Raw genomic sequence first — 72,089 nt, forward strand, 5'->3', positions numbered from 1 at the left:
GGTCTTCACTTTCCCTGCCCGCCCCAACTGCCCCCTACAATTGATAACTCACTCATACAATTGATAAAATAGATAGCTCCTTTACCATGGTATTGTGGGCACTATATAAGCCCAAAGTGTTGACCAGTTTCATTGGCAAGGCCAATTCTACCAAGCCAGTGCTCTATCTTTAAAGAAATACTGCTCGTGTTTCAGAGGCTCGTACATCTCTATTCAGTGGCTTACCCCCTTGTCTCAAATGAACCAAGGAGTGCACTGATCAAATCACTTTGAAACCGAGGACAGAGAAGGGTACGGGCAGGTGATATGACAGTCCATATGAGGAATCTCCCAGTGAAGGCAGATAAAAGGGCCTAGCAAGGCGCCGGAGGCACTTTGGGCTAATTGATTGCGACAAACAAGTCCATCCCGGTTTGGTGTGCTTCTCCTCTGAGCTTGCATGCTGTGAGGCAGAACAAAGGCAGGGATTGGGTGCAGGCAAAAACAGAGGGAATCTTTAAACCGCTCACTTGGAAAAGAGAGCATCTTTAAGGGAGAGGGAAATGGGCCCAGCTTTGATCCCTGTCGGATCTTCAGGCAACGCCCCTCTGAGGAGGCTGGAGGGGATTCAATAATTGAGGAACTGGGCGGGGTAGAGTCACGGCAGTCACAATCGGTAATGTCTGTAATGCCTGCTAGACACATTATATTGTTGTCCTTAGTAATGTAAACTGTCATGTCTTACAGCCCTTGTCAGTGTTCTGCATTAATTATCTACTCATTAAGATGCAGCGGAAACAAACAGTTTCCTGTGTCACAGGGAACACATTAATAAAACATATTAAGAGAATGTGCATGGTGCTAAGATGTGAACTTGAGTCATATCTTTAAACAGCTTTGTATGCCTTTATGTAAAACACTTTGAATTGCCTTTGTGCATAAATGTGCTTTACAAATAAATGTGCCTTATCTACTCTATGGTAGGAAGAATGGTAATGACACCCATACTGGTTGAAATCCCTTAATATGCTAACATACAGTACCCTATAAGATGCTCCTATATGCATAAGTATACTAAAGTAGGAAAACATTAAGTACAATTCACAAATTAAATAAACTACAGTTTGGATACAGCTCGGTGGCATTGTGATCAGAGTAGCATAGCAGCATAGCAGTGGTGGCCATTTTGTGGTGTCACAGATCGAAAGCCCATTCATTCGTTTCCCATATTGATTTCCGAAAATACCTATATTCATAATTTTAAGCCTGGAACCAAGCCATCCAGGCTCCTGGTGAGGCATTACCATAAACAATTGATTCTGACCCCAAAAATATTTGAATGTTTAATTATATTATATACTATATTTGATAAATACCCTTTTTTTGCGGTTTTCAAATATTTTTTGACACAGAATCAAATGATCATGATTCATAATGACTTGCTTCCAGGCTTAAAATAATTAATTTTATATATTTTTGATATTCTCGGAAATCTCTATGGGAAAAAGTATTGGGATATCGATCTGTGGCACAGCAAAATGGCCGCCCCTGGCCACATATGTCTCGGCAAGGCCTACAGTTTTGAGAAACAACTTCACGTGACACACAAACTTAGCACTTGGAAGTTGCTGACAGTGGCATGGCCCAATTAATTCTTCAAGTAAGTGAGTAGGACAGAGGGTCGAGGCGCATAGATTTTTCAGGGGCCATTCACACTTGAGATATGCCGACTAACGACTCTTAATTGAATATAATTTCTATAACTGCATTTTCATGACACGCCAGGCATATATTTCATATGCCCACTTAAATATTCACATGCCACATTGGTAATGGCTTATATGTTCCAACCCAGGCACTTTCAACAGCTACGCCTATTAAGGACTAGCTTGGTTCAAGGAGAGAGAGAGAGAGAGAGAGAGAGAGAGAGAGAGAGAGAGAGAGAGAGAGAGAGAGAGAGAGAGAGAGAGAGAGAGAGAGAGAGAGAGAGAGAGAGAGAGAGAGAGAGAGAGAGAGAGAGAGAGAGAGAGAGAGAGAGAGAGAGAGAGAGAGTATTACAGCATGAGGGTGGGATAGAATTAAAAGGGGAAAATGGTGAGAGAGAGGAACAGATGATTAATTTAATGTTCTCTTGCACGCTTGTGCCTTAAATCAATACAAAACTTTTAATGGCTCTGTGGGAAATAGGGGGTATGGCTGGTAAAAGCCTGTCTTTGCTGGTGGACTGTTGCCATTTGCCTTTACCATTGTATCACCTTTATCTGTGTAACATTTTATTGCACATGTGGATCTGTCTGCATTACAATGACATTGGCACCCACGCCTGGACAGCTGGACACTGCCATTACCCAGAAATCCCACTAGTCCCTGTTTGGGAGCAATGATGCTTCCAGTTTGCAGAGAATTATTTTCAGAAGAAATTAGTCAAACTCCCTCAAGCTAGACAGACGTGCCAGAGCAGACAGTAAATGAAACTGTATGAGGCCCCGTTCCTCATGGAGCCTGCCTGGGGACATAATATGAATGCCTAATGCTGTTGTTTTTACCAGTGCAATTGGAATCTGCATGACGCCTAATTGCTCAGTGAGTGAGTCAGTCAGTCAGTCAGTCATGTTCGGCTACTCAATTTCTTTATTATATCTGCGCGTTCAGGCACAAACCTTGTAAACCAGCAGTTTTCATCCATTTTGTTTATCTTTTTCATAAATTTGTTATTTTAAAATATATTTATATTTCGTTGTATTTTTTACTTTGTTGCACGACTGGTAGTCTCCAGTTTTGTGTATGGATGTGAGAGTTAATCACACCAGTGTCCCTATTTTGGAGTGAACGTCCAGTGAAAATAGCAGATCTGCAAGCTGGGACAGTAGATCGGCTACAAGAGATTTGGTGTAGAGGGACAAAAGGAGGGGGCCTACTATAGGCCTGCGGAACTCCGGTCAACAAAATATAGCCAGGGTGTCAGGGGTTAAGACACTCACAGCTGAAACCAAACGCAGGATACAGTCATTTGAAAACAAGTGGAGGATACTGCACACATATAGAGAACATCAGACAACAGTACCGGTATTCGTAAGGCAGCTACAGTAGTTACCACCCATGCTGGAGAACAAGAACCTCTACTCACAACAGTCAAATGCCGCAAACTTACCTGGTTATGGTCACACAACCTACTGTACTACTGTGCCCTGTCAAAGACCATACAGGGTACAGTTTAGAGGGCAAGTGAAGAAGAGGCATACAGAGACCTGTTCTGACTGGACAGAGGGCAACATCAAGGAATGGACTGGCTGCAGCTTCCCAACCCATGCTTTGCACAGCGGAAGATTCATTAAGAGCTGCGGAGATCCCTGACTTGAGGGAAAGCAAGCTGTTTTGGTCATGCAAGCTTTCGGCCCAACAGCGACGATATGAATGGCTAATGTTGCTGTTTGTTTTTACAGAGCGATTGTAATCTGCATGAGGCCTAATTGCTCAGTCAGTTATCTATTCATCCACTCTGTCAGATGTGTTGATATTCTTTTTCCTACTACTATACAGTAACTGAAATAATTTGCTTCCTCCTCACTCACTTCCTTGCTCACACACCCATTCGCTTGCTTGCTTGCCTGCTCGTTCGCTCACTCACTCACTCACTCCCTCCCCACCTTCCTCCCTCAGTCAGCAGGACAACATACCCTCACATGGCTCATGTGAAAATTACTTCATATTATCTCTCAGCGAGATCAAATTATAGTTAAATTGATCGTGCAGAAACTATTTCCTCTGAATGCGTAATGGATTGGTCATGTCAGAAATATCATGCTGCGGAATGGCTCCCTTTGCGGCGAATTTCCCCATTCCTCTCAAAAGCTGTCACACGGGTACATCAATACACTCATAGGGAGATGACAACCTATCAGGCCCTTTCTGTCTGTCAGCGCGCGCGTGTGCGCGTGCGTGCGTGTGTGTGTGTGTGCGTGTGAGTGCACGTGTGTGTGCGTGCATGCGTGCATGCGTATATGCGTGAAAGTGTGCGTGTATCGTAGATGGTCGCTATTATATCTGTCAACTTTGGTGTGTGCCTAGCCACACGCGCACTGAATGTGTGTGTGTGGCTGAGTGTGACACATTCAGGGCGGACAGGCGTGCATGTGAGTGTGTGTGTGTGTGTGTGTGTGTGTGTGTGTGTATAGTACTGTAGTATGTTGTATAAATGGAAACACAAGATGTTGGCAGATCTCTCCTCACAGCGTGGGGCACACAGCGGGATAGCAGGTCTGACATGGGGGTTGATTCAAAGGCTGTCATCCAGATCATGCCCCTTCTGCGAAGCTGTCGCCTCTGTTGTGAATTCCATCAAACAGGTCTTGTCTGCTTGTCTGACCGCCACTGCTGAAACTCGCACAAAGAAAAGCGTCACAGTCACGACTGATATGACCTCTTCGTTGCACCACGTCCATCGGAGGTGTCCTTTCAGAACTAAACGGCCTATTTTAAAAAAAAATCCAAATTATGCTGATCATCAGTACAAGCTCACAATGCTGTGTTGCAGTGTGATGCATTGTGAGCTTGTAAGTGGGCTATTTTTTATAAACTGTACATTTGTTTGTCTATAAATGCCTGTCACATGTTTATGCACGAGCGGCAAACTGAAATGCAAAAAAAAAAAAAAACACATTCAGTCAGAGGTGGAGATAATAATATGCATGAAATAACTGAATTTGAGGTGAACGCTAGGGGGTGGCAATTGCCATGAGCCCAAATGACGCCCCTGCATGTCATCTGTGTCCAAGACACCTCGTTAAGATGACATCCATTCAGTAGATGTCTGTAAACAGCGCTCTTGCTTTTAGTTCAGAGATGCATCTTCGCTAAATCCACTCAATGTCTCACACATCTTACCAGCAGCGCTGTTTCTATTCTAATCTCTTACTTTGATTAACACAAATGTTGATTGACTATGTGCTGAGTGATATATTGTGCAGTGGTGGTGGTAGACCTACCTAGATGTTATGTCACAAGTGTTGCACAAGTTGTATGCATGACCTCCTTTGTGGAGGGGCTGTGATCACGTCTGTCAAGGAGCTTATGTTTTCGCTGTTTGTTACCAACATATCTCGCCAAGTAATGGCCGGGAAATTTTGTTTGCCATGGAATTTACTGTGCACATTCATTGCTCCCATGAAAGTAAGACACCTTGGCTATTTACGTGTTGGTTATCCCATGACCTTCGCTCTATAACTACCTCCAGGCCAAAGTTTCAAATGAGAAAACTGGGAGATTTTTAGGCCCTTGGTTGATCGCTCTGTCCACCATTATCTAAACAATTACTGGCTGGATTGCCACGTAATTTGCTGTACACCTTCATGCTCCCTGGAGAATGACCCCTACTGATTTTGGTTGAACCCACAGCCTTTCTTCTAGCACCATCCTTATGCCAACATTTCCACTTGCACACAATATACAGTATCTCAAAATGTAATGGGCAGATTGACATTAAACTTCCTGAGAACATTCGTACTCCCCGGAGGATGACTTATTTTGGTGACCCTATAAGGCTTTCCTCTAGTGCCAGCCTTTATAGGGCAAAACTTCCCCTCACAAACAAGATAACTCAAGATCCAATTGGCAGTTCCAGGATGAACCCGATTGATTTGGGTGACTCCTCTCCTCACACACTTGGCTGTTTGTGTTCCATTCATTGAGATTACAGGGCTAAAATATTTCCGCTGGAAATTAATTTTATATCGATGAAATTACACAATCACGGCACATATCCTTCTAAGCCTTCAAGGCATGTTCTAAATTCTAGCACCGCTTAATAAGAAAAACAAATAGACTGATATTGAGTCTACAAATTTGTCAGTGGTGTAAAGTATTTCCAATTTTTTGTACTTTTACTTCGACTGCACTACAGTACATCTCAGAGGCACATTATACTTTTACTCCAATACAATTATTTTAAAACTTTAGCTACTAGTTACTTTGTGGATTTATATTATTATTACAAAACGTACATTAACCACTTCAGCCATTTGAAAATAGCCGATCTACAAGCTCTGCTATTTTCAAACAATTTGTATATGTTTGAAAACTTGTGAAATGGGACATTCTGCATAATTAATACTTTTACTTTTGTACTTTATGTATATTTTGATACCAATACTTTTGTACTTTTACTTAAGTACATTTTTAATTCCGGACTTTTACGTGTAACAGTATTTTTTACATTGCGGTATTGATACTTTTACTTAAGTGGGGAGTACTTTTTCCACCACTGGTATTTGTGATGATCTGCAGGCGTTGGCCTTTTCTAACAGGATAGACTGGAATGAAGTCCAGAGCCATCCGAGGCCTTTCCGTCAGGGACCCCTTTTGCGGCGAATCAATTGATCTCTCTAATGAGGCCAAGATTAATAAGCCCTTTGATTAGTTTCACATCCAATTATTATTTGTTTGGTCCTACTGATTGGATCAGACATCAAAAGCACAAAAACTGCTCGAGTGTGCATGCCCTCTTTTTAATGAAAGACACTTTTATAGCTTACATTTAGGAAAACATTCAGGTTGGGGTTATATTATAGGCATTTAGAGGTTAGGTTTAGGGTTTAAGTTATGCCCGATGTATACGTAGTTTTGTGCCGGTGTTGCACATCTACAACGCATCACAGCACTACACACATTGTGAGCTTGTAGATCTGCTTTTTTCGGTTTGTGTGCCACGAGCGTGCAACTATAGTACAACTTAGGCTTTAGGGTTAAAAATGCCAATTTCCAAAAAAATAAAAACAAAATAGTAAAGAATCACACCCAGTGTGAAGTGGGCGGTGTGGTCACAGTGGTCATCACAGTGATGGAAGTGATTCACTTAAAAAAAAACATAAAATTGTTTTTTTAAAGTCCATACTGCTATTCATAGGGCTGCACATGTGTCATGTGTTTCGCTAGCCAATCACAGTTCTGAATTTGCAAAGTCAGCCAATCACATTACACCTAGTGGTGATGACACTAGCTGTAATGTGATTGGCTGACTTTGCAAAAGTATAGATTTGCATTGACTGTGGAAGGGTTAGGGTTGTAGACTGCGTTGTAGACTATTGGCCAATCACGGTGCAGGATTGGTCTAGGGGGCGGTTACACCGCCCCAAAAATGGCATTTATAAAACTGCTGACCTAAATGTTTATGTCCTCACAAGTATAGTAATACAAACACGCACGTGTGTGTGTCATCAAATACTCCAGTAAAGTAAAAATACCTCAAAATTGTACTTATACTGTACAGTACTGAGTAATGAGTAAATGTCGCTGTCTCTCGTAAATGTACTTAGTTACTTTACACCACTATTATGCAGTAGATCTGCACAGTCTTCGACTCAATGCCATCCGCGAGGGGCCAAATAAAAACCCACACCATTTGCATGTGTGTGTGTAGTCCACTTGGGGGAGAGTCATTAGGCTGACAATGATCAACGCTTTCATTAGAAATGCCGAATGGCCCTCCGTATTTGAGGGATTTTCAGAGCGTACAGACTGTGAGCCCCAACCATCCGCTGAGTAATCGATTAGAGACGTCGGGCCATAAAGCAAAGTCATTCCCCCCCCCCCCCAAGTCCCCACAGACGCCCATGACACAGCCTGAATGTTTTATAAGATGCGCAGCTGCTTTGTGCCAGTGAGCAAGTGTTCCTGGTGGGACTTTCATGTAGATTTATTTCTAATCTACTTTATGTAGACTTTATAATGTTCAATACGTACACGGCGGGGGCATTTATGATGGTGTGCAGAGTTTTATTGTGCATATCAAAAGTGAAAATGTAAAAGGAAAAAAAAGGTTAATCTTTTGATTTTCTACGTCTGAGAGAGCTGATCCCACCCCCCACCCCCCTACTATGACTTTACCATTAGGATAAAATCTTTACTGTCAGTCAAAAGTGTTTCAATATATATTTAATAAGACCACATCATGCCCCCCAAAAATGCCTCCATCTCACCCTGTCCTCTGCCTCCTCTTCTTTCACACCAACTAGCTTCATGTCCTCTTTCACTGCATCCATAAATCCCCTCTCTGGGCTTCCTCTAGGCCTCCTGCCTGGCAGTTCCAACCTCAGCATCCTTCTACCGATATATACTCACTATCCCTCCTCTGTACGTGTCCAAACCATCTCAGTCTGGCCTCTCTGGCTTTATCTCCAAAGCTTCTGTCCCTCTGATGGACTGGTTCCTGATCCTATCCTATCCTATTGTCAGCCTATCCATCCGTGTTACTCCCAGAGAACCTCAACATGTTAGCGTTTTGCTGTCTCTAAACCATAAAACATTGCTGGTCAACCCACCGTCCTTTCATTCTTGCTGATACTCTCCTATCACACATCACACCTGACACTTTTCTCCACCCGTTCCAACCTGCTTGCACTCGTTTCTTCACCTCTTTTCCACACTCTCCATTGCTCTGGAGAGTTGACCCTAAGTGCTTAAAATCCTCCACCTTCTTTACCTCTACTCCCTGTAACCTCACTGTTCCACTTGGGTTCCTCTCATTCACACACACACACACACACACACACACACACACACACACACACACACACACACACACACACACACACACACACACACATGTATTCTGTCTTGCTGCGGCTAGACCTTCATTCCTCTCCTTTCCAGGGCACATCTCCACCTCTCTAGACTTTCATGTACCTTCTCACTGCTCTCACTAGATCAGATCACAATGTCATCTGCAAACATCATGGTCCATGGAGATTCCTGTCTAACCTCATCCGCCAGTCTGTCCATCAATATAGCGAACAAGAAGGGTCTCAGTGCTGATCCTTGATGCAGACCCACTCATACAATACCACAGTTCTATGCTTTCTCTAGATCTACAAAGGCACAATGCAGCTCCCTCTGACCTTTCTCTGAACTTCTCTGTCAACATCCTCAAAGCAAATATTGTGTCTGTAGTACTCTTCCTTGGCATGAAACCATACTGCTGCTCAGAAATGCTCACTTCTGCCCAACATCAGTTTGAAAATATTAATTATCACCCGGATATGGTGATGAAAATCAATGCTATTCACTTTGAGTCCTGTTTCATCGCAAGATCGCTAAGACAACAATCAATAGTTGCAGCTGTGTGCAGCAGTAGGACAGCAGAAATGAACCGAAGCAAGATGCAACTCGTTGTGAGCTTGTACTGTATATCTGCTTGGGAATCCAATCAACTGTAGGGTTTAAGTGTTAAAAGAAATGCAAAAGAATCACATTATTAAAGTAAATTTGAATACAATTAAAAGTAGTTATTAATGCGTTACGAGGATAGAAAATAAGAATAAGCTTGTAGCACCTCAATAAGAAGAAGTGGCAAACAAAACAGTTCTGATCTTTTGATTTCAAATAACTGAGAGTTGTAGAAAATCGGCAGGTTTCTGGGAGTTTGTTCCAGATAATGTGGCGCATATAAATGAATGCTGCTTCTCCACGTTTGGTTTTGAATCTGGGTAGTGGGTACGGAAAGCAGACCTGTCCCAGATGACCTGAAGAAGTCTGGATGGTTCATAATGTAGCAGAAGATCAGAAATGTGTTTTGGCCCTGAACCAGGGGGCTTCAACGTTTTCAGCCCAAGGACCCCTTGGCCGAGAGCGAGATAAAGCAGGGACCCCCATTATATATTGTATTGGATATTTATTTTTTCATATATTTCATAGGCAGCTTCATAGACTTGTTTCACAGCACTATCATGTTGGATTCATGTTAATGTGCGTTTCCAGACATGTAAACATGCACTTAAACAATACGTAGTACCTGACCTTTCACTCTGTACTCAGCCTGCTCTTTTCCCCCCTATACTAAACCACTTTGCCGAAAATAGCAGATCTACAAGCGCACAACGCTGTGTGCTTGTAGATCTGCTATTTTTGGCTAATGTTCTCCTCAGAATAGGGATGCTTGGTTGAAGTGGTTAATGTAAAAATCACACAAAGATTTGGCGGACCCCTGGTAGTAACTCTGAGGACCCCCTAGGGGTCCCGGCCCCCCTGTTGAAGACCTCTGCCCTAAACCATTCAATGTTGAATAAACCAACAGTAGTATTTTTGAAATAAATAATTTGACAGACAGGTAGCCAGTGTACAGATATGAGAACTGGAGCGATATGATCCACTTTCTTGGACTTAAGACTCGAGGAGCAGCCTTCTGAATCAACTGCTGATCATTTTTTTAGGGAGACCTGTAAAGACACTGTTACAGTAGTCAAGGCTACTGAAGATAAATGCAAAGTTTTTCAAAACCCTTGAAATATTATTAGGCTGCGTGTCCGCCAAAGCTTTTTTACCGAGCTGAAAGGCGCACACCTAACAACGTCCGAGTTGAAAATATTGAACCTCTTGGCAAGCAGATTTAAAAGGCACACATGAACTGCTTGTGTTTCCAGTATAATAAATATGTGGCACTCCCATTGAAAACAATTAAAAACATATGCTGCGCTCAGGAATAAAACGCCTTGGTGGACACATGTCCTTGAGGTGATAGTAGACAGACATGGTAATCATCTTAATGTGGCTTTGAAATTCAGGTCTGAGTCCATGACTATACACCAAGATTTCTGGCTTGAGTTGTTTTTAACATTACTGATGATTGAAGCTTAGTACTGACTCATTCTTCCTCAGCTCCAAAACCAATTACCTTGTCTTTGATTAATTGAATGAAAGGGCTTTTGAAAAATATATAAAATGTATTTATTTACTATGTTTAATACTTGTGCAATGCTACTTACTGTACTTTCACACAACAGTTTGGAGGAGAAGGAACATTTTGATTTAGTGTTTCAACTACTGTGGTTAGGAACGCTCCACACTTTTCACAGAGTGCATATCTCTGCCAGGCTGGGTTGTCTAGCCGGAGCTGTGTGAGTCATTGGTTGCAGCCGTCAGGACCCGAGGAAGCTGCAGGGGGTAGTTAAATCACTTTTGGCTCCGCATTGTTTAGAAGCCTCTCAATGTGAGGGGGCACGGTGGCGCAGTCGGTAGCGCTGTCGTCTCACAGCTAGAAGATCCTGGGCTAGATTCCCGCTGGGGTCGCTGGTGGCGTGTCCTCTCCCCCGCGTCATCAGTGCCCATATCCTAGGTGGGGTTGGCGAAAGGGCCTTTCTGTGTGGAGTTTGCATGTTCTCCCCGTGTCCCCCTAGGATAGGTACCCTCACAAAAAAACATGTAGTAATCCTGGTCTCTATACTGCCTCCCCCTGGTCAGCCGGGGCGCCTGATGGAGGGGAAAGGAACTGATTGGAATAACGTGTTCCTTCCACGCGCTACGCCCTACCGGGGAAACTCCCTCATGTCAGTTGATAAGAAGCAGCCTGCTCACTCCTCACGCATTGAAGGAAGCATGAGCTCAGTTCGGGGTGAAAAATGGGTACTGGGTGAAAAATGGGTTACAAAATCGTGGGATAAAAAATGTAGAAAGAGAAGTCTCTCAATGAGTGATTCAAATGTGGGGTTGATCGGACCATGCATTGACGTTTTCTTTGTCAAATAATTCCCTCCTGCAAACTTTGGAAGCTCCAGAGATAATGTGTATATGTAGCAATTTGTGTGAGTTGAGGCCCAAATCTGTAGGAGTAGTAGCAAAAAGTGTGGTTTGAAGAAAATGCTAAATGTCGGAAAATCATGTTTTATTGTACAACCCTACAGTACGGTTCAAGATTTACAGGCACTACCAGGAGGCCGGCAGCATGGTTGACACGGATCAGTCCAGCTGTTTCCAAAAGTAGCTGTGCTCACACAAGTATGCATGCACGCACGCGCACACGCACGCGCACACACACACACACACACACACACACACACACACACACACACACACACACACACACACACACACACACACACACACACACACACACACACGAATACATAATCTCTGCCTCCTGGTCTTCCGGCCTAGTGGAGATAATTACATGAATACGAAATGTGGCTGAAAAGGACAAAAACAGGAGGGAATATTGACTTTTTCCACAAGACCCTACTGGGATCAATATGTCGTCATAATGTCAAGAGATGCACCTGCTGATCTGACATTATAAACTGGGTACAGAAATCTCTAGACAGCCGTTACTAGACTATTTGGATTTGTAATGATATCTGTTGACAAGGCATTTCATGAACGCTGGATTTGGAATACATTATAGCCAGGAGAGTAAGGAGAGAGACTTCAACAGCAGTCTTGCTGTGTGATGATGATGAACACACCTCATTAGGTGTTAAAACTAATCAAATGTACTGTACAGACGCATCTTGAAATATTGCTTTGTTGAACTGTCACATTAAAGTAATATCATGTCTAACTATGTGACAGATGACAGCCCATGACAAATATTAGATATTTAAATAGTGAATACATATACAAACATAAATATTTAATCAAATGCAAAACAACGTTTTAGTATTCAAGTACTGGGTTAGAGATGACAGGCATAAATGAACCACTTTACGTGCAAATGTCATGCATATGCAAGGCCTTATAACCCAGAAACTGCAACCGCGACTTAGTTTTCACAAACTTATTACGAAAGTGGATCATGTCACTTTAAAAAATGACTGATGAGACCCCACAGCCAATCCGTCAAATATATTTAATCCTTTTTATTGATTCCTCTTAGCATGTCCCTCATATCCAGCCGGCGATTTAAAAATGAGACTGTTAGCGTTACTTCCCTTTGTGTTGCTAGCGTGACAAATGTGGCGACTCCACTTCTGCTTAAAGTGAAATTAGTTTTCAGACAGGCGTATGAATCAAACAGGCTTTGCCATATTGCACTGACTAATGGCACTCATCAGGTGTAGCTACTTGGTGTACTATTGTCTGTATTTCCAACGGGAAGATAAGTGCATTTGTGAGTGCTGCCAACTAAAGCGAAGAGCCTTGTGATATGAAATGGTGGAACTTGTGTCAAAAAAAGGCACAACTGACAGTTCCTGGATATCAAACTCACAACTTTCTCCCTTTCCTCCGTTGATTCGTCCTACTCTTAACCCATTAAGACCTGAAGCCGATTCTACAAATGTCTTCTTAATACCAACAGTTTTCTGAAAAATGTACGTTTCTATATCAGTGGTGCTCAAACTTTTCATGTGAAGGACCCCCAAAATTATGTGTATTTGGCCGCCGACCCACATCTCAAAATAGTTTGTTCCAGGGACCCCCAGAAGCAAAGATTTTAGTTAAAAATGTACAAGCTATGAACTTGTATATCTGCTATTTTTGAATAGCCAAAGTGTAAAATAATATTTTTTAGCTCAAATCAAAAAGTGACACAGATGCGTTCCCGGTCTTAATGGGTTAAATTCTTGCAGTCAGAGAGGAAGTGAAGGAGAGAGCATTCGGGGCAGGGATATTTCTACCGCAGATCGAGGCTTCAAGGGTAATCATATTTTCTTTAGTTTTACGGCGCCAGGGAATGTTTTATCACACCATAACTTTTTAGTAGTCTCTTAGGAGTGCCATCATATCTCACCTTCGAAAAAACTTTGTTCCGCCTCCACTGCTGGAGCCTGTGAAAGATGTACGGTATGCATTTGTATTTCTCCGACAATAAGACTGTTATTGGCTTTTCCCCTGCAGTTTGTTAAAATGACTGATCACTGAATCGAGACTCTCTGGGCTTTCGAGGGTAAAACAAAATAACAAACAAACCTGCCATTGTGCTGTCACTGTGAGTATTGTTGTGTCTTAGTGAGGTATTCACTTGCGGGGAGATGGTGGAGGGAGACTTGGCGCTCGGTGGTAACAGTTGGTATGTGTGCTGCTTCTCCTTCTGTAAGTGAAAGAGTTAGAAAGAGAAGAATGCTTTTGTTTCCACCCCATCTAACCTACAGCAATATGGCTCCATATACTGTACATCTACAGCCACCTGCTGAGTGACTGAGTTTTAATATAGAAGCAATTACAAGTAAACACAACACACATCAAGGCCCGCCTCCATGTTCAGAGATAGCTGCAGATATGGAGACAGACAGACAGACAGACAGACAGACAGACAGACAGACATCACATTAAAACCGGGAAAGCATCTGTCATTTTAGATTTTTACGTTGGCTATTCAAAAATAGCAGATATACACCAAGCCCACAGTGCGTCACTTCTGCCGCTCTGTGATCTTGGTGTATCTGCTATTTTAGATTGTTTTTAAAGTGTTTGAAAAATGTTTTAATAATAATATCATATTGTTTATGTCCCTCAAACGTTTTTCAAAAGGTTTGAGCCTAAATCAAGCCTCAGATATACTCAATCCAACTAACTTTTCACCTGCCATCGCACATTGTCCTGATTTGGCACGTGGCGCTATTGAGCCAGTTTGTATGCATGTTATCTCCTGGTTCTGTGTGGAAAACGACATTTTTTTTTCATGTTGGAACTGAAAAACGGGAAGGATTGTATCGCTTGTGACATCACATGCGTGGGAAAATCAGTTTGGCCTGTTTACAGACCAATTTACATAAAACCCAAGATATGCTGTGAAAGCCTGAGTGCTCACACTGGGGTATTTTTTTGGATAGAAGAGAGGTTGGGGAGACCAAAAGCACACAAAAAGAAGGAAAAGTTAAAATTCATGGTGTAGTCCCTTTAATCATTTTGAATTACGAAACAGTTTCAGAACTACTGAATCAGAAGGCACTTGTAAAATCGGCCTCGGGTCTCAATGGGTTAAGCAAGCAGGCAGGCAAAACACAGACAGGCAGATAGGCAGGCAGGTGGTATTATACGCGGGCAGGCTCACAGACAGACAGACAGCCAGACACAGACATCAAGCTGATCTAGACACCACAGCATGACACAGACAGACAGAAGAATTGTGGCCGCACACAGCCACCCATGCTCACACCAGCTGTCTCGCACAACGCTCTTGTCACACCCCAACAGCTCTCAGGTCGTACGAACAATGACAGTGTTTCTCTCCCTCCATCCTCCATATTGATACTGATAGGTTTCCCCCGGTGCAGAAGTTATCCCAAGTTCATCACCAACTCCACAAGGAAAAAAAGAGTGACAGGCTGTGTGCTCAGATTGAGTCATGCCGCTATGAATAAGAGATTTGTGCAGGCCGCGGAGAGCCAAAAAAATGTTCCCAGTAAGGTCATTGCTGGCCAGGTGAGCCATAACTATCGCTTGCATTATGTTTCATTTATGAGCGCCGGTAAAACGTCGGATTTGAGGGGGGGAAAGGTCACTTTATAAATAGAAATGTCAGATCATTATGACTGTTATATGTCATATTTAACACAGTACAATGTAGGTGAAAATGGGATGGATATGAATGACATTTGATGGATTTATTATATTACCATGAAATGCAAAGAAGGTACTGTTCACTTTGGTAAAGGGGATGTGATCATACTAATATATTGATACTAGGTTTTGCACACCTTTTGTGATGTGCACTTTTCCACTTGCGTGAAGGACATAATTACTCGTGGGATTTGCAACGGGATAATGAAATGGAGTGGAGGTGGAAAAGGGGGAGAATTGCATTTCGACTGTTTTTGTGCTCTCGACGGAGCACACACAGGCCGTGGCTAGAAATGGCAGGCATCAGTATACAGCGGCGGTGCTCGCTGTGGTTGCTGTTGTGGGAAGGTGGAGTGGCATAGCCCATTTACACCCGGAACGCATCTGTGTCACTTTTAGATTTGAGCTAAAAAAGCATTACTTTAAACATTGGCTATTCAAAAATAGCAGATCTACAAGCTCATAGCGCGGCACCGAGTGCCGCGCTACGAGCTTGTAGATCTGCTATTTTTGAAAGATCGTGAAAATGTCTGCAAATCTTTTAATATATATTGTCTTAAAGCAAACATTTTTAACTCAAATCCATAGGCGGCGGGTGAGCTTGACAATTGGGAAGGCTGCGGGGTCGGCCGCGCAAAGCGCGCGGGCACCGAAATCCGTAATTGCGGTTTCTGGGCGGATTGTGTTAGTTTCTTTTTGGTTTTTGGTTACTTTATTTTGGTTATAGGGTTAGAGTTAGGTTATTTAATTATTATTTTTGCCTGATTTTACTGATTTATTATCAAAAAAATAAATAAATAATGCTGCACACGTATATTATATATATTTTCCACAATTCCCAGAATTTCCCAGCATAACATTTGGGAAGGCTTAGCCCACCCTAGCCTTCATTACCCGCCGCCTATGCTCAAATCTTTGCTTCTGGGGGGTCCCTGGAACAAAACATTTTGAGATGGGGGTCGGCGGCCAAATACATATCATTTTGGGGGTCCTTGAGATGAAAGTTTGAGCACCACTGATATAGAAACATTATGTTTTTTTCAGAAAACTGTTGACATTTGTAGAATCTGCTTCAGGTCTGATACCTGGAACGCATCTGTGTCACTTTAGATGTCTTTGGCTATTCAAAAATAGCAGATATACAAGCTCATAGCGCGGCACCGAGTGCCGCGCTACGAGCTTGTAGATCTGCTATTTTTTGAAAAATCGTGAAAATTATTTTTGAATATTTTTTTCCGAAAAATTGTTAGGATTTAGATTTCTTTAGACGCGTCTTCAGGTCTCAATGGGTTAGAGAGCCAACACATACAGCTCCCCTCCTCTCTCCCATTCTCAGAGGCATGCAGCCTGAGTGACTGATAAAAGGCTTTTCTGGCTGTGAAGAGCGCGGGACGCCGCATCAAAAACCCCCAGGCTTCCCAGAGGACCCGCTGCCGTTTTGAAGTGGGGCACGAGCCCCGTCCACGTTGTCACATCGCATTTTCCCTCAGTTGCTCAACCCTGGTCATTGTTTTCAATAGTGCCATTCCGTCTCTCTCATGTGCTTCTGAGAGCCCTATACAAGTTTATGGATTTGGATTGAGGACTCCAGAAACAGATAAATGTACAAACTTTTAACTTGTTCTCCTTGCCTAATGTTCGTAGTTCAACAACGATATATACGATATTGTTCACTTTAGCACTTTAGGCTCTGCTGATTGGTCTGATAGCCATACCAGCCCAAGGGCTGATAACAGAGTCCTAGGGCTGATATGGCTTATAACCCTCTCAGGCTTTTTATTTTATTTTTAATAAACACATTTTATTGATCTTTTTTAAAGAAAGAAAATCAGTAACAAATATGTTATGAAATAATGCTCCAACAACAATAGCCCTCTTCCCTCTTCCCTCCCCGACCGCCACTCCCAGTAAACTTAATCCTTGGCGCCTACATACTGTACAAACAAACATAGATAGATACATACACAACAGTTAACAGCATTACTGAATAGTACGTTAGTGACGAAGAATGTTAGCTGAATTCTAGAATGAAAATAAAAAGGAAAGAAGAAAGTAATAATAATAACAACAGTAATAATGTATACATATACACGCACGCACGCACACACGCACGCACGCACGCACGCACGCACGCACGCACGCACGCACACACATACACTAGGGCATTAACAGAATAATCGAATATTCGAATATTCGACTATCAAACCGACTATTCGACTATCAAACCACTATTCGATTATTCGATAATTTTTTTTTTTTTTTTTTTTTTTTTTTTTTTTTTTTTTTTTTAGATTTTTTTTTTTTTAGTGGCTTTTCTGCAGCAGACACGCAGCTGTGAGCTCTGGTGTGACGTCAACTCGCATTCCTTGAGTCCAGTCATCAATGTCATTGAAAAAAAAAAAAAAAAAAAAACTTTTTTATTTTTTTATTTTTTTATTTTTTTATTATTTTATTTTTTATAATCAAATCGATTAATCGAATATTCGAATACTTATAGGTCGAATAATTCGAATACTAAAAATCACTATTCGTGAATGCCCTAACATACACACACACACACAATCTTATATTAAAGAGTAAGACAGCTAAGACATGGATAATTTAATAAGGAGTGCAAATCGACGTGCGTAAGGTGGTCCTACTACAGTAGAGTGTGTACACTCAATATATAGAGCACTGAGTTGCATAATGACATTGTGGTCTTTAAGGTTTATCAAATAAGAATAAGTCCTTTTGGATCGCCTCTATTGGGATGCTAATTCTAATGTGAACCTTGGCGAACTGCCAACAGCAGCATCTGTTTAGAGAGGATCTGACCAATACCCTTTCTGAATGTTTCAATGGCTAATGGATTGGCCTAACTAATAGATAGCATTATTGATCTCTAGCGTCCCTGTGAAAGCATGTTCAGGACCTCTCCACACCGTGAAAGAGTGAAAGCATGGAAAAGATTCTTTTTAGACTTTGTCTGTCATCAAAAGAACCACTCAGAACCAGTAAACGAGCACTTCAATAAGAAAGTAGAAATAATTGCTTTCTTATGCACTTGATTGTAGCAGCACTCTTTAAGCCATTAAGACCGGGAAATAATCGGTGTATTTTTTAGATTTCTTTGGTGCCGCGCTATGACCTTGTAGATCTGCTATTTTTGAAAAATCGTGAACATTTGTGCAATTTTTTAAATATAATATATTTTCAAAGCGAACATTTGTAACTCAAATCTTTGCTTCTGGGGGATTCTACAAATGTCTTCTAAATCCTAACAGTTTTTGGAAAAAGAATTACGTTGCTACAGTATAAACAGTGGTTCTCAAACTGTATGTATTTTGGCCGCGGACCCCCATCTCAAAATATTTTGTTCCAGGGACCCCCCCCCCCCATGAAGTTGTAACAGAGTTAAAAATGTTCGCTTTCGAAAAATAGATATTCAAAGATTTGCACACATTTTCACGATTTTTCCAAAAATAGCAGATCTACAAGTGCCGCACTATGAGCTTGTATATCCGCTATTTTTGAATAGCCAAAGAAATCTTAAAATGACACAGATGCGTTCCCGGTCTTAAATGATTAATCTAGGATCAGTCGAAGCCCATCTTCAATTGACAAGAAGCACTACTACAAGACTTTAAAGTACCCAATCTCCCCTATTAGTTTCAGTGCACTACTACCTGTAGGTTTTAGTGTTGCTCTCCAGACTCAACACTAATACTTATTGATCACTGTTCAAGCTTGGCTGCTTCTGGCTCCCAGCTCTATCACTGATCTTTTAACCCGCAACTAACTGGAACACGGGCTATAAGCTCCATGTGGGACGGCCCTTTTTTGTCATTTCATACATTATAAAAGTAACTACACTTTGGAATAACTGCCCAGGGAGATAGGCTAAACAAAATACCTATGCTTTGCACGACTTCCCTTTTAAAAGTTTGCAGAATTAGATGTTTTTTAAGCACTTAAACCCCTACTGCGATACAGCGTTAGCTTGTAGCTCTATTTCTCACCAAATGGTTGCCCCAGAATAAGGATAATATGGTTCATGTGGAGATATATATATATACAGTGGTGTAAAGTAGCAAAGTACATTTACTCAAGTACTGTACTTAAGTACAATTTCGAGGTACTTTTAACTTTACTGGAATATTTCCAATTGTCTATACTTTTACTGAACTACTCCACTACATCTAGGTAAAATATTGTACTCCACTACAATTATTTGAAAACTGCAGTTACTAGTTACTTTTCAGATATAAATTATTACATTAAAAAGCATACATTAAACACTTTAGCCCTATTTTATACCTAGGCTATTTTCAAACATTTTAGTACTTTTACTTTTGGTACTTTAAATACACTTTTACTTGTAACAGAGTACTTCTACATTGCAGTATTGATAATTTTACTTAAGTAAAACATTTGAGTACTTTTTCCATATATATATATATATATATATATATATATATATATATATACATAATCACCACCACTATCATCGTCGTCAGTATATCTATTGACTGACAATGAGATCTGAATTAGATTTGAGATGTTCACGCACTGTACCTCTGCACTAGTCTGCGTACCATGTCTGACCTCAGCTGTCACGGTCCGTCATGATGACTGAAGAAGGGGAGATTTCATAACGTGATCTAGCAGACTTCTCATCTGGCGCTCCCTTTATCGCTTAGGACACCTGTCAACAAAGCAGCCACCCCCATGCCCTCCCCTTCCCTAAACACACATGGGAAGATATAGACGTAACCCTGAACGAAGGGTTCCGGCCTGCTGTCATTCGGCGCCGCGCGTTTATCCCCAATTGTTTCAATTGTTGGCCCTGACTCCCTCAGACTTTAATCATTTATTAATTTCCCCAGTGGTCCAGGATAAGGCATCATGGACTGCATTTAACCCATTCAATCCGGGGAGCCATCTGTGTCATTTTAGATTTCTTTGGCTATTCAAAAATAGCAGATATAGATCTGCTATTTTCTTTTTTTATCGTGAAAATGTGTGCAAATCTTTAGTTTTTGAACTCAAATCTTTGCTTCTGGGGATTTTACAAATGTCTTCTAAATCCTAACAGTTTTTTTTTTGTTTTTTTTACTTATGTTGCTAAATTTTCAATGGTTTTCAAACTTTTTTCACGTCAACGACCCCCAAAATAATATGTATTTGTCCGCGGACCCCCTCCCATCTAAAAATATTTTGTTCCAGGGACCCCCAGAAGCAAAGATTTGAGTTAAAAATGGTTTGCACCTGCGTTCCCTTCCCCGGCCTTAAAGGGTTAAACTACCAAGATCAGAGAAGCCCAGTGTCACGTGATTCTCATATCATTGTTCTCAGGATGAAACCTTGTATCTCCATATTTAAACTTTTAGGGTTCGTGCAAAAGTTGCATAGGCCCGGACGGTGGCTTGGCGGTCTGGGCACCTAGGCTCTAAAAGTAGCCTGCCAGTGCATCGCACGTTCGAGTCCCGTTCCCGACGATCTTTACTGCATGTCTCACTCCATCTCTCTCTCCCTATTTCCTGTCCATCTCCACTATGCACTATAAATAATAAAAGGCAGAAAATACCAAAAAATGTATAATATAAATTATATCGATCTACAAGACCACGATGCAAACGTGTTGTGAGCTCGTAGATCTTCTATAATCACTACTTTAGAAATGTGTGAAGGTGAACGTGGTAAATCTGTCTGTGGGTTGTATTAATATTTAACCGGTGAAAAGTATTAACGACAGCTTGTGACAAGATAATAACTATTGAGATCAAAGGTTATTTTTTTTCATTTCCTGAAAAGTTAACTCTTTGCACATACAAGGTTTGCGCCTGACAGTGACGATATGAAACAGAATAAGGAATGGGCGAGCTTTCATTCCAGCAAAAAAGCCCCACATCCACTATGGCTTGGCACACTAAAATAGCAGTGTGAGTGATTTCTTGGGGGGGACCGGTTTAAAGAAGAATAAAGTATAATCATATCCTCAACTTCTTGTATTGACAAACTCACTGTGCCATCATGCTGTCTCTGTGCAGCATGGGATATATATATATATATATATATATATACTGCAGTGCTACAGCAAACAGGCCATCTAATTCCACATTGTACCACCCCACAAAGCACAATCTACTGTTAATCATGTTGCCATTGTGCAGCATAGGCTACTACTATATTGCTTCACTGCTGTGAGGTTGAATATGTTTACACAAAACACATCTATATATACAATTGGCAAACTGGATGTGTGCGTGTTTGCGTGTTTGTCTGTTAGGTTTTGTGTTTGTTTCGTGTTTGTCACTTGCATGTTAGGTTTCGCTTTTGGTTTGCGTGTTGCAGTTAGGTTTCGCTTTCGGTTTGCATGCTGCAGTTAGGTTTCGCTTTCGTTTTGCGTGTTGCCAAATCATGTGCGAGAAACAAGCACCGGTGTTGCAAGGAAAGTCTATACGCTCTTCTGTCTCTGTCTCCGATGTGCGGGCCAGGCTACTAGACGGGAGGGCCGCGTAGCGGCCCGACCCTCTAGTAAATTACATTGGCTGAAAAGGGAAGAACATTTCCTCTTAATGATTGACATTGTATTGAGCAGTCCACACATGGTGAACACTGGCTCTCTTATGACTATGCTGGTTCTCTATCCTCCTATAATTTGAGAAACCTCTGTCTGTTTGTTTGTTTGTTTGTTTGTTTGTTTGTTTGTAGTGCGTGGTGAGACCAAAACCTGTTCTGCCCGGTTCTCCTCAGTGGCTGGAGCAATTGATCTGAATTTGCACACACAGCCATTCACCATTACCATGTGCACGGAACAGCGAAGCCCGTTTTTCGATTTCACCAAATGCTCTTTATTAGCGTTTTTGTGTTCGCTGGCTCCCGGGTTGCCAGATCATGTGCGCATACATCCCCCCACCAGGAATGTACTAGTGCCTGTAGCTTTGCCAACTTTGCAGATCATAGTACTGCAATCGTCCTTATCTCTGTAAATGATAGTATGTACATAATACAGAGTGTGATATTGGAGTGGTGTGAGTGCACAACTTATGTACAATAAAAAAAGAGATTTTTTGTTCATCATACTATATTATTTATAATAAACTGAGCTCATTGAGTGATGCCTTACTTTTATACATTTAAAAAACAACTTTACATCGGAGCTACATACTGTAATACAGAATGTGATATTGGAGTGGTGTGAGTGCACAACAACTTACGTACAATAAAACAGAGATAAAGTTGTTGAAAAAGTTGGTTAAGTTGTTTTTTAAATGTATAAAAGTAAGGCATCACTCAATGAGCTCAGTTTATTATAAATAATATAGTATGAAAAAAGTATGAAAGTATTAAAAACATCTCTTTTTTATTGTACACAAGTTATTGTGAGCATTATTTGTACATCATGCCGCTTAAATGCTGTGCGCCGATCTCAACATAAATGTGCGCACATCTTAATTTATATTTAATGCAATGATCAGTAGCTGGAAAATCCTAGAATCTCTTCTAAGGAGGATCTCTTATTACAGAGGCTGAATGAGGTCAAATGAACCGAGCCAAATGTTCTTCAGGCCAATTGCATTCTCATACCTCCTCGACCCAACAAAGCAATCATGTTTTGACCCCTTATCATTATATTTCTTGATGTTTTATTCATTGTTGTCATACTCGAACATTAATAATCAGTGATATGCTGTGTGCATTTACACCTAGTGAACGAATGAATGAATGAATAGTCTATACATCCAGGCAAGACCATCTCTTGTTATAGATGGCTGTTATAGCTGAATATACACATGACCACACACATTGACTTGCTAGTACTGCCCTTCAATCAGACGTTGTGATACAGCCACGAGGTAGCGATGCAGAAAGGCTAGCTGGCCAGAAACGCAGCCACTTTTAGCAGCGAATATATAAAAGAGCACTTTGTGACACTCAGAAAGACACAATTGCTTTCAATCCCACATGTTATTCCCCCGATTCAATTTACATGGAAAAAGAAAATGTGCCATTTCGTAATGTTGGATCCAATCACAGTCGTTGAGCCATGGAGGGGTTTTATTTTCATATGCCAATGCTTTTTTGCTGACCCTGGTTACATACTCATCTTGTTAGATCTCACTGTTGCTAGGTGGTTAAGGTGCATTCCACGTAGGCTCTCTGATGCCTGAAAGCGTGTCCCAGGTTCGATTCCCGAGCCCGGCGGCGGATTCGCTGCAAGTCACTCCCGCAGACTCTGTCCCTGTTTATCTACTATCTAATAAAAGAGTATTACTGTACATTGATCTGCGACATCACAACACATCGCGCCGTGAGGTGTTGTGGGTTTGTGGAACGGCCCGGGACGTCAGAATAATGGGCCGTTGGACTAATGGACAGCCTCTGATCCCGGGCACCGCCCGACTCAGCATATGAGTAAGTAATGGTAGCTGATGATAGGTGTGGCACTCCACCTCAGCAATCCATCTTCCAGGGGGTCTAGCGCATTGTAAAGGGGATGAATGTCTGCGTTGCTTGGCTGACACCTTAGATCAAATGCAGCAGTGATAGAAATAATATACATATATCTCATGCTGCATTGGATACTGTCATAAACTCCAAATAAACCGGTTAGAATCACTAGTTGGTGTCATTGGCACCTCATTTTCTAGGTTCAAGTGCAGTACCGCATAGCTAGATTACAGTTTCTCGCCATTAGAATATTAAGGCCTCCCACATTTCTGTCTACTCTCTCAGCGTCTCATTGGTGGGCTATATGGACAGTTCAGAAACCTGCCTACCAATGACGTCGTCAATGGGGAAGATCCAAGCTAATAGAAACTACAGGCTATACTGTATTTTCCTGTAAAGTTGCATCTAGCATGCCTAAAGAGAAGCCATTGTTCTTGCATTAATAAAAACAAAAATACATTTTATTTGTATCTTACCAAACCTGCCTACCGATGATGTCACTAGTAGGCACTTGGTAAGTTTCTGAACTGTTCACAGCCCTCCTCTGAGAGTGAATGAGTAGACAGAAATGGTGCCATCTCATACTGATACATTAGTGAGGTCAGATTATATGAAGATTTAAGTGGTCATTAAGGACATTTATGTATGCTTTTTTTACCAATTTCTCTCCCCAATTTAGTCGTTATGCCAATTGATTCCTCCCCACACACAAAATATTTTGTTCCAGGGACCCCCAGAAGCAAAGATTTTAGTTACAAATATTCGCTTTAAAGAATATATATTCAAAGATTTGCACACATTTTCTCGATTTTTCAAAAATAGCAGATCTACAAGCTCATAGCGTGGCACTCGGTGCCGCGCTATGAGCTTGTATATCTGCTATTTTTGAATAGCCAAAGTGTAAAATAAAGTTTTTTAGCTCAAATCCTAAAAATGACACAGATGCGTTCCAGGTCTTAATCGATTAAGGATATTAATGCATGGTTGACCTGCAACTATACCTAAATAAAGATAATCAGAAGCTATAATCATTTCCTCCCCAGCCAAACTTTTTAGTCTCCCATCTGAATGTGTACATTCCTGTCCTTGTATTACATCCTCTGCTGCCGAGGTAAAACAATATTGCTGTAGTAGACTGCACCTCCTGTTTCGACACATCAAAAACATCACCAAAGTGGCCCTTTTCTACCTGAAAAAAACATATCCAGACTACAGCCTTCTTGTTCCCACTCTGTCAAAGAGACTCTCATTTATGCCTTATCACATCACATCTACATTACAGTAATGCCCTGCTCCTTCGTCTATCCACTCAGGGATTAAAAAGACAACTATGTCCAAAACTTGGCCGCGAGAGTTTCTCTGCCACACGCGTTCCTGGGAGCACATCACCCCTACCCTTCAGCAACTGCACCGGCTCCCAGTTAAATACGGAATCTGTTTTAAAGTACTTCTCGTAGTCTATAAATCTCTTCATGGCTTTGGCACCTCCCTACCTATCAAATCTTCTCCATCTCTAACACACACCTACTCACTCACTATGTTACCTCTGATGCCCATCTCTCCACTCCAGGCTCTGCACTCTCCTCTGGGCGACAGGGCTTTCAGGCAGAGGCCCTGACCTCTGGAATGCTCTTCCTCAGGGTCTTCTGCACCCAATACACATCAGCTGCTTCTTTGAAAAGTTGAAACTGAAAACTCAGCCTTTCACGGTGGGTGCTTCCTTATTGCGTATTTTATGATTGCGTTATTTTATCTTCAAGTACGGCCTGTGTGTGTGTGTGTGCGTGTGCGTGTGTGCGCGTGCGTGTGCGTGTGCGTGTGCGTGTGCGTGTGCGTGTGCGTGTGACTGTGACTGTGTGTGTGTGTGTGTGTGTGTGTGTGTGTGTGTGTGTGTGTGTGTGTGTGTGTGTGTGTGTTACTATACTTGCAAGGACTAAGTGTAACAGAGTTAGAAATACCTGTGTATTAATTTCTACAAAATCTAGACGCTTGCCTTTCACTGTAGTGTGTTCTAAAGCCACCTGGTGGCAGCGCAGCTACGTGCAGTCACAGTGTCCCTTTTCGCGCACCGTAGTTTGCCTCAGCAGAGGAAATGTTTCCATGCTGCAGGTAAGAGGCACGAATGCTCCGGTGCATCAATAAATATACATTTTGGGTTTTTATATTAATCATTGCAAATCTTTGTTACACAGATTTGTAGACTGTATGCTGCTGCTGCGCTGCTGACCACTGTGTCTGTGTTTATATACTACCAGGTAGGCTTTGTTAGATGTGAGATTCACACATTGTTATTTCATTGTTGTCATTATCTTCCATGGGTTATTAGTATTTTGTTCTCCATTTTATGTAGCCCCTGTGTAATTTTGCAGTGATCTGTAAGTTTGTTGTTCATTATATAAGTTCTCACTGGGTTAGGTGCTCTATAGAAAAAAGAAAGAAATTAAATAATCACTATACGATCACATGTTTGAAGTTTGCGTCAGCAGAGGAAATGTTTCCATGCTGCAGATTTGTAGACTGTATGCTGCTGCTGCGCTGCTGACCACTGTGTCTGTGTTTATATACTACCAGGAGTCCCAAGTAAAGACCTGAGTGAGAGCAAGTCCTGTGTGACCGTGTCCATTACTTCTACACTCCACCTACACCAGATACACAGACAGAAAGACACAACCCGTTACACTGATGCCGTGACCCGTGACTTCAGATCCGCTTGATGCTGATCGCCGGACGGAGGTTGCAACGTGGAAGAGGTTCATGGTGGAGGGTCTGCTCTGGATTTGTGTTGTGGTCAGGTACTAAGGACTGTGAAAGCACCACTGGCCGAGTAGGGTCCTGGTTGAACTGTTCATTTTTGCACTTTCAATTCTGGGTTTTAGTTTTATTTTCTGCCATATTTTCTGCCATTTTGTTTTATTTTCATATTTTCTCAGTTGTTGTTTTTTTGTGATAAAATGGATGACAAGTCTGGTCGAGAAGATGGGTTTGATTATCTTAACTCCTCTTTTGGAAGGGGTCGGGGTGTACTGGGAGCTCAATACTTCTCTTTTGGGAGGGGCAGAGGTGTAATGGGAGTTCAGTCTCAGCTCGAAGGGGCTGTTGGGGGGGATGTGGGTGCTTCGCCTGTGAGAGGTAGGGATTTGGGGTCAGGTCAGGATCAAGCCAGGTCGCCTATGGAGCAGACATCACAGGGAGGGCCACATCACTCAACACCCAGTGGTGGAACTGACACACTACACCAGCTCAGTGACATGATTTTCCAGTTGGGCTCACAGATAGGAGAGTCTATTGCAGCCAAACTTATGTCTAGTGGGGCAATCGGTAATGTTACCCAAAGTGGTACACCTTCACCCACACAAACCACTCGGCCTAGCAGTGATGTGGCCTCTCTCAATGACAATACACGCATTAATGTCATTGTAAAATCTGAAAGGGAACCCGTTGTTTTCAGGGGTGATAATACTGACAAATACACAGTGACTGAATGGGTTGAGTTGATGAAATCATACGTCAGGAGACAGAACTATGATGTTTCAGTGCAGGCAGAAGAGATAATGGGGAGGTTGATGGGGAAAGCCAGGGATGTGGTTAAGATAGGCTTGAGGAGCGACCCCTCGCTTGACATTACTCACACACCAGCTATCATATACGACATACTGATACAGTATTTTAGTAACACATCCTCATGCCTGCCCCTGCAAGACTTTTACTCAACTTTACCAAATCAGAGGGAGACCCCCATTGACTACTGGATCCGCCTCAACAAGGCTGCAGACATGGCTGAAGAGGGCTTGAAGCGTCAGGGCAGACACATGGAGAATATGGGAGGGGAAATTGCTAAGATGTTTGTGAAGCACTGCCCAGATCCAGAGCTGTGTTTAAATATAAGCAAATACATGAGTGGACATCGAAAGAAATACAGGCAAGGATAGATGAACATCAGAGAGAGTGGGCGTCTTCTGTAAAAGTGCACATGCCTAAGATGCATACGGCAGCACTGTATTGTAATGAAGCACATGCAGAGCCTCATAATACGTGTGACATGCAGACACCCAGTGCTAACTCACTTTCTCCCTCAGCTCTCTCTCATGCAGTTGTGCAGTCTCTCTCACCTATCTTGTCCCAGAACCAGCAGCAGTCATTCCTGCCAGTCCCTCAGGGTCAACAGCCATATCTCCCTCCCTTGCCACATGATCTGCAGCATAATGTCCCTTCTTTGTCACAGAATCAACAACGGGCTCTCGCTCCTCTGCAACAGTTCCAGAGGCCCTCGTTCTCTTCCATGCCACAGGGCCAGCTACCTCCAGGTCCACAGCAGGGCAGCGATCCTATGCTCGGTGAGATGATGTCAATGCTCAAGGAGCTTCTAACTACTGTGAGGGTCGGAGATGGAAGGCCCCAGTGGCGTGGCGGTAGACAAGTTCGAAACCAGACCCGTCCTGTCCGTGAGACAAGCTGTCAGGTCTGTGATGATGTGAACCACACAACTGAGTCCCACTGTCGCTCCTCACGTCTCTGTTTCACATGCTTCAAGCCTGGTCACACAAGGCGCTTGTGTAACAGCGGGGCATCGCCTCGTGACAATGTGCAGGGAAACTGAATGGCCTGTGCTTTGAGGGAGATCGTACAGGTCATCAAGAAAACTCCCACATATATGATGCTGCAGAATTATACAACACTATGAAGGATTTGGATAAATCTGAGACTGTTATCATTCAAAACACACAGAGAATCAGGGGCAGTGACAGTCTGTTTTACACCCCGCTGTTATTGGAAACAGAGTGACTCTTAGTGCTATGTTAGATAGCGGGTCGATGGCCTGCTCATTGAGTGAAGAAGCACAGCAGAAGCTTATTGCGGCTGGTGTTGATCTGAGCAGTCGGGTGGAGGCCAACGTCATTTTCGTCGGGTGTGGTGGAGCTCGTGTGAAGCCTAAATCAGTGGTGGATATCGAGATGGAAGTCTATGGCTGTAGAGTATCAGTCCCGGTATTCGTTGTGGAGAATCAGGAAGATGATATGATCATTGGCTCAAATGTCATCAGGCATCTGATCCGTAAGTTCAAGAAGGACTCAAGCTACTGGGAGGCCATGTCGATGTCTGCCTCAGGCTGCCAAGAAATTGAACAGTTCCTCTCTCTACTTGCTGGTCTGGAGCGTTGGTCTGATGATGAGGTCCCGGATAAAGTAGGCACTGTCAGATGCAACAGCGATGTCACCCTGCCGGCTGGCAGTGAGTATCTAGTGTGGGGGAAACTTCCCAAGGATGTGAGGATATCTCCGGGCAGTGCTGTCATGACAGAGCCAACATCCTCTCACTCTGCGCCCAGAGGTATCATGGTTGCCAGGCTGGTGACACCTCTCTGGGGCGACCGATGGGTTCCACTCAAAATCCTTAACATCTCAAGTAGCCCTGTTACCCTGCGGAGGAACTCCAAGCTCGCTGATGTCTACACCTGCCTTGCGCTGGAGGATATGGAGGTCCCGGAGCTTACGAGCTCTCGCCAGGCCTTGTCGGTTGAGCCTGATGGAGTGTCAGTACCGATTAGGGATATCCATGCTGTGCAGGAGAGGCTGGGGCGTGCCGGTCTGGGAGACCTGGACCTTCTGACTTGTGATGTATCAGCAGATTGGCAGGGGAAGTTGGCTGATCTTGTAATTGAGTATAAGGACATCTTCTCTCGTCACCACCTGGACTGTGGTGAAGCCACAGGGTTTGTGCATAGGATTCGACTCACGGACGAGAGGCCGTTCCGTTTGCCTTACCGCCGTGTGCCGCCGGCCGAGTACCACAAGCTTCGCCAAGTTCTGAGTGAAATGGAGGAGAAAGAAATAATCAGAAAGTCCACCAGCGAGTTTGCCTCGCCTCTCGTACTTGTATGGAAAAAGAATGGTGACTTGCGGGTGTGCACAGACTTTCGATGGCTCAACAGACGTACAGTACACTGAAGGATGCTCACCCCCTGCCGCACCAAGCTGACTGTTTAGCTGCCCTGGGTGGAAATGCACTATTCAGTACAATGGATCTGACATCTGGATTCTACAACATGCCGCTAAAAGCAAAGCAAAGCAAAGTTTGTTGTTTACCCAGGGTGTCGGACTAAGCACGAAGCTTGTTTCCAGCCGGACCCTGCATGGAAGCCTTGCTCAAGGGCTATTCAGCGGTGATTCATGATTGATGTGACGAATTGGGGAATCGAACTAGGGACCTTCCGGTATCAAGGCCGCCCCTCTAACCACTAGGCCACCGCTGCCACACCGCTGCCACCGCTGCATGAAGAGGACCGCAAGTATTCTGCATTCACGACACCCATGGGGTTATACGAGTACAATCGTCTCCCCCAGGGCCTGTGCAACAGTCCAGCCAGCTTTATGAGGATGATGACCAGCATATTCGGTGACCAGAACTTTCTTAGTCTGCTGTGTTACCTCGATGACTTGCTGGTTTTTGCACCTACTGAGGAGTTGGCCTTGGAACGGCTGGAACTGGTTTTCAGTCGCCTCCGCCTACACAACCTGAAATTGGCCCCAAAGAAATGTTGGCTACTCAGGAAGTCCGTGAGGTTCCTAGGGCATATCATTGATGAGTCTGGTGTGTCAACAGACCCTGATAAAGTTGAGGCTGTCAACAGAATGACAAATGCAGACCTAATGGAGCCTGATGGAGTCACCCCGTCTCAGACTCGTGTCAGGTCATTTCTGGGCGTGGTAAATTTTTACCAGCATTTTGTGCCCAATTATTCCACTATGGCAAGACCTCTCTTTGACCTCCTGGCTGGCCAGAAACAGAAACGCAAGGGGAGACCATGTGCTAAACGCGCTGCTCGGTTCCGAAGATTGACACCTGCTGATTGGACGCCTGATCACCAACAGGCATTTGAGGATCTGAAAGGAGCTTTGGTCACTTCAGTGGTATTGGCCCACCCAGACTTTACTCGTCCATTTGTGTTGTGCACTGATGCCTCCTTGGATGGGTTAGGGGCAGTTCTTTCCCAGGTTCAGGAGGGTGACCGTGTGGCCCGTCCGGTGGCTTTTGCCAGCAAGTCCCTTTCACGATCACAGAAGCTGTATCCCGCTCATCGCCTTGAATTCCTTGCATTAAAGTGGTCTCTGTGTGACAAGTTTAGTCACTGGCTTAAGGGCCATGTCTTTACTGTGTGGACAGATAATAATCCCCTCACACACATTATGACAAAACCTCGTCTAGACGCCTGCGAGCAGCGGTGGGTGGCGAAGTTGGCATCCTATGTGTTTGATATCAAGTACATCCCTGGCTCCAAAAACATTGTTGCAGATGCACTGAGCCGCCATCCGTTTGTAAAGTCACCTGTTGGGAAGAAGTTGCTTCAGTGCCCTTACAGTGAGCTTCTCGTGGAAGCAGTCCCTTTATCTTCTGACTCAGTCCAGGAAGCCTTCAGACAATCAAACACCAGTCCAGATGACTGCGGCAGTGGTCAAGTGGAAAGGCCGTATGTGTCTGAATGTGCCAGTAACCGGTCGTTTTCCGGAGAGGAGGTCTCTGCCATTCTTGAGACACACAGTCTGTGGGAAGCTGGTGCTAGGACTCGGGCTGTTGATGTTCTCCAACAGCTTCCGCAGCTGATTCCCCCTGCCGGTGGTCCCCTTCCTATGTTCTCTGAGAGGGAGTTGCGTGAAGGACAGTTGAACGATCCTATCCTGTCAAGGGTGTTGTACTTTGTCGAACGTGGCCAACGTCCGACCAGGAGAGAGAGACCCAAAGAGCCTGCTTTGGTCGCACGATACCTCAAGCACTGGGAGAAGTTGAGAACTTGCACTGGTATCCTCTACAGGGTGTCCAAAGATCAGATCTCTGGAAAGAAAAGGTACCAGTTTGTGGTCCCTGACTCCTTAAAATCTGAGGTCCTCAAAGGCATTCATGACTGTGCTGGTCACCAGGGGCAGTTTAGGAGCTTGAGTCTGGCCCGTCAGAGATTCTTCTGGCCTCACATAGACCGTGATGTTAAAGACTATGTCCGCCAATGTCCCAGGTGTGTCATCAGCAAGACCGCTGACCCGGAGGGGAGGGCACCTCTGGAGAGTATAAAGACATCTGCACCTTTGGAGATTGTGTGCATCGATTTCTGGTCGGCGGAGGATTCTAACAACAAGTCTGTTGATGTGCTTGTGGTGACAGACCATTTCACCAGGCTAGCGCAAGCCTTCCCTTGTCGGGATCAGTCCGCTAAACAAGTGGCAAAGCAGCTTTGGGACAAGTATTTCTGTATTTATGGATTTCCTGCGAGGATCCACTCTGATCAGGGTGCCTCGTTTGAGAGTCAGCTGATAAGTGAGTTGTTGAAGGTTGCTGGCGTGAAGAAGTCCCGTACGACACCGTACCATCCGATGGGCAATGGCAGTGTCGAGCGCTTCAACAGAACACTGGGTAACATGATTCGTGCCCTTTCGCCTGACGCGAAGAAGAATTGGCCCCAACACCTCCAGACCCTGACGTTCATGTATAACTGTACTGCACACGAGACAACGGGCTACGCCCCTTTTTACCTGATGTATGGTAGAGTTCCACGTCTCCCAGTCGATGTCCTTTTCAAGAACATACTGAAAGATCCTGAAGTCAGCAGTTATGACAGCTACGTGGTGTCTCTGACAAGGGACCTTCAGGAGGCCATGGCTATCGCTCAGGGACATGTCGATAAAGAGCAGAGTAGACAGGCTGAACTCTATAACCGCCGCGTAAAAGGGAAGTCCATCACTACAGGTGACCGAGTCCTGGTCTCAAACAAGCGTGAGAGAGGGAAACGAAAGACAGCGGACCGATGGGAGTCCACGATATACTCTGTCGTGAGTGTGAATGCTGCCACTCACACATATCGGATTATGAACCCTATGACTGGACAAGAGAGAGTTGTGCACCGTAACCTGCTTATGCTTGTTAACTTCTTGCCTTTGGATGTGGACAACTCCTCGGATCGCACCTTTGTGTCCTCCTATGGACATAGTTCAGATGATGTCACTGAAATGGATGGAATGCTGTCTGTGGTGGAAGAGGAGGATGCTGGGAGCAGAACCCAGGATTGGGTTGGCAGTCTGAGTGTGGATAACCCTGGAGATGTCCTGAGTGTGGATGATGAGTCTGGGCCTGCGGGCGGTTCACACCCTCAGTCACAGGCAGGCATGAGCTCTGGACATAGCTGCACACAAGCTGACACTCAGAGTACACACACTCACTCTGTGCATTCTGTCCACTCAAATGACAGTGTGGGTGCACCCTCCGTTCACTCTGATTCAAACGCTACACACAGTGTGGGTGCACCCTCCGTTCACTCTGATTCAAACGCTACACACAGAGTCAGTACACGTGTTGGTCGCACAGTGAAACCAGTTAACCGTCTACTGTATACAATGTCCCGCCGAGTCGTTGTTGGTGATGCCAATTGTTTTGTGAAATGAAATGAAGGTTTTGATTTGATTTGAATGTACCTCATTTTCTTTTAATGTCTGACATGTCATTGCATCACCAACATTTGTTTGAGTCCAGGTTTATGGGACGGTTTCTGTGTGACATGGTTTGTGTGGGGTGTAGGCTGCATCCTACTTCCGGGAGCTGGTTTAGAGTTGGATACCACTCTTTTCCACTTCACCCTTTTGGGGGTACTTTTTCAAGTTGGAATGTGTAACCATGTATTTCTTTTGAGATGTTGTAATGCGTGTGATGATTTTGGGCGAAATTCAGTGGGGGAGGGTGTAACAGAGTTAGAAATACCTGTGTATTAATTTCTACAAAATCTAGACGCTTGCCTTTCACTGTAGTGTGTTCTAAAGCCACCTGGTGGCAGCGCAGCTACGTGCAGTCACAGTGTCCCTTTTCGCGCACCGTAGTTTGCCTCAGCAGAGGAAATGTTTCCATGCTGCAGGTAAGAGGCACGAATGCTCCGGTGCATCAATAAATATACATTTTGGGTTTTTATATTAATCATTGCAAATCTTTGTTACACAGATTTGTAGACTGTATGCTGCTGCTGCGCTGCTGACCACTGTGTCTGTGTTTATATACTACCAGGTAGGCTTTGTTAGATGTGAGATTCACACATTGTTATTTCATTGTTGTCATTATCTTCCATGGGTTATTAGTATTTTGTTCTCCATTTTATGTAGCCCCTGTGTAATTTTGCAGTGATCTGTAAGTTTGTTGTTCATTATATAAGTTCTCACTGGGTTAGGTGCTCTATAGAAAAAAAGAAAGAAATTAATTAATCACTATACGATCACATGTTTGAAGTTTGCGTCAGCAGAGGAAATGTTTCCATGCTGCAGATTTGTAGACTGTATGCTGCTGCTGCGCTGCTGACCACTGTGTCTGTGTTTATATACTACCAGGAGTCCCAAGTAAAGACCTGAGTGAGAGCAAGTCCTGTGTGACCGTGTCCATTACTTCTACACTCCACCTACACCAGATACACAGACAGAAAGACACAACCCGTTACATAAGTATAGTAGAATTTCAAGAAATATACATTGTGAGGACCCTTTTCCTGGTCCTCACAAGACAAATAGTTGTTTTATAGTTAAAAAACGATTTTTAGAGATGCGTTTACAATTAGTAAAAATTCAGGTCAGGATTAGACATTTAGAGGTTTGGTTTAGGGATTGGAATTAGAGTTAAACATGATTTATATACTTAGTTGCGCGCCAGTGTCATGCACCGAAAAATAGCTGATCTATAAGCTCACAAGGCGTCGCAGCGCGACGCCTTGTGAGCTTATAGATCTGCTGTTTTTCAGCTTTAGGCTTACGGTTAAAATGGCAATTATTATTTTTAAATGGCATTCCCTCACAAGTATAGTAATACAAACGTGTGTGTGTGTGTGTGTGTGTGTGTGTGTGTGTGTGTGTGTGTGTGTGTGCGCGTGCGTCCATGCGTGCGTGCTCGCGTGCGTGTGTCTAGTGGTGCTTTTCTATTATCTGTATTTTTAAAGCTGCATTATGTAACTATTTGTAGTGAATACAAATATATTTTCCTCCGTCTGGTTTGACACGACCTTTGACCTGAAGGTTAAAAAGTTTTATCTGGATTTCTAAAGTGTCCTTGGGTGACCTGAAAGGCAATTATCAATAAAAAGTGTTCTTAAAACATACGTTTACATCATAATGATCGGTTACACTCTTTTACAGTGACCTTATTCCAGCATTTGAAACACATTTCACAGCAGAAGCCAGAGGTGGAATGTGCATGTTAACCTTACATGGTAGGTGCATGTAAGGTTGCCATTTCAAATCCTTTACGTATGACTCTCTCCTCACTCAGAAACGATTGTGAACGTGACCTTGCACACTTACCCCTCAGCTATAGCAGTGAAGTACTGTAGCTCAAAGGCCAGTATTACAATGTTACTTATACAATATACAATGTAATCAGTGGTGAGCTGTGGATTTCTGAGCTATGGGGGATCTATTTTATGACGTCACGGCACGGGCACGCGCGTGCATGTGCACATAGCCACTCAGCTCAGTGCTAGTTGAAATACTGTATTCAACATGTGATTATTAATGTAATTATATTTCTTATTATTTTGTTGCATTGTTAATTTGTTGTTTTTATTTTTGTTTCAATTAATTAATTATTTTATTTTCCTTTTAGTTTTATATGAAAGCCCTTTACATAGACTCACCCACACATAAGTAGTTAAAATAATCAGACAACTTGTCTTTGTCTTGTCTCAGAGAACTGGGTCCTCTGCTAAGCGATCCCCTTCACATTCTGCAGTGCAGAGACTGAGCACCCCCTAGAGCTCACCCCTAGTGTTGAGCCCGACCGAGATTCAGTTTGGCTCTTTTTTTAGCGGTGCCAGCCGCTCTACTCTTGACTATGTCCGTCCGTATGTCCGTTTGTCCGTTTGTCCGTTTGTCCGTTTGAGCACGGGCTTTAAACAGCTATAACTCCAGTTCGCAGCATGCCAGCAAGTCCAAATTTGGTATGTGGACTTACACCACCAATTGGGACGAGCATTGATTGCTGAAGCCCCGCCCCGCCCTATTATAGCGCCACCAGGAGGCCACTGGCTTTAAACAGCGCTTTACACAGCTATAACTCCAGTTCGCAGCATGCCAGCAAGTCCCAATTTGGTATGTGGACTTACACCACCAATAGGGACGAGCATTAATTGCTGAAGCCCCGCCCCGCCCTATTATAGCGCCACCAGGAGGCCACTCATCAAAGGCACCGCTTCCTTCACACAGGGTGGGATTTTACCGGAAGACCCTACGGAATGTGGGCGTTTCCTTCAAAATGGGGGCATGCCCTTCATGTCTTATATATACCCTGCCAGGTAAAAGGGGCGTAGCTTTAGGTAATAGGGGCGTGGCTTTAAACAAAAAAAAGACTATCTGGTGGCCAAAGAAATTAACGACAGATTTTAAAGTTGAAACATACAAATTAATGTATAACAATGAAATTAGCTATGTCTCTGAAACAGTGTTCATAGGAGTTGCATAATGTTATTTAATACTGCAGTTTTTATTGTTTAGCTTGCTGCAAGCTGGTATAAATTATGATTATTCGCTTTTTTTCCTCCACAAAAGTTTTCAAAAGCACCATCAGTCGAGCTCTCTAGTGTAGTGTAGCTTCCAAAAGTGTAGACCACCGGCCAACATGTCATTGTTGTAAATAATAGGGCACTCTCAATCAACTTCCACTGTTGAGGGGGATGAATAAAAAGCAAGAGAGAGATAAATAAAAGGTTGATTTGTCAGGCACAGGGGAAAGCCAGCACATAAGTGGACGTGGTTGGGTGAACAAGAGAGGTCTAGCAAGCCCAAACTATGACAGAGCTGTCTATTTGAGAGGTGGTTATTTTCTCGTACACCATTATGCTGATATTAAGCAAAGCATACATTTATGATTTAATAACAGTTATGTGACTGTTGCAATACTATGCTGAGATCTAAATTTTACTTTCAAATCAATTACAGTTTTCAATGGTTGCAATAAACTGCAGGCACAGCAATGGGTTGTTCAGATGTGTAGGTGTTATGGCGTGCAGTGGTGGAAAAAGTACTCAAATGTTTTACTTAAGTAAAAGTATCAATACTGCAATGTAGAAGTACACCGTTATAAGTATTGGTATCAAAATGTACTTAAAGTACCAAAAGTAAAAGAACTAAAATGTTTGAAATAGCCGATCTACAAGCTCACAACGCGTCACGATGCGACGCGTTGTGAGCTTGTTGATCTGCTATTTTCAAATAGCCTAGGTGTAAAATAGGGCTAAAGTGGTTAATGTATGTTTTATAATGTAATAAATTATATCTGCAAAGTAACTAGTTCAAATAAAACTTTAAACTCTAAACTTTTCAAATAATTGTAGTGGAGTAAAAGTACAATATTTGCCTCTGAGATGTAGTGGAGTAGAAGTAAAAGTATGGACAATTGCAAATACTCCAGTAAAGTTAAAGTACCTCAACATTGTACTTGGTTACTTTACACCACTGGCGTGTCAGGAGAATAGCCGGACCCAAGTGCAGAACAACCAGAGGAACAGCGAGTTCAGTACAGTACGTTTATTGACAGAGCAAGAGAACAGGCTTACATCTTAGTCAGGCAGGCAGGGGTCAAAACCATGTACTGTAGGCAGTCCGATTCAGGCAAACAATCCACACGGGAGGCAGGCAATAATCCAATATCCGCTGACAGGTGGAAGGCAAAAAGCAGGTTGAACAAAAGCTGAGGTCGGAACTCAGAACTCCTCCTAGGGATCTAACACTAGATGGCAAAGGGAGGCCAAACAGAAAGCACAAAGAAGCATAGTGTGACAAACAGTCACGTCCAGTCTTATCCCATTCAATCCGGGAACGCGCATACGGTGTCATTTTAGATTGTTTTAGCTATAACCATTATTTTATACTTTGGGCTATTTAAAAATAGCTATACAAACATAGCTATACAAGCTCATAGCGGGGCAAATCTTTGAATATATATGTTTTTTAAAGCGGATTTTTTTAATCAAATCTGGCTGATTCTACAAATGTCTTCTAAAGCCTAACAGTTTTTTTTTAAACTTATGTTGCCATAATATCAGTGGTTCTCCAACGTTTTTCATGTCAAGGACCACCCAAAATGATAATCCGCGGACCCCCCCCCAATCTCAAAATATTTAGTTCCAGGGACCCTCAGAAGCAAAGATTTGAGTTAAAAAAAAGTATGTATACATTCAAAGATTTGCACACATTTTCACGATTTATTTTACAAAAATAGCAGATATACAAGCATGAGCAAAGACATCTAAAGGGATGGGATGCATTCCCGGATTTAATGGGTTAAAGTGGCATTCTGAGGGGAGTGAAACCAGTCGTAGATGAGCAGGGAACTGTAGGACTGATGAGGGACTGACTGACAACAGATGGAACTGGGGTGAGGTTGGATGGAATGGGGGTGTGGGAGCCGAAGGGGAGAGACAGAGAGACAAAGGACAAAGGAGACGGGCAGTGGCACAGGAGGCTATGACAACTTGTGTGATTAAGCCTATCTATTAAATGTTCAACTGTAGCCTTTATTGCTATGATCTTTGTTCACACAGCCTTCTTTCAGGTTGGATCTGAAAATTAAATGACTGATAGGGCTTACAGTATATAGAAATCAGAGAACAAGTATTGACAATTGTATAATTGTGTAACACATTTCTAAATGACTAGAATACGATTGGTTCTCTACTCAATTGCATTGAACAGAATCTCTATGGTTTTGTCCTGGAGGTGGGTTGCTTTCAACACCTTTTAAAACCACAAAAAAAACCTAAACAATAGCTTTTTCAAGCATTTAAAGGAGCAAAGGACAACATGCAGCCACTAAATGTTCCACTTTTATAACACCTCTATTGGATAGCTATTTCCCCGTCATGCCTATAGATTTGGCGTTTCTTGTTTACAAATATTACTGGGTGTGGGCACATTCAGGGGACAAAACCACTTTGACAAAGCCATGCACGGGTGGGACTCTAATCGGCTGTGTGTGATTAGAGTCAGCTAGCGCAAGCAAGTACAAGTCTGCCTCAAACTAGAATGGTGCGTTCCAGTTATGTTGTAAAGAGAGCTGCATTCTGCCCCCTAGCTGAGCAGAAGCACGCCCAAAAGGCAGCAATCATGTGGTTTGCAACATATAAATTTGATTGCTGCCATGGATAATGGTGGCTGTGAGCTTACAGCTTATAGAGGTAAACAAAATAATAATCGTCACATTTTGCCTGACCAACAACATTTTATTCCACACCCTTTTAACGCGTTAACTCGACGAATTCTGCTAAGGCGCAGCCTGCCGTCGATGAGTTTGGACGAGTTTTCATTCTTTAATTGTCTTATAAAAGAGTCTCTTTAATCCGGAGGGACCACTTTCACTGTAACTCACACGGATACGGAAATAACGTCATCCGAAGATTTCCGCCTCCGTCTACTTCCTGTTTATTTCCTGCAAATGCTCACGCTGGGCAAGACCTGGGATGTTGGTTGTCTAGGAAGTGAAGAACCAGAAACGGTTGAATTTGACGGAAGTACCGCCCAAGGAAATGACGTTGATGCTTTACACATCTGTTAACATTCTCCGTGAATGAAACGAGTGTTGTGATTGGTCAAAAAAATATTGTTTCCGGGGGAAACGCGTACGACGGAAATCCTACCCACTCAGGACTTCCTAGACACTCGCTGCTTTAGGTCGTGACCAGGCTCTTCTTTTCGCAGATGAGTCTGGGATGAGGCTGGGACCGAGGTTAGCAAATGCTTGTATCTTGAGTTCATTTGTTTTGCCCTGGATTCATCGAGACACGGTGGTTTCAACGTGCTTTTGCAAAGGAAGCGATAGTTCCGTTTTCTTCTCTGCACGACGGAACAGTGATCCCCTTTGTGTTTACCAACCGTCTGACGAGCGATCATAATGTATATAAATGTTCTGTGGCCAGTTGGGGAGGTGGGAAAGACGTGCATTTTTGACGAAATATGCTGTTTTCAGCGTGCCTGCGGCAAGGAAAGTTACCTCATGGGTGAATTGAGTTGAGTTGAGTTAAAAGCTCTGTGGATTAATTAGTTTCTTTTTATTATTCGTTTTCATTATAATGTTATGGGTGGAGAAAACGAAAAAGATGGCACAAAGCACCTAACCACACAGCGACGATATGCCTGAACCCACCATTATATAACATCTATACCACTGATGTGTCATACACGGCGCTCGTGAAAAAGGGGCTCTTTATGTTTCGTGACAGGAGCAAGTAGAGGAAGGTCAGGGAACAAGGATGAAATACAGAACCGAGATGAGTCTCTCTGTCCTTTGAGATGGAGAACTGAATATTTCATGGGCCTGTAGAATACCCGGCGAGAGGTTAGTACGCTAAGTGCAAATCATAATCTCTGAACTCCACGATAACTCATATCCGTATCTGTCCAGAGTAACATTTTCCCGCATTGCAGATATTGCTTTTTTAGCTGTTTTTTTTTACTGTGAAACACAATGTTTTACATAATCAAAGTCGCAGACGGTGCAGTGGCATTTGTCTTGATGACACTTAATGTTAGTGTGGGCTACTATGGAACGGATATAAAGACGGGAAGAGAGAGACGGAGAGCAATGCTTGTGATTTGTCTCTCTTTCACATATTCACATATTCAGACACGCACACACACGCACACACACACACACACACACACACACACACACACGCACACGCACACGCACACGCACACGCACACGCACACATGCACACGTGCGCAATACAAAAACACAATGCTACCATTCTATTTGTCTATTTAATCTATTTGTCAGTATAGTGGCAGCTAGTGCAGGACTGAGTGGGTGATGTTAAAGGGTGTCTAATATCATCAACATGGTTCCAACAGGGAAAACGGGGTCTGCTCCTCTTCCTTCAAACGAATTAAGTTTTCATGAGGCCAGCGGTTATTGATGAACCCCTGCATGTCCCCTTGCAAGGCTAACACCAACTTATTCTTGCCAAATATAGTAGATTTAATAACCAGTGTTCATAGAAGCACACGCGTGCATACAAGCATACATGCATGCATACATGCATGCACCATTCATATACTGCTATCAGGGACGTGCACAGATAGACTCTAGGTGGTGCTAGAGCACCTGCCCTTTGCCCTCTTGACCAGAAGTGCCCTTTTTCAGTTTACAGCAGGGGTCTTCAACAGGGGGTCCAGGACCCCTAGGGTGTCCTCAGAGTTACTACAGGGGGTCCGCCAAATCTTTGTGTGATATGATTTTTCTTTTTACCATAACCACTCGAAACCTAGCATCCCTTTTCTGAGGAGAACTTTAGCCAAAAATAGCAGATCTACAAGCCCAGCGTTGTGGGCTTGTAGATCGGCTATTTTTGGCAAAGAGGTATAGGTGTAGAGGGAAAAAAGAGCAGACCAATTCAACAAAAAAAAGTATAATTTACTTGAGCACCTGCCCCTCAAAATGTCTGTGCACGCCACTGACTGCTATGCACATGCACTTATTCAAACACAAATGGACAAGCAACAAACATGCACACCAACATGCACCCACCGAGTTCCTTGAAAGGACTACATTAGATTTTGCTCTGCCAGAGCAGTGAGAGCACTAAATCATTCATCCCAAACCCAAAATAAATAAGAATTAGAGAAATGTATTTTCTTTCTCTCTTGTCAACAAAAGCATTAACAACCCAGATAGCAAAATATGGGTGAATCAACGTTGAAAAATAGGCGGCCATAACGGTTGAATCAACGTTCGATCTCAACGTTGAAACTGTACTGAATTTGCAACCCTAATCTTTGTTGATTCAACGTTTGTGTTTCAACCACTAACTAACACTATATCAACGTTGATTCAACCATCATCCAAATGGTATTCTGCACGCTGATTTTATGTTGAATCAACGTTAGAATCAATATTGATTCAACCATCATCTAAATGGTATTCTGCATGCTGATTTTAGTTGATTTTATGTTGAATCAACGTTATGAATCAATATTGATTCAACCATCATCTAAATGGTAATCTGCATGCACATTTTAGTTGATTTAATGTTGAATCAACATTAGGAATCAACATTGATTCAACCATCATCTAAATGGTAATCTGCATGCACATTTTAGTTGATTTTTATGTTGAATCAACATCAGGAATCGAACACTGATTTAATTTATAAATTGATTATACTGAATCATGTTAGGAATCAATATTGATCCTGATCATCCAACAACCTAATGGTAATCTGCATGTACATTTTAAATTATGTGTATGCTGATATACTGTAAGGCTACATCTTGTTCAAAATTACCTTACATTTCCCAAAATGTGAAAATATAAAAATAAAGACAGACAATATGATTTGAATCTTCACATTTATTGAACCAAGGCATTTAGACCTGCTTTGAACTGCTTTAAGCATTGTTTTTATGATTTAACAGATGAAATATATAACATATAGAAGATTGTAGATCTGCTATTTATGAAAGAAATCGTGAAAATGTCTGCAAGCATTTGGATATTTTGTAAGTGAATATATGCCACATGAGCACTTTACACCTATATAAAAATGCTATTTGAAAATAATTGATCTGCAAATTTAAATTACAAACCAAACCACCATTATTTACAAGCGATTCCACAAAAACAATACCCAACATGGCTTATAATGACCAAACGTGTACTAACTTTGCAGACTAAACCAACGGTCTGACAAAACACACTGACAAGTGCTCTAGTAATACAAATGGCGTAATTAATAAAGCCTAACGGGCCATCCACACCAAGCACTATATGTACACATTTTTAATTTATTTTATAGAATTTAGAGTAGCCAATGATTGTGAACCTCTTTTCGTCCACAAAGTCATTATGCTAATTAATTCCTCACACATTTCTGTGTTGCTACTGCAATTGTAGCCTAGTAGCCCCTCCATCCTTCTCCTCCTGTTCAACACAACTAAAGACGAACAGTATCTGTGTTGATGATGACAATATGAGTGATTTGCTGGAACTCTGGAAGACATGAGCAACTGCCCACTGAAATGATCATGTCTGCACTGTATTTAAACTAAATAATTCTACAACGATAGGATTGACAAAAGTGATATGCTTAGTGTGGACAGCCCCATTACAGTTTGAAAGAGTACATTATTTCACACATGAACAAGTGAACACTTGTCAATTTCAAAAAAGTGCCTTACTTTTACTTAATGGTATTACATTCAAAGTCTTAATAATTTGCAGCTCTAAAGTACTTAAAATGAATAAAAGTGGCTTCATTTAGAACTCCTATCACTTTACAACATTTTCTCATGCATGAGAAAAATAAAATGCATGCATTTTAGTCTACTGTCACAAAGGAGGGCTGAGGACAACCTGCCTACCAGTTATCCACTATACAATCTTTCTAAAATGACAGGAGGTTTTTAAGACTTTGCAGTTTGGGGGGTAGTTTTTTCCTTTCCCAAGCCAAGCATCACTCTTTGAATAAAGTTCAATATGTTCTTCATATCATTAGGGTACTTCAAATTGAGTGCATACGTCAGGCTAGACAGCAGGCACGGTGCTTGAGGGAGGTTATGGAAATTATCCATCACAATACCTCCTTCAAGGATGATGGCTGTTGACACTGGCTGAAGGTCGACACCATCTGAGGGAGGTGAATCTTCACTGCTCACAGTCAGCAATCCGACCGATACCTCTGACCAGGCGTCTTCACTTTCGCTGTCACAATCCTGTACAGAACCAAACAAAAACAACATTACAACAGGGAAATGTTGACACTTCACACACATCTGCATTGAGAAGTTTTATCAACATTGGTTGGCCTACTGTTTTTGACAGTATATTACTCATGGTAAACAGCACAGTAAAATATGTATCTGAAAACATTTTAGGCTAGAAATAAGCAACTTGGTAACAAACATTCTGCATAGTGGCCATCTCTCTCTCCCTTGAGCAACGTGTGAGTGCAGGCTACAAACACTTACACTGCACACCATGTGAGTGAGATTCCACCGTGCTATAGCCTGAAGGGATTGAACCTTCTGATTGGTTTGCAAGGCCGTTTCAGACTGAAACTTCAAAATAAAATTAACGAAAATGTAATTTCACTGGACCTTTAAGGTGTAACTATGAGAACTTACCAAGACAGTGGTGTAGAAACTGCTGCGGTCATCTCCAAGCAGAAGAAGGAGGCCTCGGAGAACAAGCCTACCAAGCGCGGTCACGTCGGGTTTCTACAAGTGGATAATGAACAAATAAAGTTCAAGATCTGACCATCACAAGTTACAGTACAGTTACAGCATGAAACACCACAATATATGTTTGATGAACAGTTGCAGAGAACAGTTGCTGATTGGAGATGTGATTTAAAAATAGTACAATCCACAGCATTTAGTTATCAACAACGATCAATAGTTAGCAATACTTTAACACTCTGTAATACAGCCGGGAAGCATAAGTACTATTTGGGGTAATAGGTTGTACATAAACTTAGTCATGATAATTACAAATATAAGAAGCATGTTGTAGACTTACCCATCAATTTGCTGCACAATTCCGGATAATTTATCTCTAATGGCACCTTTCTTGGACTTTAAGATAGTGACCAATTGTGGTGTATAGCGATCCAGAGCATCAAAGAAGTCTGTCTCTAGGTGTGTGGTGGCGATCCTGTTAAACTCAGCATAAGCCTACAACACAGCAAACCACAGAACAAAATACAGTGACTAAATACATTTGAAAAAGTGTGTAAATTAGGAAAACATTTGGTTAATTGTCATACAAATAATTATGATCAACAATGTAACCGTTTTGGCATTAAACATTGGACGAATTACATTTCGGTTCCGACTTTTAGGCTTTGTAAACAAAAAAGAAATGACTGACAATGACCGGGGCCAATAATACCATTATGTACTATGGCCAGAACAGGCCAGGCATTTAAAAATGTTGAAAAATAGTGAGAGTAGCCGACCTACATGTTCACAACACATCACTTTGCGAGATGTTGCGAGCTTGTAGATCTGCTATTTTCACTATTCTTCAATAGATTAATGTATACAGATGAACGCTTTTTCTCATAACTGTGATCAGACAATTACCTATATTAAAATTGGCTTACAGGAGATCCCCCATGCCACGCTCATGTCACCATGAGTCAGCCATAACAGGGCAGGGGTCTTCAACAGGGGGTCTGGGACTCCTAGGGGGTCTTCAGAGTTGCTACAGGGGGTCGGCCAAATCTCTGTGATAAGATCATTGTTTCTTTATACAAACCACTTGAACAATAGCATCCCTATTCTACGGACAACTTTAGCCGAAAATGGCCGATCTACAAGCTCACAACGCCTCGCAGCGCGAGGCGTTGCGAGCTTGTAGATCGGCTATTTTCGGCAAAGAGGGGAAAAAGAGCAGACCAAGTACAGAGTGAAAGTTTACTAAGTATTGACGGTTTAAGTCGTTAAATGTCTGACAATACACATTAACATGAATCCAACATCTATGATAAGCTTTAATCTGCAACACAATTTTATGTAATATATAGTGGGGGTCCCTTCTTCATCTCTTTCTCAGTTAGGGGGTCCTTGGCCTGAAAAGGTTGAAGACCCCTGATATAAGGAGTTCCAAATGCAGCTACGCCCAATTATGGAGTGTCTAACCTCAATGTGTCATCATGGAATCAGCAAACAAATTAGTCAGCTCCATATATACACCTCTTGTGTAATGGTCTCCATCACCTTACATCCTGGGTTCCAAACTGCATACAGCACCAGACATTCCTCTAAAGCATATTTTCATATGTCGCCCTGATAGTTCAATTGGACAGTTAATTCCCAACTAAACTTATGTTGCTCTGTTATTCGTGGGTAAAAAGGTGCTAACCTGTTCCCGGATGTCCTTGTAGACAGATGAAGATGGGCACAGTGCGTGTTGGCAGGAAGGTAGCTGAGGGGATTCTGGTCAGGGCCCAGGCTGACTCAAACTGCATGTGTTGTGCACCTATACAAACACAGAGGAGTGATTTTACACCAATGTCACATGGTCAGAATACAAGTTTTATCTGAACACCAAGTGCTCAGTCACAGGCTGACCCGGTCAGAGAATGCTTTTCATGTCAGCTGATAGAAAACCACCCAGATATCATTATGTGAAACCCCAAAGTTGTGCCGAGGGTAACCGCCTTGGGGTCTAAGCGCTCTGCCCTTCAGAATCTCTATGACCAGAGGACAGTGAAGAAAGCAGGAAAGAATCCAAGAGACCCAACTCATAACCTCAGCACCTGCTAAGAAACATAGTTACAGTTCATTATTGTTTATTTAACCATTATGTTAAATGAAACCCCCACCTGAAGTGTGCAGTTCTTCCTCTTGAGGAATCCCACAAATCAAATTCTCCACACCAGGTGGAGAGATTAGGAGATCGAAGGATTGGGTCTACACAGAAGAGAACATAACATTATATAAACAATTGTAAAATGAGAAAATTAAAATAAAATCACTTATGAGTCTACTTATAAGAGTGTATGCAAGCAGTAGGGTATTGTAGATAAGCTCTTTGATAAACACACCATTGTGTGACAACAGTTTGAGAAAAAAGGAGTGGACCAAGTAGAACCCTGTGGACTCCTGTCTACAAAGTATATATTGTAGGGTCTAGGTGGTTAAACATAAACTTGTAGTGCATTGCAGAGTATCAGTCAAATAGAGTATCATTCAAATAGGCAAAACTGCAATAGCAAAATAATGTATTACCATGCCAGGATTGTCTACAAGCCTAGGGAACTATACGCCAATATTTCCGGTAGGCCTTTAGTTCCATTGCTGCGAATCCACTTGCCTCCATGTAGAGATGTTTGATTCATGTAGTCCTCAACCTGGGACACTGGACACCTATTGACCTTCATCCATTCAACCATTTCAATACGTTTTTCAGGAGGCACATCAGATTCTGTTGAATGATAAGTACAGATTCATTATAGCTGATTTCAAGTATTTGAGGTTCTGGCCTACTTGGAGTGTGTGAAAAGTCGCCAATCGGTCCAGCGGTGCCTGAGACTAGTTTTTAGAAGATGATGGACAGAAGAGTCATGGGACCGCAAATATAATCCCTTGCATCTGTCCAATCTAGCCTGGTGGGGATAATTAACATTGGTTATTAGTATTACCTGGTGTACTAGGGACGGTCTGTTCCTCTGGTTCTTGGTGGTGTGGTCGTTTCAGCCTTCTCATGCGCTTCCTGGTGTTCCTCAATCGCTCCTCCAGGAAGTCTGTAGCAGGTTTTTTTCCCCGGCCAGGTGTGTACCAAGCTGCCTGTAAAAGAGACAATTAGGTTCAGCTTAAATTTGCCTGGCGTAAACCATGAAGATGGTTACATGGGATTTTAAGGAGCAATCCAAAAATGTGCGTGTGACTGTGCACTAGGAAAAACTTTGAGCACATTTCTTTTAGGTGTGTGTGTGTGTATGGAGTGTTCTCCTTTTTGTGTTGATTGATTGATGACTTACATAGCCACTGCCAACTGTAGTACCATCCAAATTAAGGCAAGGGCTTTCTTGGTGACGGCCTGTTAAATAGATGGTAGAAGTTTGTCAAAGAACGATGAAATGAGACAGTAATCATTGTTACAAATATATGACGATTCAAATCCCTGAATTGAACACTGAATGGTTATGCGCTTTTTAAGTGCATTCGATTCTGTGTCATTTTTAGATTTGACCTAAAAAGCATTATTTTACACTTTGGCTACTCAAAAACAGCAGATATACAAGCTCATAGCGTGGCACCGAGTGCTGCGCTACGAGCTTGTAGATCTGTTATTTTAGAAAAATCTTGAAAATGTGTGCAAATCTTTGAATTTTTATCGAACATTTGTAACTCAAATCTTTGTTTCTGGGGGTCCCTAGAACAAAATATTTTGAGATGAGGGTCTGTGGCCAAATACATATACATTTTGGGGTCCTTGACATGAAAAAGTTTGAGAACCACTGACATAATAACACAAGTTAAAAACAAATAAATTTAGAAGACATTTTGTAGAATCGGCCTCAGGTCTTAATGGGTTAATTGAAGGTGTGTGATAACCAGTTCTTCTGATGAACTTGGCAAAGTGTTTCACAATGCATACTGATTAATGAACTCATGTTATACAAATGAAATCAGTGGTTCTCAAACATGTTCATGTCAAGGACCCCCTAATTAGTATGTACTTGGCTAAGGACTCAAGATTTACAAAAGTGTTTCAAAAATATTCCACAAATGTTGTTTATACTGTTTTTTAATAGCTGATCTACACCCTCACAACGCATCACCATGCACTGTGAGCTTGTGGATCTGCCATTTTCAAATAGGCAATTTATAGGGTTTAAGTGGTTAAACTGAGTTTCATGCTATATAATCTCATTTAGCTGGGAACCACATGGAAACCCCCCAATGACCCCTGAGGGTCCCTGGAGCCCACTTTGATGATAAACATTACCTGCTTTTGTTAGCTACTGTCTGCAAAACAAAACTTAAGTTAAAAAACGGATTACCAAATTTGTCTGCACACTAAAATCCTCAATGTTAATTTATTCTCCTTAAGGATACATTGGTACCATTTGTACTCTCTGTCTCTTAATTAAATTATTTTACTTTTTACTGTAGGTTAAAAACAAGATTCATATATAAAATAATAATTACAGTCAAAACAAATGTGGCCTCACCAAAGGGATATGTGGCCAACATTAGCTCTCTTTTAAGAGCTAATCTTACAACTAACAAGTTGAATCATATTTTAACGTTTTAGGATGCCTGGTCGCATTGTAACATCATACATTTATATTAAATGGTGCAAACACATTGCTTTCTATGTAAACGCGGTTGATAAACCGTTAGTCCTGAAACATGATCATATCATGACGTTTTCTACATTTACAACCCATACATAAACGTTCAGATTTCAAATATAAAGCACTTAGCCCAGGGCCAAGGATGTTACAATTTGAATCGGGAGGGTCTAAGTATCCGTACCTCCTGTATTGTTCAATAAAAGTAATTTTAATCCGATCGGTGGCCATTTTCTCCGAGTTTTCTGTATGCTTTAAACTACGCGACCGTCGGTTGGGAGGTGTATTACATTATACACATGCATTACAACTATGAGAAAATGGCCACCGATCGGATTAAAATATATTTTATTCAACAATACGGAAGATGCAGGTACTTAAGACACACCCGATTAAAATTGTAACATTCGTGGCCGTGGGGTAAGCACTTTATAGTTGAAGTATGAATATTTATGTTGATGTACGGGTTGAAAGTGCAAAAAACAGGTTGAAATTCCGGCTATGAGGCTCGTGAAAGGACGAGCGTCGTGTGAACCATGGCTAAAACTCGGTCGTGCACGGTTACATGAACGTGTTAGTTCATGTAACCGTGTACGACCGTGTTTGGATAACATTTTAATTCCATAAACTAATTAAACTTACCTGTTATCTAGTACAGTAAACACGAAAGCACCCCGGTTTGAAAAAGAAATCTCTCAGCCAACAGCCGTTTCCTCTGCCTTCCGGTGTGATTTCAAAACTAACAAGCTCCGCCTTCAGTGTTGCCATATCCGCTTATTATAAGCGACTTTGGGCTTCTTTTTCTGTGAAGTTTTTTGGGCTTGCTTCCTTACTGTCGTTTAAACCAGTGGTGGTTCTCAAACATTTTCATGTCAAGGACCCCCAGATTAATATGTAGGCTATTATCCAATCAACGGACCCCCATCTGAACACATGTTATGCCAGGGGGGACCCCCAATACAAGATTCGTATTAAAATGTTTCAAAAATATTCCTAATTTTTCACATTTTCTTCCAGATAAGAGTTTTGTTTTAAAATAGCAGATCTACAAGCTCACAGCGCGTCGCATCGCAACCCGTTGTGAGCTTGTAGATTGGCTATTTTCAATTAGTCATAGTTGCTTCTTTTGGGCTAATTTCCATAGACCTGGTTGCTTATTTCTATCGCAAAATCTGGCAACACTGTCCGCCTTGTGCATGAAGGATGTCTGCGGTTCTCAACCTGTGGGTCGAGACCCTGACAATTTAAGTAATAATTTTAATACCTTAGAAAATAAATGAAAACAAATCAAAGAAAAAGACTGTAATACAAGTAATCAACAAACTATACTATAAACTGGTCAAACATTGGCCAAATTGTCAAATAATATAAGAAAGAGAGAAAAAAAGAAAATAGCCGATCTGCAATAAGAAGTTATAGATTTTTGAAATAGTTCAAAGTTTAGCTTTTCTCACATTTTTCTAAAATATTTTGTTTTAATTAAAAAACATGTTTTCAGACTCAGAAGAGGACGCTGAATTGAATGGGCTAGGTTTTGATTTTGTATGACCCTTAAAAAGTGGCTTAAACAAGCGTTAAAGTTTCATAAACTTGAAGCTTTTTTCACAAACATATTATTATGATCATTATTTTATTTTGACCCTTCAACCCTCTTATTTAGATGATTTAGAGTTGAATGGTAGGTTAAACAATAGTCTAGAATTGTTTAATAAGAAGTTAAAGATTTTTGAAATAGTTCAAAGTCTAGCTTTTCTCACATTTTTTTAAAATATTTTATTTTTAAATTAAAAAAAACTTTTTCAGACTTAGAAAAGGACGCTGAATCGAATGGGATAGGTCTCGATTTTCTATGACCTTGGGAAATACAAAAGCTCACCAAAAAGATTGGACGTTGACTTTTGAATAAAAAACAGATTTTGTTGAGCACAAAATCTGGAACTAATCGCTCCAGATATTTTTTAAAAATCTAAAACTTCTCTCCATCCATATTGAGAGTAAGCCAGATTTTTTGGCACCAGCCTTGATTTTTTTAGACACTGATAAAGCTCAAAGTTCAGCGAAAAGACTGCAAAGGTCAACCCTCGTTACATTTTTAGAAATTGTATTTTTCTTCGATACTCTGGCTTTAGACTAATGTGATGACGCTGATTCCAAATATGTAAGTTATATTTTTCTCGGAAAACAGGAAGTGCCTCAAAAGGCCACTTTCTGGTTGGTTTTAGGGTGTTCCAGGCCCGTGATAACCCCGATATATTTTTTTTCCAAATCTACATGTAAAATAATGCTAAAATTTGAAATCATCAAACCCTCATATCAAATCATGATTTAATTATCCCTTAATTGGCTATGGTTACGGCTTCGCTATCTCGCTCAATATCTCGAATACGATAAGGACTTAGGGTCCACTTTTTGGATATGTTGTAGAGCTGGCTGAGACGTACGTGTGGATGTCTTGTTTGTCCCAGTACGGCACATTTTTTTTTCTGACTTTGTCCTTTGGTATGGTCTTAAGGTTTAAGACTCTATGTGCCTTCCGATAGTGTAGGAGGTCAACTTAGGAGTGTCGTACCGGGACAAACAAGACATCCACGTGTGCGTCTTGGCAAGCTGTACAACATATCCGAAAGGCGGATTCGAAAAACGTATCGTATCGAGATATATTGCTTTATTGCGCATATAATAACTTGACATTGGACCCTAGCCAATTAAGGAGAACGGTAAGGCCGTGTGTTAGGGGAGTTATATGTTCGCGTTCGGGGCGACGCGCTGACCCAGAATTTGGTGTCCAATTTAGTTTTTACTCCTTTCAAACAGTTTTTCACTATTGTCTCGGCCCCTAGGGTGCGCCGAAACAATCGGACAATGGATTATCGATCAGCTCTTCAGTCATTTTGGGGCATAAACAAGAAGATGAAGGATACAATTAATAATGATGATAATAACTGATAATGATGATGATGTTCAAGTTTCTGTAATGATTTTTTTCCCATGATGCATTGCAAAATACAGTTAAACATTGTAAAATGACAGAACAGTAAATTACTGTACATTTTTACTGTAGAAATTACAGAAATTTGTTACAGTGTATACTTTGCACAGTATTGTACCATATTACAATTAATACAGATCCCTATAATGATCCCCCTCATTATATGAATATAGGTCAAATATAGTGATAAAATATAGGTTACGTACCTTGTGTTTTCACGTGAGAAGTGACAAAAAGAAGGTATCAGAATGATTCACAAGTGGGAAAATGAATAAAGCAACCTCTGGGTTAAAAATAACCCAGGCAGGCAATTGAAGCCCTAATAACCCCTTTGACCCATCAGTTTACAGTACCCAAATAACCCATAATTATGACCCAGCCAAATCAACCCAGCAATGTGTTTATAGAAATAACCCAGCATTTTTAAGAGTGTACTAAACACAGTGCAATTAAATGTTACTGATTCTGGGCAAGTAAACAAAGATGTCTTTACTTAATAACAATAAGTAAATTGTATTTTTTAGTACACGTTACTTGATTAAACCTAGTATTGTAACAAATGAGTAAAGCTAACTTATATTTATTTAAGTATAGATAGCTATTGGATTTTACAGTAGATTCAACATTGAATCAATGTTGGTATTTCAATAATTAAATGGGAGGAGGGGGGAGGGGGAGGAGGGGGTTGCCCCCCCTCCCCCCAACAAGAAAAAAAGAAAAGAAAACGGCAAACTGCATGGATAAAACGTTGAATCAATGTTGTCATTTCAATCATTAAATGGGGGCAGGGGGGGTGTGAGGAGGGGTGTGCCTCCCCCCCTCCCCCCATCAAGAAAAAAGAAAAGAAAAAGGCAAACAGCATAGATTCAATGCTGATTCAATGTTGGCATTTCAATCATTGCATTTGCACCATAGATTCAACGCTGATTCAATGTTGGCATTTCAATCATTGAATTTGCACCATAGATAAAACGCTGATTCAATGTTGGCATTTCAATCATTGAATTTGCACCATAGATTAAACGCTGATTCAATGTTGGCATTTCAATCATTGAATTTGCACCATAGATAAAACGCTGATTCAATGTTGGCATCACAATCATTGAATTTGCACCATAGATTAAACGCTGATTCAATGTTGGCATTTCAATCATTGAATTTTGCACTGCAATACAACAGTGATTCAATGTTGAAAAACCATCAGTCTTCAATCGTAACCAAAAATCAACCCTAACCACTATAATTCAACGTTGAATAACCATATTTTGCTATCTGGGAAAGCATTACTGCCACATTCTGAGAGAATGGCTTGATGTCTGATGAATAGTACGTTGACAGCGATTTGCATTAACAGATTTTCTTCATCTGCTTTTCACCCTGATGTTTCTTATTCGTTACCCCATGATTTTCAGCTGTCTTCTCCTGTCAGGAGCACTGGTTTGTTTTGTGCATATGTAGGCTACTTTGTGCACTTGTACACACACACACACACACACACACACACACACACACACACACACACACACACACACACACACACACACACACACACACACACACACACACACACACACACACAGACAGACACAGAGAACGTTATCTTTGTGCTCTGTGGAAGTCAACCACAGGGACGTAGAATATTCATCCAACTATTTTAGAGGTCGAGAAACAAAAGACAACAGCCACAACCCTAATATATCCTTCAGTCCATCCACATCAATGATTCCAGAATCCCCAAATTCCGCCAACCTGCGACCGGGTAATTCAGACTGCAGCAATTTCTCTCCGCGGCATCATTGGTGTGGACTGGACTTTTAAAGACTAACTGAAATTGTATTGTGAGAGGATTTAATTTCCAGTATCGTGACATAATTCCTAGTGAAACAGGGCATTTCAGCCAATCGTAGCAATGGGGATGGGGTTGAAATGTACCGGAGCTGGAACCTCCAGACGCCGTTGAGATTAATGTATTCTATCCAGCAATGAGGTCTGATTTTTGGCTGTATGTCGGTCCACAAAGTGAAAGGCAGGGTTAAGTTGGTTAGTATCTGTTAATGTAATTACTAATACAGTTTTTGTTTTACAGAAAGTAATTAAGATTGTACTTTTTTAATTAAAATTATAAAAACTAAATTGGAATCTAGCATCAACTATGTCCGCAGTATGACCGCAGATATGCTCTAAACAGGTGAAAAAACATGTTTTTAATTTAAGCTCATCTTCTTTTTATAAATGGCATAAATGCCACAAACACATCCCACTATCGCCCATTTCTTTTTCTATTAATATGACTGAATTGCTTTACCGTGCAGCCACTGTACTGAATGTACGGTGGCTGATTACCACTGTATACATTCATAGAATATGCTCCGTGATAACTTGGCCGGGTGTTGGGGAAGTACGTGACCGTAATGTGAGTTGTTTTGTGCATTTTGTTGCACTTCAACGGGATAATTCACGTCATACGGCAGAGCATTTGAAATTAACCCATTAAGCCCTGGGACGCATCTGTGTCATTTTTTTTATTTGAGCTAAAAAAGCATTATTTTACACTTTGGCTATTCAAAAATAGCAGATCTACAAGCTCATAGCGCGGCACCGAGTGCCGCGCTACGAGCTTGTAGATCTGCTATTTTTGAAAAATCGTGAAAATGTGAGCAAATCTTTGAATATATATATTTTTAAAGCGAACATTTTTAACTCAAATCTTTGCTTCTGCGGGTCCCTGGAACAACATAATTTGAGATGGGGGTCCGCGACCAAATACATATCATTGTAGGGGTCCTTTGATCAAGTTTGAGAACCACTGATATAGCAACATAGGTTTTTTTCAAAAAACTGTTAGGATTTAGAAGATATTCTGTAGAATCGGCCTCAGATCTTAATGAGTTAAGCTCTGACCTCCACATAACCCAAGCGGTTGTATAAGAATAAAGTGGAGGATCAGTTCAACAGAGTCAACGTGAGGAGTGTGTGTGCTCCTCGGCACAAGAATGACGCTGATGGGCCTGAACGTCAGTGATGATGAGACGGCCTAGACAGGGACGAGATTGGATCGCTGACACAATGGTGTCACAAGAGAACAACCTCAAACTCAAGGTCAAGAAGGCCAAGGAGCCGATGGTCGACCGATCGGAAAGCAGAGAAGAGATCCCGCCCACATCTAACAAACGAGTACCTTCCCCTTATGCAAGAGAGAAGTAAATGGTTGAAACCAAAAAGGAACCTCACCAAAAACTATGTAGTCTTGATCATGGACGATACCGCTCCCAGGAACTCCTGGCTGCTTGGCCGGATTATTGAAACCTTACCCGAATCAAAAGGTCTTGTGCGAAGTGTGAGGATCAGGACTAAAACAAGTACTTTAGAGAGACCAGTAAATAAGCTGTGTCTTCTCTTAGAAGCTGAACATTGAATAACCTAAGACCGAAGATAGGTGCATCTCAAATCTGAAGAGATCAGAATCTTGCACCTACTTCAAGAGATTTCATTCGTTTAAATTTATTGGCTCATTTTTTGTTTTTAAGTCATTGTTTTCCTAGACGGCTAACAATTAGGGGCCCGTATGTTAGAGCCAATTTAGTTATTTATATTTTATTTACTGTTCTGGACACCCGTTGCTGCCCCCCGCTGCTTGAGCTATGCAATAGAACCCACAGGGTGTGGGAATCCCTTGATTAAGGAATGACAGACAGACTGTTGGCAGACAGTTGGACAGGGGGAAATGTTTGGAGCCTGAGTGAGGACGGCAGCAAACAGTTTTTTGACCACGCATATAACCTGATTTAGAAAGAAGAAATTAGAACGTTTTTGTTTGTTACTTTATACTGGACTAAACTTACATTTATACTGATTTATTTACACCACACAGCGAAGCTGATCGTTTGATCGTTTTTAAGTTTGTTTTGTTAAAACAACGCTGTTATTACAAACAACTGGACCCTTGAATTGTAAAGTGCGTCTCAACTTTAACCGTCTCCGCTCTGGCTGGCGACTTGAAAATAAAGGTAGGACAAGTCTCCATAACACTATTGATGGTATTGCAGTAGAGAGTGGTGGTCAGTGACTTCAACTTTCATACCAGTGGTGTAAAGTAACTACATGCAAGTACATTTGCTGAAGTACTGTACTTATGTACACTTTTGAGGAATTTTTACTTACTGTAACTGGACTATTTACCATTTTCAGCACTTCTACTTCTGCTATTTTCAAACATTTTAGTACTTTTACTTTTGGTATTTAAGTACATATTGATGCCAATACTTTTTTTTTTTTTACTTTTACTCAAGTAAATTCTGAATTCTGGACTTTTACTATATTGCAGTATTGGTACTTTTTGGTATGTATTGGTACTTTTACTTGAGTAACGAATTTGAGTACTCTTTCCACCACTGGTGGACACAGCCTCTAAGGAACAGGCTGAACAGGCGCTGAGCCCTGGTGCATAGTACAATATGTCTATACATATTGCCCATACTTTCAGTACCTGAAGCACTTTTGACTGTTATCTCTTCTTTCTCGTTTCTCCATGCACTATTTGCACACATGTTTACCTGTTTGCCCGTACGCTGATTGTATACCTACATCCTCCTACATTTTAATGTTCACCTGACTGTACATTTCATCCTCATACATTGTATGTATATTTGATTATAAGCACACTAGACTGAGGAGCGCTGTATATTAGATAATGTACTGTAAATACCTCAGTTCCATTCTTGTGCCTGTAGTATGTTTATACCGTTTATATACATTTTCTTAACTCTTCTATTTCCATTTCTACTTGACTGCAGTCGTATAGGAAGCTTGTACAAAACAATGTCACCCACTCCTTTGTACTTGTAGTAATAGTTAGTTTGAGTTTCGTTTAGATTGAGGGGAAATGACTTCTTCTTCTTCTTCTTCTTCTTCTTCTTATTTCACTATATATTGGGCAATGGGCATACAAAATAATGTTTTGAGAAAATAACTTAATCCACCACCACAGCCAAAAATGTTTTTGAGAAAATACTGTAGCCACAGCCCCCTGTCGTCCACCATCCTTTGAACCAAGGTCAGCATCAAGGAATCGCATTTATCCATGAAAGCGTCGTAAAAGCTTCCTTTTCACACAAATACTGGCAAAAAAAGCCGCAATGAGTATTATGGACAGGCAGGGCCGTGAGAGTGGGTTATGACACAGTATAAGAGATGTGGATTTAGATCAGACTAATAAATACCGGAGAGGAGACAGATGCATTAGTTTAATTCACTTTCCGAGTGGCAGAGAGCCTGGTCCAGTGGCTAAAGCATGGGATCTCTTAGGGAACAATGTGTATTTCTCCTTGAAGAATCCTAACAAGGATATGGCTTGGCTTTATTGACAGGATGCAGACTCAAGTCTCTATGTAATAGACAGAAACCCTAAGAAAGGGACAACATTAATGGACATAGAAATCACTTGCAATCGAATAAATAGGTTCACTCACATGTAAGGTTAAGGTTCATCGATGAGCAAATCATTGATTTTCGCAGCATTATCTGAAAGCAAAAATGCCATGTGGAATATTCAGCGTAAAACCAAGTGGAAAGTCATCAACCATTCCCCCCATGTCAATCAATTCAAGTTTGTCTGTGACAGAGCAATGTCAGTGACAATGGGTTGTCCTTGGCGATGCATTGTGATTGATGACAGGGCCTGTGAGAAAGTAAATATGTGTCTTGGAGTCGGGGGGGAGGGAGTGCCATGGCCTCCATAAATCTGGGGAAGATGCATGGATGCATGCATGAAGGGGGAGGAATAAAATTTAACCATCAAGCAGCGAGAGGCCATATATAGCTTCTCGGACTCTCGAGTGCAGTAGCCATATAGCGTAGCCCCATCGATCAAAAAGGAATCCATTGTTGGGTGTGAAAGTCCATCTCTGACCGCAGCAATAGCGCACATACACATTTCTTTGTACCTTGTCGTCCGACACATCGTTTGCATGGTCTGTTTGGAATCCATCATGTCAACTGGAGTTACTGTAAGAAGGATGGATTTTTGCGAGAAATGTATCCATCTCCAATGTTCTGTCTCATCTTAAGAATTTCATCGTTCAACTAACATCTTCTACAAAGTTGAAGGTGTGTGTGTGCGTGTGCGTGTGCGTGTGCGCGCGTGTGTGTGTGTGTGTGTGTGTGAGAGTGCGTGCGGATTATGCCCATATATGGAGTTATATGTTTCTGTAGCGTATGATGTCAGACAGAGCTTGATCAGCGAGAGAGAGGGGGGAGGAGGTGGATAGTGAGGGGGGGTAGCCTATTTCACCCATTCAATAAGGGGGATAGAGAGACAGGGGAAGTGCGAGGAAGAGAGAAGGATGCAGGTGGAGAGAGGGAGAGAGGTTAGGAGGGAGGGAGGGAGGAGGGGAGAGAGAGAGAGAGAGAGAGAGAGAGAGACTATTTCACTCACGCAATAGCCCGGGAATATCCGGGTAGTACCCAGTATAAAACCCTGGTGCTAGCCTATAGGGCAGAGAAAGGAACAGCTCCTTCTTACCTCCGGGCTATGGTTGATGCCTACACCCCTGCCCGACCACTTCGGTATGCCACCTCGGGGCGACTGATTGCCTCGTCACTCAAGGGTCCTTCTGGACGATCCACACGGTCACGACTTTTTTTCTGTTCTGGCCCCACAGTGGTGGAATGAACTTCCCACTGATGTCGGGACAGCAGAGTCACTGCCCATCTTTCGCCGCAGGCTGAAAACCCACCTCTTCAGGAAACACTACCCTTCCTCTTTGCCTGGCCTACTTGTAACTAGTTGTACGAACGCTTGTTTTATTGTTGTATTGTTTTATTGGATCTTGTTTAGTCGATACACTTATTTGTTTTAGCTCCTGCTCATTTGATTTTGCTATTTTGTCTCATCTGTTTAAGGAAATAGGTAGCTGATATATTGCACTTTTACCTTAGCGCTAGGTATACTCTTGGTTGCTTGTTTTTGCAGAAAATGCACTTAAGACTTCTGGTGATTAGTAGTTTTCGTTCCCTACCTATGTTGAATGCACTTATTGTAAGTCGCTTTGGATAAAAGCGTCTGCTAAATGACTGTAATGTAATGTAGTACCAAATCTCAACAAGCTGATCATTGTCAGCTTGTTCTTTTATAATTTTGCGGTACTGACTGTTCAACTTGCTAGCAAATGACAAATGAAATAGGTCCTTCTTTTAGGGTTCCACTTCCATTTCCATCTAAAAGGATAGATACGGTGTATCTATCTATCTGTAGATAACAGGTCTATCAATCTAGATCAATCTATGATCTCTCATCCATCTCTCCATCCATGCATGCATACACGTCTCAGTCCACAACGTAGAAAGACATGAGAAACGTCCGAATGGCAGCTGACAAGAGTTGCTTGGCAGATGTGGTCAGGAAATGTGAGCACAATAGGACCAATCGAACAGATTGGGGCCTTTTCACAACCACAGATGGAAGTGCAGAGAGAGAGAGAGAGAGAGAGAGGGAGAGAGGGAGAGAGAAAAAAACAGGAAATTATACAACACCACGACAGAGGATACATGGTTCTCATTTCGCAAATGGCATCTTGTCTGGATTCAGACCAGAAATGTTTAGTGTTTGGAAACCCAGTCCTTTTGCATGTGCACGTGTTCAGAGAGAATAAAAGTCCCATATGGAAAACTATATGGCTAAATACAGCATCCACTACACTGCAGAGTCCTCGATGTTTATTTGCATCATAGTTACATCATGGACATATTGTATTAACACTATTTTTGCAGTGTACCTTCCCCGCTTTTTCCTTAAGGCTAACATACTGTAGAAATGCACATAACACCATATAGTGGGTGGGAGGAAACATAACAAATACATAGGCCTACAGTAAGAGTGAAAAGAAGTATGCACATGAAACTTGACAGAATACACAATAAACAAATACAAAACGAGTTCAGCCCGTGGATCATGGAAACATACATTATGTATGTGCATTTGCATACACGTACACACACACACACACACACACACACACACACACACACACACACACACACACACACACACACACATGCACACTTGAATACACGCACACACGCGCGCGCACACACACACACACACACACACACACACACACACACACACACACACACACACACACACACACACACACACACACACACACACATGCACACTTGAATACACGCACACACGCGCGCGCACACACACACACACACACACACACACACACACACACACACACACACACACACACACACACACACACACACACACACACACACACACACACACACACACACACACACACACACACACACACACACACACACAAGCACGGTCAGTGGTGGAAAGTAACTAAGTACATTTACGCAAGTACTGTACTTAAGTACAATTTTGAGGTATTTGTACATTACTTGAGAATTTCCAATTTCCAATACTCGTACTTTTACTCTACTTGTTGCTTTGTAGATTTTGATTATTATTACAAAACATGCATTAACCACTTAAGCCCTATAATATCGGCCATTTGATAATGCGTTGCGATGCGACACATTGTGAGCTTGTAGATCGGCTATTTTCAAAATATTTTAATATATTTGAAAACTTGAAATGGGACATTCTGCATAATCAGTACTTTCTACTTTTGGTACTTTAAGTGCATTTTGATACCAATACTTTTGTACTTTTACTCAAGTACACTTTGAATTCCGGACTTTCACTTTAACAGAGTATTTCTGCGTCGCAGTGTTGAAGTAAAACATTTGAGAACTTTTTCCACCACTGACACACGCACACACACACACACACACACACACACACACACACACACACACACACACACACACACACACACACACACACACACACACACACACACACACACACACACACACACACACACACACACACACACGCACGCACAAGCACGGTAATACACAAACGCAATCCTGTGGGATTCAGGTTGGACCAGATGTGTGTTAGTCCCATGACTTTGTTGATAAACCGGTGCCGAATTATGGCTGAGCTAAGAGGAAAGTGCAGTCGGAATGGCATCTAAAGTGCACTGAAAAGCCTTCCTCAGGGAGGAAGAGCAAGATACAAACTGCTGTAGATTTCCAAGGCAACGTTTTAGGTCTAAATCACATTTAGAGTTTTCTTCCAAAGCTGTTTACTCCATAATTTATGGATGTCTGTCCCACTTTACATCTGACTGAGATGAGCGAAGTTGTCACTTTTGTTCCTATCCTCTCACAGTCATTAAAGGGCTGTGCTGATCGAAGTCACTTCGGCAGCACACACTTTTGTCTCAACAAAGCCTGTTTCCTGAACATGACATTTCTGTGAGTCGTAAAAAGGAAATATTAATGTGTTTAACTCGCCTGCCTCACTTTGTTTTTTTCCAAAGTCAGGCATTTTGTTACATACAGCATTGGTTCTCAAAGTGGGGTCCGGGGACCCCCACGGGTCCTTGAGGGAGTTCCAGGGGGTCCCCAGCTAAATGATGGATAGTTAGGAACCAAATGGACCCTAATGGGCCTGTAACTCTGAGAGTGTACAAATGTACACTCTCAGAGTTAAATCAACATTGATTTTACAATATAAATTGGGGTCCGAGAGATAGAAATGTCATTAAATGGGGGTCCGTAGCCTAATGCATGTCAAACTGGGAGTCCTTGAAATTAAAATGGTTGAGAATCACTGATAGAGCCGCTAAAAAAAATCTTCTCTTATGGGGGTCCCTGGCATATCCTTTCTAATGGGGGTCCCCGCGCTAATAAGTGTCCATTTGGGGGTCCTTGACATGAAAAAGTTTGAGAACCACTGAGATACAGTATATTCAGCCACTGGATGGCTCTGCGATCTATGCTGTTTGATTGGTGAGGAGCAATCTCATGCTTTTAACCACATGAACCCTACCATCCCTATTCTGAGTACCCTCTGCAATAATTGCCAATCTACAAGCTCACAACGCATCGCGACGCGATGGTCGGTTATTTTCGGTGAAGAGATTTGGTGTAGAGGGAAAGAAGGACGGGACCAAGTACAGTCCCCTCGGGAATCCTGGTCAACTAAGTATATAGGGTTTAAGTGGTTAACTTGCTGCTGGTTCAGATCGTTTGGTTAAATTTAGACGTTGGTTTGGTGAGGTGAAGGTTAGGGTAAGGATCTGGGGAGGCCGTTTAGAGTAGCGGCTTAACAGCATTTTCTTAATTATTTGATTTGTTTTGTATTTATTGGGCACAGCAGGGTGTGAGTAACATTCTTGTACATCAACATTGGATCCCATTGTCCCATTTAGTTAATGTTTTAAGACAAGGAAAATAAAAAGCACCTACACATGATACAACAAAAACAAAGAAAAGCAAGAAAAACTAGAAAAAGTGCTCCTCGGAGCACAGGTCTCCGCCAGGTCAGGTACGTTATTGTGGCCTCCTGGTGGCGCTATAATAGGCCAATGTGAAAAAGGTGGCATTTATTCTTAGGTCGTTCACGGCAATTGGACACTGCATTCATGATTTGAGGCATTTTGTTCCACAAATGTGTTTTGCTAAATTAGACCTGCTGGTGGCGCTATAACAGGCCAATGTGAAAAAGGGTGGCATTTCTTCCTTGGCCTAGTGGAAATGAGTTTGTGAAATTTCACGGAAATCGCAAGCTGCGTTTTTTTTCGGCATTTTGTTCAGAACGGACCAATCCCGCAAATTTTGGAAGCAAACCTTAGCCAAAGAGGATGGAATATGAGAAATCGGACAGATCCGTGTTGATCACATGACTATAGAGATACTGTGTACCGATTTGCATGACGTTTGGATAAAATCTGTAGGAGTAATGTAAAAAAAATGGGTTTTGCACAAATCAGCCTCCAGGTGGCGCTATAAGAGGCCCATGTGAAAAATTTGAGGCAGAGGTTCTGACTTGGCATCCAGGGAGTGTGTGTGCACAGTCTCGCAGCGACCGGGCCAACGGTGCCAGAGATTAGCTGCAACACACGGACAGGACACACGGACACACACGGACACACGGACGGAGGGTAAAACATACTCTCCACCATGCCTTTCGGCCTGTCGGAGACAACAACAAACAGACTGTAGACAAAAAACAAATCAAAAAGCATTTTATTTACCAATGCCATCCAACAGCTGAATATCCTTGTTATTTGTTATGTTAGCTTGACCTGTTCTCGGGTGAAATTGTATGAGGCCTGGAAAATGCGGGCACTTCTAACGGGAGCCAGGAAATGTATATAGCTCACACATGGACTTCGAAATGGCTTTCATGTGAACAATACATGTATCCAATCTCTTTATAATGAACCCATTCCGCAAAAAAATACATTTTCCTCCTCTGTGAGTCAGAATGTAGCCAATTTAACTCTACCTTGGAGAATACAATGCTATTTATGACAGTAGGCCTACTCAACACAAAAACACATGCAAAAAAACACCTTGTCTCATCTCCGTCAGTGATCGCCATCAAGCACTGGGGGGAACATACCTGTGTTGCTCCTAATTTAGGGATAGTGATCATTGGAGGGATTATGAGCACCAGCAGTTTGCCTGCAAATGGTATTCGCCTGCCGTTTAATTCGGCATCTGTCGTTGTAAATGGCACAGTGCGATGCCAACATTGTGTGCCAGCTCAGCAGAATTTTGTCACACAAGCATTTCTATCCTGTTCCACATGCTATAGATCCCAGGATTAGCGTGGTCTGCGCAGCATCCCTGCACAAAACCATGCCAGTCTCCGCAGGAATGCCAATGGCAATTAAGTGACGGCAAGTGGATGGCATCAAAATGGTGCGAACTGAATTGGAAAACAAAACAATTTTACATTGAATGATTGCAAGATCGTGAAGGTCACAGACCTCATGTCGGATAACATGCAGCATGCCCTTCCATGCCCTGCGGCTGGTCTGTGAATAGATGGTTCTTGGCATAGGCAACCTAGGCAGTTGCCATTAGTAGAAATTCACTTCAGTAAAAGTATTGGCATCAAAACATACTTAGAGTACCAAATGTAAAAGTACTCATTATGCAGCATGTCCCATTTCACAAGTTATCATAATGTCTAAAATGTGTAAAAAAATATTTTGAAAATCGCAGATCTACAAGCTCACAATGCTTCGCATCGTGACACATTGTGAGCCTGTAGATCGGCCATTTTCAAATAGCTGGAATATTATATAGGGCTAAAGTGGTTAATGTATGTTTTGAAATAATAATCAAAATCTACAAAGTAACTAGTAAAGTTTTCATATAATTGTAGTGGAGTAAAACATACAATATTTGCCTAGAAGTAAAAGTATTGAACATTGTAAATACTCAAGTAATGTAAAAATACAAGTACTTGAGTAAATTGATTTAGTTACTGTACACCACTGCATCCGACCTCAGTGGTTCTTTCCGCGGGTGGTGGTTCCATGGGATGGATGGCCATGTTACCTTTTTTTTGGGGCTAGGTTAGTTGGGGAACTCATAATGTACCTCTCCACCACCACCATGACACGGAGATGGTTGGCCACAAACACCACTGACTGATCCAAATGATTCATGCATTTTGAAAGAGAAAGAACCGGTTTCAGCAGGATACTGAAAGCAGATTAATGATAACAAAGAGAAGATGTTTCAGGCCATAAACAGTTGTCTATTTTATAATTTAACTGAGCAGACAAAAATAGTAAGATAATCAAACGTTACGCAGTGTCTGAGATTAAAATATGTATGGATAAAAATGTCACAATTTAATTAACATCTGTGCTCAGAACCACATATAAAACAATATACTCTATTTGGTTCTTTCATCTTTTTCTTCAAAGTGATTCCATGCCTTACAGCGAGTACCCCATTTCCCTCTTTCATATTTTCCACAATGTTTTCCATACACCATTGGAAAAAATGAAATGTTTGAGGTCTTGTCAGTGCAGCCTTTTATATTTCTGACACTTGGGGAAAATAACATTTCACTGACAATTTGTTTTTTTTTCATGGCCTCGCAAGGAATTTGAAACTGTTTATGCACGTTTCTGAATAATTCACATGCAGAAACAGATAACATTTTTTTTTTCTATCTTTCATGAATTATCTGCCTTTGATGAGACTAAAGGAGTTTTGTATAACATTTCCCCGCCCTCCCAAAGCAGCCCTGTGTTTCTTACACGATTCAAGTGCTACAAAAAAAAAGGTCTTGTTATCTTTGCACCTGGAGAGAAGGAAGGAGATGTGTACTGTAACTAAAGGCCTCACGCTGGTTGGATCTCGGTCTGTCCTCGCTACTATTAGGACTGCGCATGTCGTTCATGGTAATTTACTACACTGAAGATAGCTGACAGTGTTGAAAAACTAAAGTGAGTAGGCCTAACATTAAAGTTTGGCTTAGTGTGATTCATACTGTGCAGGTGGCAGGAGTCACCGAAAAGACTGCAAAAACAGAACCAAATGGAAACAGACAGTTGTGTAAAGTACATTTACTCAAGTACTGTACTTAAGTACACTTTTGAGGATCTTTTACTTTACTTGAGTTTACTTCTACTCCACTAGATTTAGACCAAATATTGTACTTTTACTCCATTAAAATTATTTGAAAACTTTAGTTACTAGTTACTTTGCAGATTTTGATTATTATTACAAAACATACATTAACCACTTCAGCCCTTTATCCATTTCGGCCATTTGAAAATAGCCGATCTACAAGCTCAAGATCTACAAAGAAGAAGAAAGATACTGTACCAGAGATCTCATGTTTTTATCTATGTATGACATCCTCCCTCATAGGTAGGCTTACTGTGCCCCTCACTCCATCCCACGATGGCATCGCACCCCCCGAAAATAGCAGACCTACAAGCTCACCATGCCTCGCATCCGCAACGTGTCGTGAGCTTGCAGGTCGGCAATCTTCGGCTCGCGCCGCCACCGTAGTATACCGACAAAGTATAAATCAGGCTTTAGGAACATTGTCCAGGGATTCCAGCTGTCCTCCATTTTCTTTTTGGTAAAAATCTCATTCTGGGTTATGAGAATATACTGTAGCAACAGACTTTCATTTTGCTGTTTAATAGCTGTGTTTCCTATCAAATCTCAGATGAATTTTAAACACACCTTTCAGTGGTGCAAATTAGAACGAGAATCTGAGACAGAATACCTGAATATATATTTGTTGATTATCTATATGTATTTCTTTATTTGTCAGGGCTGGATTGTCATAGGATGAGAATCTTACTGCAGAATTCTATATGGCCAGGAGGATGAATCCCACAGATTTAGGTGATAATAGCCTTTCCTCTATCAGCTTTGCACACAAGATATCTCAAAAGCTAATCGTTTGATTGCCAAAAGTTTACATCCAACACTTTGGTTCCAAACACGTCCCAGTTATACTTTGCCTTATGAGGGTGTGTGCGTGCGAAAAATAGCCAATAAAGATCACAACAAGACCTATAAAGATCACAACATGTTGTATGACTAAGCATAAATTGGGCATAATGAGCAGCATAACCTCTAGGGGGGGTAGTGGGGTTTCATTTTTGGGACAGGCGGATTGGACCCTGAATCAAAGTGGACACTGAGCAGACGTCCGCCTAGCAGGTCTGTGCAGCAGTCATTTTCAGGAAAAACTTAATTTGTCAACTATGGGCTTAGGGACTAAGTGGCAGACATATTAATTGGATTTGTTACACTATTTCCTCCCGACATTTGTTTTACGTCATCTGCTGAGAGATGCCATATAGATTTGTTGTTTGATGACAAGGACATCAGGTTGCTCTTGGGAGAAATTATGTTTCCGCGGCTGATCTTCCATGACACTTTGGAAATTAGCAGTGCGCCGTTGCGCTGAGCACGACACACTGCACTTAAAGGTAATGATAAGCAATAATTTGAAGGTTCATGATTGTATCCACCTGCACCTCACCACTTTGCCGTGTTTACCCAATATGGGGCCCGTAGTCTTGTTTTGACATTATGGAGGATTTTAGGGGTGTGCCGATATATCGTCCCGTGATATATCGCGATACGTTTCATGACGATATGTATCATTGTGGCGTTTTTGAAAAAAGCAAATATATCTATATATTTTTTTCCAATAATAATAATACAAAAAACGAAGTATTTGTTTGCATTTGCTTTGTTTCCCTCCATATATTTTCATAATAAAAAAGTGCCATATATCGTTTCGTATCAATACTGTGAAATGAGTGTATTGACACACCCCTAGAGGATTTATTTTCTATCTATTTCCATTCAGGATTTCATGGCTATAATGATAATGATGTCAGACTATACATGCTGGACACAAAGACAACATGGAATAGTATAGAACATCATTCAGCTTCACTTGAGCATCTCTGCAACAGTTCAGAACAGACACTGGTTAGCCTGCAAACCACTGATAGTATATTAGAAAGACAGGGAATGCCTGTTTCAATAAAGAAGAAAGCTGTACGGGGAAACCAAACAGTGTAGAAAGCAAATCGGTACAAGGCAAAACTCATTGGCTTTATATATATTGTTGCTGTTGTTCATTTCCTATACTGCGAGGCACACACTTAACTACTGAAAACACCCCTACTGTAGCTTTCGTATAGACCTGGGGAACGTGGTGTATTGTCCACAGTCATTCTCCAGCCTGCCAGGCTTCTGTGAGTGGCTTTGGCTGTATGCCTCCTTATCTCCTGCAGTCAGAGCCCTGGGCCTGCCCTCAGCTGTCTGGCCCTCGTATGGGGCTGGTGGGCAGGACCGTTCCCTCTCAGCTCAATCAATGCCTCGTTTCCACTGAAACTGCTGTTCATTGGCAAATAAAACTAGCCTCAGTCTCATTAAGGACACAATGGATATATGGCGGAACGTTTATGACAAATCCACCTCACTGTCCCTGATATATATATATATATATATATATATATATACACACACACATAATTGGTCTGAAGTTTGAGACAAGCGTGAGACAGCTCAAGTCATGGTGCAAATAGTCTGTGAGAGAAGGTAATGCTCACTCTGTAACTATAGCGATTCCACTGATTCACTGTGATGGGGGAGCTCTGTGTCCATATCTTCTCTCTTCATTACAGGCTAGAATTACTCTCTTATTTGCCAGTGAGGTGGAAAGCAGAGGAGACATGACCCCCTCCCTCACCCCTTGCCTCGGCCCATCAGTTTATTAGCACATTATCTATGTTTGACACTGTAGGAAGAAAAAAACGGACACTCGACCGCTATCCATCCCCTGTGAATTGAGTTTTGACACATAATCTGAGGCACGAACCAGGGAAGACTTCCTGTTCCCTGGGCTCCAATGGAATTACGCTGACACTCTGAATAACAACAAAAATAAAAAATATGTCAGGATCTGAAGGATATATAAATACATGTGTATGTTCTCTTCTGGCTAATTGTACCCAGAGAATTGTTAGGCCCCATTGTCCTCTTTTACAGTTCGTGTGACAGAATTGTTTTTGAGCAAGTCAAGTATAATTAATGAATACATTGCAATTGGCATGGGTGTTGATGATGCTCACACAAATGGGTTGAAGAGGCCTGTTTCTGAAATGGAATCATCAAGATTAAAGCGTAATGTGATCAACAAGGTTGTTTTTAGATTCGGCAAAAAACTTAATGAGACTTAAAATTAAATATAAAACATGCACTGACACCATGCTTTGACGTTTCTGGGCCAGTCACTTTGCCTGGTGCTTTTTGTACAGTAGAAGTTTGATGAACGGTTTTCTAAAGTTGTCAAAAGAGACCCAAGAGCAACATCTAATTCCTCTCTCTATCTCTCTCTTTCACTGTCTCTTTTTCTTTGCTGTAGCAGGCCATGGCTCTAACTTTCAACATTTCAGCATTGTGAATTATTGATATTTCCTTTCAGGCCATTCCATCACACTCTCTTTGCTGCCTGCAACAGACTTAATCTGCCCACCAGTAAGAAGTAAGTAGTCTTGGGCGTAGTAGAGGAGGAATGCAGTGGGCCTGGTCTACAAGATACGCTACACCATATGTACCTGTCAAACTGCTTCACAAACGTCAATGACGACCACCATCACAACAGTAAAGGGAGCTCCACTAATCACGTTCAGCCCAGATTTGACTCAAACGAGGGGTTACATTCGTTCTCCTGCTATGCCAGAAAAATGTGGAACGCCCTACCAACAGTCGTAAAGGAGTGTAAATCCCTACTCCCCTTCAAACCGGCTCTAAAAGAGCGCTTACAGGTGAATGCAATTCGGAACTGGCCCCTGTAAAAAGGCAAAGCCTACCCCCCCTCCCCCAAACAGTTTACTGTACATATTTGTCTTTACTGTTTATATGATGTTTTGCATAGTATTGTATACAGTATGTGTCTGTCATTAAATGTTTCGATTAATTGAGTAGAACGGACCCCAATGGATACAAGCCATATAGGCTTTCTTGGGTTTAAAATCCTCTTAGCAGACCTTGTATTGAACTGTACTTTCTTTTGCACACTGCTAATAAAGTTCAATTAATCAAAAGTCTTTCAAACAATGAGAAAGCAAAAAAAGGTTGGATTCATTACATTACAGCTTTTCTCATTTGCTTTAAAGCATTTCCATTGTCCTCATCCTCAAAACTTCAAATGCGAACCACACAACTACAGCATTTAATGTTGCTTTATGTTTCATCTGTAAAAGCCCCTAAATCCCATTAAGCCTGTGTATATGGCCCATGTGGATAAACTACAGTAGTGAACTATGCTGTTGTGTGCCTTCCCCTCCGCGCACACACTCTCAACAGACAACAGCACCTAAAGCGAGACAGACTTAGCTACAACCAGTTACAGTATATTGCACTTGATGATGGGTAATGGTAGGGGGGTGAGCAGATTGTAAGGGAGGCCCTAAGGTGTTTGACAGATCTGGGAGTCGGAGGCCAAAGAACGAGCTCTTCAGACTGGCAGCCCCAATCAAAAGTCTGAACAGCAGCAATTACATGGAATTACATTGTTATTGCCAATCAGATTTGAACCACAATAATTATTGGTTTGAAATGCAATGCAAGTCTGATTTCTAAAGCTGTGTCTAATTCTGGATGCTGAAGCCTGATTTACAACGTGCAATGTGACCTGCGTTGTGAGCTTGTAGTTCTATGTTTTTATATCGTACAACATGGTATAATTTAAGTTTAAGTTTAATTTCTCATGCCTTTGTTGTTACGTCATTACCACAGCAACCAATGCAGATAGGTCTACGTTGTCTGAATACACAAATCCAATATAATCACTTGCAAACTAGAGAAAGTGCTCCTCGGAGCACAGGTCTCCGCCAGGTCAGGTACGATATTGTGGCCTCCTGGTGGCGCTATAATAGGCCAATGTGAAAAGGGTGCCATTTATTCTTCAATCGGACACTGCATTCATGATTTGAGGCATTTTGTTCCAAAAATGTGTTTTGCTAAATTAGACCTGCTGGTGGCGCTATAACAGGCCAATGTGAAAAAGCATTTCTTCCTTGGCCTAGTGGGAATGTGCGTGTGAAATTTCACGGAAATCGCAAGCTGCGTTCATGATTTGAGGCATTTTGTTCAAAACGGACCAATCCTGCAAACTTTGGAAGCAAACCTTAGCCAATGAGGATGGAATATGGGAAATCGGACAGATCCGTGTTGAGCACATGACTATAGAGATACTGTGTACCGATTTGCATGACGTTTGGTTAAAAACTGTAGGAGTAATGTAAAAAAATGGGTTTTGCACAAATCGGCCTCCAGGTGGCGCTATAACAGGCCCATGTGAAAAATTTGAGGCAGAGGTTCTGAATTGGCATCCAGGGAGTGTGTGTGCACAGTTTCGCAGCGACCGGGCCAACGGTGCCAGAGATTAGCTGGTAACACACGGACACACGGACACACGGACACACGGACACACGGACGGAGGGTAAAACATACTCTCTCGCCATGCCTTTCGGCCTGGCGGAGACAATAACAGTGTACACAGTCAGTCCCATAGTTCAGATTTGACACACAAATCAGATTTGCATGCAGGACTCATTAACAAAGCCCTTGACTCAGCCGATGTGCACATATTGGTCAGACTTGTTAGTTTTAGGAATCTACTGGCCCAACACCATCTCCAATGTCAACTTGTGGGACCTCACAAAACAGGAAACAATAGACACCCAAATCAGGAGGAGGAAATGGAGCTGGATAGGCCACACACTTAGCAGACACAATAGTTCAGTAACAAAACATGCTCTAACATGGAACCCGCAGAAAGAGAGGAAGACCTATCATCAATGGCCTATGTTCCTCAGGGAATTTACAGTAAGTAAGTTAGTAAAGTTGTTAGTTTTGTGTTCCAATGAACATTGTTCTGGTGTTTTTCTTCAATTTTTCTCCTCAGTTTAGACATTGCCAAGTCCCCTCATGTGTACTGCAGTCCCTGTTGCTGCCAACTTGCACTGTTGTCCTAGGGAGGATGTAGACAATCATGGGGGCCTCCTCCGGTACACATGGATCACCTGCCGGTTCTTGTCATCAGAGGCATTTCACAGTGTGCAATAGAGACACACGGCCGCCTCCAAATGCACGCCCACTATCGAGACAGCGCAACCACTCGGGTTGCGGGGAGAACAATGTACTGCAGCTGTCAATGCAATCCAAATGAGAGGCATCGTAAAATACCGTCATTTCACTGGTTGACTACTGAGGCTTGTAGCGATTTTTTTGGTGTTCTAATAAAGTGTTACATTTGTTTAATTTGTCCTTTTTAATGTGACATATCTATTGATAAAACAAGAAGATATGTTGACAAAGACACTCCATACATTTGGAAACATATTTTTATTCAAATCTATATCGTCTCCAGTTCATGTAGAATTATTATAAATGTAGGTTAACTGCAGTTGAATTAGAATGGGCTGGCCTGCAGTACACCGTTCTCCCATACCTCGAGTGGTTGCGCTGTCTCAATAGTGGCCGTGAATTTGTAGAAGGCCGCGTATATATTTTCACTTCCTGCACAGGTGTTACCAATGATACTAATGAAGGCTCTGTTCCATTTAGTGTAGCACAGCATCAATTTCCACGACCCCCATAACTCTGAGAGTGTACAAATGGAACCAAATGGACCCGTTACACACCCATAAGGGGCCATTTGGAAGGAACCATGAGGGTCCTGAGCCAACATGCATGATATCAGCACCCTGACTCTGTTTGACCAGAATGGAACAGAGCCCTCATTAGTATCATTGGTAACACCTGTGAATTGTCTTCACTATATGGCTGCTGTGCATAGAGCCTACAGGCACCCCAACCACCCAGTACGAGTCGCTAGTGCTTCGACAAGGACACGATCCCCTGCTGGCTTTACACCTGCAAACACCTCCAATTGTATTCTTCGGAGCGCCCGGCCAAGCCAGAGGCACCCCTGCCAGTAATAGGACCTGGCCTCTGGCGTGGTGGATTTAGAATTAAGTCTTTTACTTCTATGCCACCCAGATGCCCGCCTCAATGAAAACCTTACTGATTTTCAGGCCTGGAATATTACACTATTACTATGTTGTATTTTAAGTAAATGAAAGCTTCATTATTGTCAATCACTGCCACAAAATTGTATTCACTTTTGTGTTGTATAGTACCAGTACCATTATGGTACTGTCAAAC

The 72,089-nt window shown here is 41.9% G+C and overlaps 1 protein-coding gene across 4 annotated transcripts; it reads right to left on the minus strand.

Annotated features, from left to right (window-relative positions):
- Positions 1-42,015: 42,015 nt before the first annotated feature.
- Positions 42,016-49,876, minus strand: LOC311064809 (uncharacterized protein). 4 transcript variants are annotated; one of them, XR_014602755.1, is made up of 10 exons: positions 49,127-49,876; positions 47,165-47,223; positions 46,826-46,970; positions 46,413-46,608; positions 46,007-46,094; positions 45,544-45,660; positions 44,763-44,903; positions 44,197-44,351; positions 43,803-43,895; positions 42,016-43,391 (listed from the first exon to the last, which is right to left on the minus strand). XR_014602755.1 is itself a non-coding variant. In XM_084084757.1 (10 exons), exons 4-8 carry the CDS (start codon positions 46,501-46,503, stop codon positions 44,341-44,343), a joined length of 345 nt encoding a protein of 114 aa, XP_083940883.1. In that variant the 5' UTR covers positions 46,504-46,608; positions 46,826-46,970; positions 47,165-47,223; positions 49,127-49,876; the 3' UTR covers positions 42,016-43,391; positions 43,803-43,895; positions 44,197-44,340. The 4 variants fall into 4 exon arrangements, 3 of the variants coding, with proteins under 3 accessions (XP_083940883.1, XP_083940882.1, XP_083940884.1); XM_084084757.1 differs by having other exon boundaries at positions 44,783-44,905; positions 46,498-46,608; XM_084084756.1 differs by having other exon boundaries at positions 44,763-44,905; positions 46,498-46,608.
- Positions 49,877-72,089: the final 22,213 nt, after the last annotated feature.

This window comes from Gymnoscopelus microlampas (assembly GCF_963454915.1).
Source record: "Gymnoscopelus microlampas genome assembly, chromosome: 17".
NCBI classification, from domain to species: Eukaryota; Metazoa; Chordata; class Actinopteri; order Myctophiformes; family Myctophidae; genus Gymnoscopelus; species Gymnoscopelus microlampas.

Coding starts and splice junctions, on each gene's coding strand:
- LOC311064809 (XM_084084756.1), bottom strand. Junction 45,661..46,006: donor GGAAGAACTGCACACTTCAG/GTGGGGGTTTCA, acceptor GTGTTTGTATAG/GTGCACAACACATGCAGTTT. Junction 44,906..45,543: donor ACAAGGACATCCGGGAACAG/GTTAGCACCTTT, acceptor ATCTTATCACAG/AGATTTGGCCGACCCCCTGT.